Here is a 72089-nt window from a genome sequence, read left to right on the forward strand (position 1 = left end):
CTGTCTGTCTGTGTGTCTTTCGTTCATCTTTCTTCTTTCTATCTCTCTCATTTGTCTTCTCTCTATGTCTCTTTCGCTCTTCTCTCTTCTCTCTATCTCTCTCATCTCTTTTCTCTCTGTCTCTCTCGCTCATCTCTTTTTTCTCTCTCTGTTTCTCTCGCTCATCTCTCTTCTCTCTATCTCTCTATTTTTCTATTCTCTCTCTCGTTCATCTCTTTTCGCTTTCTTTCTATATGTCTCTCTCATCTCTTGTTTCTCTCTATTTTTCTATATGTCTCTCTCTATCTCTCTCTGTGTCTGTTTGTTTGTCTCTCACTCTTTTGTTTCTCTCTCTTTCTCTCTATGTGTCTGTCTGTCTGTTTGTCTCTCTTCCCCATTGTGTTCACATTACTCACTCTCTCCCTCATCGCTTCTCTATTTACTGAGCTCTCCACTACAAGAAAATGCACTTTTAGCGACCACTTTGTCTCTCTCTCGCTCATCACTCTGTTTCTGTCTCTCTCTCTCTCGCTTTCTCTCCTCTATCTGTCTCTCACTCATCTCTCTCTCTCTCTCTCTCTCACTACTCATCTCTTTTACCAACTTCACCTCTACGACTACCATTACTACTACCATTGCCACCACTCCACTACCACCACTACCACTACTGCCACTACTACTACCATTACCTCTCTTTCACCCCTGCCACTCCATTTACACTACCACTACCACAACTTCACCACGAATTTCTTTCGCTATCACCACCACCACCACCATCTCTCTTTCACCTTTTTTTCATTAAAATATTTTTTATTAAAATATTGCCCCTACTTCTACCAAATAAAAAAAAATAATATTTTTTTTCATTAAAATAAAAATGAAACAAATAAATTTTCAATCTTCGTAACTAAAATAATATTTTTAATTTATTTTTCATTAAAATAATATTTTTAATTTTACCAAATAAAAAAAAATTTATCAACTATAAAAATTATTTTAATAATTTTTTATTTTAATAAAAAATACATTAACTATAACATTTGTGGGTGTGTAGGGTTTTGTTTGATGTGTAGGGTTTTGTTTGAGAACACACACAAAACAAACACCACAGAGCCGTCTCCTCTCATCTCCTCCTGCTCGCTCTCTCTCTCTCTCTCTCCATCTAGGGTTTCGCCTTCCTCTCTCTCTTTCACACAACGATGGCGCCGATCATCCGTCACCGCCGATCCTCCCTCACTCCCGATCCTCCCTCACCGTCGCTCGTACCTCACTGTCGATCCTCCTCCCTTACCGCCGCTGCTGCCTCCCTCTCTCTCTCTCTCTCACAAACGACGTTGACGGTTGCTCGCCCCTCACCGCCACTCCTCCCTCACTGGCGATCTTCCCTCACCGCCGATTTCAAAGGGTATCTCTCTCTCTCTCTCTCTCTGTGTCGGGATTTCGGATATAGGGGGTTTTCATACACACACACACATATATATATATATATATATACATCTGTGAGTGTATATAGGGGGGTTTTTGATCTGTTATATATATATATATATATGATCTGTTTTTTTTTTTTTTGATCTGTTTTTCCCATACAGATCTGCCTAGTACTGCTACTCATACCAGCCTCTTTTAGAAGCAATTGGAGAGTAATTCAATTTCTACTCATACCGGCTGGGGGTAAGTATAGGATTGCAGTATGTTCTTTGTATGGTGTAGGAGCATTCTGTCTTCCCTATATATTTCTTCAGTGGACCTTACAATGGTTTGGAATTTTGGCTCATTCATGTTGCCAAAATTTGCAAGAGTTTCTGGAATAACTTAGATGAAAATGATAAAGATAAATTTTATGTAGAATGAAATTGCTCTTCGTTCATCTCTGAGGGGATGGTTCTGTCAGTTGGTGGTTGAGAGTAATCACTGAGCTAGTCTTGTCAAAGATTTGTATGATACGTTGAATAGGAGCTTATGTGCTGGATGTGGCATTGACATTTGGAATTCCAGGTTGTCTTAGAGAACAGTAAGTCATATTATCCATGTTCAAGAGTTTGATTGGGCTTGACAGACTTGTCTGCAGCAATTCAATGAGCAAGGGGGCACCCACATACACTACAAGAAAAGTAAAACAAAACATCTAAAACTCCCATATATATCCGTTCACTCAGAAGTCTCTACATAGTCCCTGCAGCAATTCAATGAGCAAAAACTGTACACGAATTTCTGACTTCTGTTGTTTGTAAGAAATATTTTGTTAATTTTTTTTTTTCCTTTTTTGAATGTCATCCTTGGTTAGTGAGTGTATTTAGATTACAAGGGGATGTGGCAAAAATATTTTATGTTGACAGGTTCATGGGCCTGGGGCTGACATGGATACCTTGTGTGTCGGACCATCTTACGTAAATAGAGAGGTTGGTTATAGTTTGGGTCATTCTTTCTTGTTAGGTTTTGCAAATCCAGAAGCTTTATATTTAAAGGTTGATATGATGTTTGTCTGCAGGAAGATTTCTTTATTATATTGCATGATATGCTGGCTGAAATGGAAGAAATTACTGAGCTTCAACCAGTTCCAGATGCTTATGTCCCAGTAATGAAGTTCAAGTATCAGGGAAGACCTCTCTTTCTTGTTGCATGGTTGTTAACTATATTGTCTGCTATTTTCTCTCATTTTGAGGCCTTCCCTTCTCACTTATTATCTTCATTTTCCCTTTTCCAATCCCTGCTCTGAAATGATTTCTGGCAGTTCTATTGAATACACTTTTCTACTTTTGAATGTGTCATTAGATAGAATTTTTTTTCAATAAAATAAATTATTCTATTTTAATTTTGATAAATCATGCCTTGTATCCTGTAGAAAAAAGTGTTGCACGTTTGATGTTTACTCAATATTAACCCGCTTTAGTTTAGTCTGTTAGCATAGTCTGTTGGCATATGTCCAGTCTCGTTGTTGGTAGTATTAATCGTTAGTAATTCTCAACATAGTTTGTGTGAGATGAAAAAAAAAGAGTAAAAAATAAAAATAAAATCAAAGAAAATACTCAAATTATTTATGTAGGGGTGAAACTGACAGGCATATGTTTTTGTTTTTGATATTTTTATGTGGTCTAAAATCGGGTAGGTAGGGGTGCTATTTAACTCACCATAAAATCTAGCTTAATGGGTATGTTCTACAATTTCACGCAGGGTTCACTTGGGACTTGTATAAACTACCATAGACTATTCATCCATAAAAATGTCAAAACAGTTTGCTAATTGTTCTCCACAAAAGGCTTTAATTTTATTTATTTTTATTATTATTGAATTGGGTTGCTTTTCCATCGTATGGTCTATTTAGTCACCATCTTGTTACTGGGACATATAGACACAGTGTCTTTATAACACGTATACGTTAGGAGTGGTTTAAAGCTGGATTCATTTAAACTCCTATTTTATTCAACGTCCTTTGCATCATCAGTCTGTATCGCTTGATGTGGTTTTTAATAAGTTGGGAAGATTTTCTTTCATTCTTATCCTATTTTCACTTTAAAAAACATGTCCACAACTTCGAATCCGATTTTGGAACATCATATTGTTTCAATTGTATAATTCATTTGGGATGTTTGGTGGTTTGTTTTGTTTTGTTTTTATGTTTTCAGAAACAAGAAGTAATGAAATTTTCAAAACTATCTTATGTTTCCATATCGTTTCTTTTTTCTTATAAATTTATCCTAAAGGCTCATGGTGTTTCTTAAAAAATGAGTTGTTTTTAAAGAAAAAAAATCCCAATATCTTGACCTTGTATGTAGGTAAAGCTGGTTTACAATTTTTTATAAAACTAGTGAAAAAATCATTTGCGTATGGTCTCTACTAGATCCAAAGGTGTTCATATTAGTAAATAAATAAAAAAAGAAAAAAGAAAACTCTATTCATATATAAAAATTGTACAAGAAATTATGAGAAGAATGATATTCCTGTAAAAAAAAAAAAAATCTTCATTTGCATTTTGTTTCAAAGTGAAAAGTAGTCGCATTATTTTGTACAAAAACTTTGTAAGAATTTGTGGAGGGATTTGGAAAAAGGAAAAGGAAAGGAAAAGGGAAAATATAGGTGAAATAACATAGTTTTGCACACATTTTCTCTTTTCATTTCTAAATCCCTCCCCAAAATCCATGACCTAAACACAGCGTAAGGGCTGAACATAGAAGCTTCATTATAGGATAATTTTTGAAAGTCTCATGTTAGATACATAGAAGCTTCATTATAGGATAATTTTGAAAGTCTCATGTTAGATTCTCAATGGGTGCGAAAAAATTCAAGCTCGTGTGACTTGCAGGTTATTATGCGTATTCAGAGTTTGAGTTTATTCACGAGGCTTTGTACCCGCTAGACACTCGCCCCACTCTGCATTTCCTTAGCTGCAAGAGTGGGAAAAGAATTATGTAAGAAAATGCAGCTGATATAGTATTTTCTATGGTATTATTAAATATGTTATGCAATGTAATCACAAAATCTAGTTTATGCCAGTGAAGGCAGGGTAGAAAACAAAATTTCTGAACTCTTCTTATTGGTGCAGAGCTTGCGTACACCATGGCCGTGACTGAGCAGTGGGATGTTTATAGCTTTGGGGTGGTGGTTCTAGAAACAATAATGGGAAGGTATCCAAGCGAACTACTCTGTTCAGTGTCATCATCATCTGCTCAAAATAGTCTGCTGAAGGACCTATTAGATCCCTGCTTCTTGTCTGCTGTCAATCAACTGATTGCTCAAAATTTGGTTCTCTTAGCAACAATGGCAATGGCATGCTTAAGTCCCAATCCGAGATCTCAGCCTACAATGCTGCAGGTGTCTTGAGTGTTTCTTGTTCACAGACCACTGTTACCAAAGCCTCTGCAGGCATTACAATGTGGGAGCTGATGAATCAGGGGATATATAATTCCATGGACGAAAATTAGGTGAGGTTGATATATAATCCCAGATAGTGTATGGTTTATTCTAGTTTTTTATTCAGTTTAGTGAATGTTTATTTTGTGTAGAATTAGCCTACACAATGGTTGCAATTGAGAAGTGTGATGTTTGTACACAAGAATTTGTTATTTGAATATCATTACACAATAAGTAATCGTATTTGGGTGAATTTTTATTTTATTATTTTATTTTTTTTAGGATTTGGGTGAATTTTATAATTTAAATATGCTTTTATGAATATGTACAGGTTAATTATTCTTTGTAAAATATTGAATTTGATGGTTTGATCAATTTTTATTTTTATTTTCTGTTATGATGTTTTTGTGAATGGAATGTAAATAATCAGCTCTTTTCACCGTCGGAAAAAATAGAAATTTTTAATATTTTTATTAATTTTGTTATAGGTTTTACTTTTTGCGACGACATTATACTGTCGCAAAAAATAGAAATTTTATTATTTAAAATAAAAATTTTATTATTTTTTAATATTTTTTGCGACGGCATTACACTGTCGCAAAAAATAGAAAATTTTATATTTTTTATACTTTTTGCGACGGCACACACCGTCGCAAAAACAGTGTTTTTTTTTAAAGAAAAAGATTATTAGCGACGGTGTTTTTTGCCGTCTCAAATAACATTTTTAGCGACGGTAAAATAGGGCCGTCGCAAAAAAGTCAAGAAATTTCAAACGTTATTAGCGACTGCACGGTGCCGTCACAAAAAGGTAAAAAATGCCGTCGCAAAACACTAGCGACGGCACTTACCGTCGCAAAAACTCTTTTGCAACCCCTGCAGTTGCGACCCCCTCTTTGCCGTCGCAAAAAGTCATTTTGCCGTCGCAAAAAGTATTAGCGACGGCATTAGGAGTATTAGCGACGGTATTTTACCGTTGCAAAGAGTCAAATTTTTTGTAGTGATGAGTGGAAGGACACATGGCAAGACAAGGATGAAGATGCGAGAAATGGATAGTTACTAAGCAGTTATTGTTGTATTTTTTCCTCTATAAATAGCAGTCAATGGCTACATTGTAAATGATTCAAGACTCAAATCAAAGACAATTGATTTATATTTTTCTTATCATTTATATTTTCTGTATTTTATTTTATGAACTTCCTTTTTCAAAGCATTTATTTTCAGCATTTCCTTTTCAAAGCATAGGAATAGAGGTAAATAATTATTACTTTAATTGTTCATTCAATCATCTTTCTCCGTCTCCCTCTTTCTTCTTTTAATTTTTCTTTTCTCTACACTTGGCAATTTTTAAGTCCTCATCATTGAGGCCAAAGAACCGTCAATGCAATCACTTGATAATTGGTTTGAATTTAATCTGTAAAGATTTTTCAATCCTTGTTGGCACGCTTACATTTATGATATTTTTCTTTGTAGGAAAAATAAGCCAATAGGTACGTTTTCTAGATAATGTTGTACTTGGTTTTCAACCACGTCCTAAGCCTTGTATTTAGCCAGATTTTTGTCCAAATACCTCAATAGAAAGTTTCTCATTGGATAGCGGGCTAGATTCATCTTCAATAGCTTTGTCCTGCCGCTTTTCAAGCTTGTACTACAATATTCATTAGTTGAGATAAAACTAAGTATCCATCCACATTTTATTAAGGATATAAGGAACAAAAGTACATAAAGATTGATGTCTTACATGCCTAAAATCTCAACATCAGCATGCACCCATGCCTCTTTTTTCTCACTAAAATGCGTCTTTTTGTACAACTCAACAAGTTCAAGTTCCTCTCCAATGGCACGGTCTTGCTGTGCCATTTATAGCACACATTAAACATCAATATAGATTACGTTGTTCAATTACAATTTCAAAACATAAATTATAGATTCTATAATTAATACCTCATCATATTGCACTTTTCTGAAGGCCTTCAAGCTAGCAGTGCGGAGGACTTTCAACTTCTTCCGATTCAACTTATTCTTGCCACATCTCATCTATTATTAAATGCATAAGTCAAAGTACAAAGTTACCACTGTGTTTGACAAAAAATGAGACAAGATTGACAAAGTTACCTTATAGTCCTTGTTAGACAGCTTTTCACACAAGAAGCTCTACACCTCTTTTTTCATATTTTCAGGTGGATCCGCAAGGGTAGATTCCATTGTAGGAAAACTTCTAAAGCTTAGTTGTAGGTCATGTCGATAGTTCTTATACCAATCATGCGTCAATTTGAGGATAGATTCAATAGCATAGTGTCACAATCCAAACCCGCCCCTATGGGTTTAGCATCATAACCGCCCAGTAACCCTTGGATTACCAAAGGCCTCTTAACAAAATAACATGAAATTAGGGGTTGTGGAAGCAATAAACAGAAATATACATAGCCCATTGAGCTGTAAAGACATACATGAGACATGTATTCTTAAACTTTCACAAAGACACGTGTGACGTCAAAAGATATAGTTGATACATGTCACTCTATGTACTGTACATATTAACAGAAATTGTCCATAATCAAAACAAAAGAACCAAAGTCTTAAATATTCACAAAAACATGGCCACGGGGCTTGACATGATCCGGAACCTCCTCGGGAAGCACAAAGGGTGACTAACAAACACAAAACCCTTCAAGCATCATCTTAAGCCTAGTTGCGCACCTGGTCAACTACATATATAATATAAATAGTGAGCGGGAGCCCAGTGAATAATAACAAAGTAAAGGGTTTTAATGAATGATGTCCATCATAGAGTTAGAAATCAGAGTTTATATCAGAAATAGAGTCATATATATATATTTAGATTTCAAAACAGAAACAGATTCATAAACATGTTAACTTTCGTTTTCAAAGTTCATACATTTCACATCATAGTACGTAGCACATCCATTAGCGTTAACAAATCCGATGGCCTATAAAGGGACAGCCGTGAAGGCATTCTGATAACTTGTAAAAAAACAGCCATAAGGCATTCCGATGACTCGTGTGCACAGATGTAGACACCCCATTTTTGACCGACCTTAAGACTCAGACGTCATCAATTGAGCGTTCGGTGATGGTTCAGGTTGTGCTCCTTTCGAGGTTCGGAGTTTTTGGCTGAGAGTCTTGCCTTTAAGCCTCTGAACTCTTTGTGCTTTGGCTTGGTTTGCGGACCGAACCTTGTTTCTCTTCCCTGGAGGGAGGGAGTGGTTTGGTAGACCATGTCTTTATGGTCGTAGACCGCTTTTCCCGTTTGGAGACCAGTTTCTGATTTTCGGAGTCTTCGGCCGCGCGCCTTGGCTCGAGACCGCTTAACGTTCTTCGTTTGGCGTGGTTTTTGAACCACACCTTGTTGCCTCTGCCTAGAGGGACACTGTGGTCCGGGAGACCACTTTTGTGGTCGCAGACTACTTTTGATACCCGTAGACTAGTTTTCGAGTCTCCCGGCCGTGCGCCTTAACTCCCGAACTTTCATCTTGCATCCTTTTTGATTTATTTTTGGTACAAACCTTGCTTTCCTTGTTTGGAAGATGTTACAAGGGTGGGAGACCAGTATTTCCCCTTGGAGACCACTTTTCTTCCCGCCAGCCAGTTTTCTGGTCTGACAACTGGTTTTCTTGGTCTTTGGGCTACCTTTTCTGGTCAGCCACCCCACCCCTAGCTTGTTTTCAGTGTGCTGATCATCTCCCACCATGGCCGACCACTTATTTTCTTTGGAGACCACTTGTAGTGGTTGGTCGACCACTATAAGTAGCTGGCCGATCACTTCAAGTGGTTGGCTGCTTTTTGTCACCTTTTTGGAGATATTTTCCTCCAACTGGCACAGTTGGAGAGCACTGAAGCCATCATCCATACATGTGTATGGAGGAATGGCCTTGAACCTTTAGCTTCCTCAAGAAGCTTTACCTTTTGTTCTCTATAAGAGAGAACCACCTCCTCCCTCCTCTAGGTTCAGAAAAAGTGTGCTTGAGTGACACATATAATATATATCTATACTTCTTCATTTTGCTCTTGTTTTGTGCCTTAAAGTGTAATTTTGTCTCACTTTTGTACACAAACACACACTAAAACACCATACTCTTGGAGCTGAGGTCCCTTGAAGTTGTTTTTGGAGTTCTTGGACTGGTTTGAATTCAGAAAAGTTGCTGGAGTTGTAGCTTTAAAGAGGGTCTTCAAAGGTGAGCATTTAACCTTTGAAACCCCCATTTTTGCTTAAGCTTTTAGCCCTACTTGCATGCTGTTTTAGGCTTGACTTTAAACTAAAAAAAGTTCTGTTTTTCAGTCCTTGTGAAGTTTGTTTAAGGTCACTTTTGCATTGGGGGTGGTCCACCCCCTTTTAGGCCTTGTTAGGCCTTGTTTTGAGCCATCACTTTTGGCTCTTGTTCTAGCCTTTGCATGACCTTTCTACCATTGAAATTCAAAGGATTTTCAATGGTGGAAAGGTGGTTTTGAGGTCCCTAAAAAGAGAAGGCCATCCCCTCTCCTTGTGTCTTCAATACTTATCTTGAATGCCTCATGTGTGAGCATGTTTGTTAAGTTTATGTTGTCCATATCTTAGCTTGTATGTAGGGTTATTTTGTTGTGGTATACCACTGTTTTTACTTGGTTTTGTCACTCCATGCATGCCTTATACATTTGTAGTGTAAATCACACAAACTAATCTTTGTATGCTTCATGAAGTAGCATGTCATTCTAGCTTCATTTGAGTCCATTTCAGCATGTTTTTGGTGATGTTTTGCCATGTCATACCTCTGTTAAGGTTTGATTTAGTTGGCCTTTGCATGCTCCATGCACTTATAGTGCATTTTCATGAATTAGCCTAACATGCATCATGTTTTAACATGTCATTCTAGCATGATTCTGGCTTAACTTCAAGAAGATTTTGTCCATGTTCTAGCATGCTTTAGCTCTGATTTGTGTTGTTTTGGCCATGCATGGCATGCTTTGTATATCTATAATGCATTCTAGCTTGTTAGCTTTGTGTATCAAGTTCACTAGCATGCATTACTCAGACTATTTGAATGATTTGGCATCATTTATAATGTGTTTTCAGTCCATGTTTCATGGTCATACACTTGCATCTTACACTCATTCAATGCGTTAGAGGGTTTGCCCCTTTATGCCTTAACATGAATCATTGAGTATGCCTTCATGCCTTAGCTTGCGAGCCATCGTTTCAATGTGTTTTTGGGGTTATCTTGCCATGATATAACTTTGATTTTTGTTGGTTAAGTCATCCTATGCTTGGTCTTAATAGATGTAGTGTAATCTGCCTTATTTGACTTGTATGCATTATGTCTTATGCCTTTCATGCTAGCTTGTTTTGGCTTCCTTCCATGCATGTTTTAGTATCATTTTGACATGTTCTAGGACTGTTTTGGGTTGCCTTCGCCATATCTTTCATGCTTTGTATAGCTGTAGTGCAATTGGCCTTGCTAGCTTTGTGTTTTGTTGACTCATGCATGCTATCTTTGAGCTATTTAGATGATTTGGCATCATTTAATACTTCATTTCAGAGTTTATAGCATTGCCATGTTCCCACTTCTTTCATGCTTTGAATGCCTTTAAGTGTTGCGCATTGTTGCCTTACTTATGGCCTAGCATGTATGCCATCTTGCCTAGGCCTTTGAGCCCCTAACTTAGCATGTTTTGGTATTTGTTTAGACCTGCTTGAGCACTGTTTGTGGTTGGTTCATGCCTTTTCGCCACGTATTGCATGCCTCATTTGTAATCCTCTTTATTATCCTTCATGCTTTAGGACCTTTGCATGCTATACTTGTGTTTGTTTGAATGATTTGGCATCATTTCACACTTAATTTCAGTGCATTTAGTGTTGTTACACTTCTGCATTTATCACTCCTTGAGCCTTCTTGAGGGTTGTGTTCTTAGGCCTAGTTGATAGGCCAATGCATTGTGCATGCATGCCTTGCCTTTTGTGCCTTTGTTTTGATGTTATGGCCGCTGATTTGGGTAGGGCTGAGGTCTGTCCATTTTGGTTTAAGTCCATTGAGCATTGTGTATGCCATGTTGCATCGCATCGTGCATGCTATGTTATTATTTGCATTGTGCATGCCATGCTCTTGATTCGCATTGTATATGCCATGGTCATATTGCATTGAGTATGCCATGATTGTCATTGCATTGAGTATGCCATATTGTTCATTGCATTTGTGTATGCTATGTTCATTTGCATTGTGCATGCTAGTTGTTGTTCATATTGTTGCATGCTTATGTTATCTTGCATTGAATATGCATGCATTAGTATTGTGCATTGTGCATGCCATTAGCCTTGTCAGGTTATTTATGTTGCATTCCATGTTTGCATGCTTAAGTCATATTGTATATTTGCATACTTGTGTTGCATTGCATTTTTGTATACTTCATGTTACATAGCATTGTGCATACCATGATATGTGTTGCATTTTGTTTGGATTAAGTGTTAATCCAAACACGAGAAACGAGGGACGTTTCATACTTACAGTGATGAAACGTGGCTCAATTCTCGGTCGCCGATGCTCTTGATCATACATGATAGAGTTCTAGGCATTTATGTGTTTATTCGTGTATTCATTTCATATTGAATTGTGCAACTTCGCCTCTCGGCCATCATGCATCGAAATGCGTGATTGGTGGCCCGAGGATTGAGAACCACACTCCCTTGAGCTCATGAAATGATAGGGAGGGTGGTTGTGCACACATATCTTGCAAATACATTGACATGCCCTTTCTTACTCTCTGTTGCAGAAAACTGGAGTTTGTCAGCAACAACTGGTCGGCCAGCCAGAAAAACTAGCTGGCCGACCACTTTTTCTGGTTCACAACAAAGACAGGTGGTCGGCCATGTCTGGTAACACCCCTAGGTGGTCGGCCACCCTCCCACAGGTTCCCATGGTGCAGTTTAAGCTTTCTGGAGCTTGGTGCAAGGTTTTGAGAACAATTGCAAACAGAGGCAAGTTGGGGCATCGCGACGGATTTCAGAACGAGGCGACCAAGCATGCGTGCATTCTTCTCCCTCTGAGGATATTGCTTTACTGCTTTACTTAGCTTCTTTTCTTAGCTAGTTTATGCTTTGGTTATGTAATTTAAGTAGTTAATGCGTTTTGCTGCTTACTCGTGTTATAATAGTTAGTTAACTAGGAATAGTTAATTAGCATTGTTTGTAATAATTAGTTTAATTATCTTAGATTAACTAGTTAGTTTCTTATTCTGACCCTCCGTCGAGAGGGCCAATTGTTGTAATATTTTGTTTAGCATACTTTATGGTCGCATGCGTGCATCCATTCATCTGTTTTACATGCACCGGGCTCGGCGCATCATACTAACTACATTGTATTTCAATTCCAAGTTGAATACATGTACCGAGTTGCATTTCACATGATATTCTAGATAGCCAAGCCTATTTTAACTACATTTCGCATGTGTTGCATTAGCCATCTTAACATGAACTAGGTGTCACGACCCAAACTTGCCCCCTATGGGTTTAGCACCGTAATCGGCCAGTAATCTGTGATTACCGAAGGCCTGCTTAACAGTAATAACGGTAATATAGAGTACAGGGGTTAGCGGAAGCCAAAACAGTAAATGAAAGATGTCCAATGAGCTGTGACAGTCTGTATGCAAAAAGACTTTTCATAACATATTCACATTCAGAACAAAAGCAGTATATACATACATCATATACAGACATTCAGGTTAGGGACCAAATCCCTACCATAACAGTACAGTACAAGTCTATACAGTATTACAAAACAAAGACAGAAGGGTGAACTGAGGCACTCCAAAAACGCCTAAGCTTGAACGCACTTGGAACCTCGTAGTGAGACACGTTGGTTGGCTTGACAAAAAAGGAGTTTAGCCCAACGCTCCTAGCTCCGATCTGGTGCCTGGACACCTACATATATATATAAACAGTGAGCTAAAGCCCAGTGAATAATAGTTGTGTAAAGAGGTTAAGAATGAATGTCTTTTCAGTCATTAAACAGTCATATCAGTCATTTAGAAACCATAGCAGTTATATGTGGTACATCCAAATAGCAAACAGTACAGTAGGTCTTAATAGACCGAACAGTCAGTTGATAGCCATCATAACAGTAAACAGTAGTGGTTCCAAACATGGGAACCGACAGAGATCTCTGTGACAGTAGCAGTACAGTACAGTAACAGTAAATTGCTATGGATGCCACGAGTACAGTTCAGAAGTAGAACAAGCATTCATTCAGTAAGAAATATCATTTCAGAAAGTAGTACAGTTGATCATTCAGAAAATATTCATAATTGAATATATCTTTACAACATTGTTACTCACAGAGTACTGGGCTATAAGCAGCTAATGAGCATCCTCGGATGCCAACTCTACAGTTATAGAACGAACACACACTAAGTTATACACTTGGGTTTAATAACTTAACCCCTTACTTGACTCGGTGTGGTTCTACATCAATAACCTCATTAAGATGACTTAAACTAGGCCTAGGAATGCCTAAGATGAAAAGAGGATGCAAAGATGTACTTTAAAACACTTTTCAAAATTTTCAGAAAACAGGGGTCTCGCTTGAGCGTGGCTTTCTATGCTCGAGCGGACATGCAGACAAAAGATCTCCGCTCGAGCGTGACTTTCCCTACTCGAGCGGACTGTAAACTTAGGCAAAAGTACTAGATGCATGCAATTCACGCTTGATGGGCGCTCGACCTCTGCTCGAGCATAAGACACAAGTCCTCGCTCGACCGTGCATTCCCTCGCTCGAGCGTTACTTTACCCGCTCGAGCGGGATGCATGTACTCAGAGTGTACGCTCGAGCGTAGAGTCCCCCGCTCGAGCGTGGATCCAAAATCTGGAATTTCCAGATTTGTCTCCAAGCACAAAACTCAACATTTAAAGCATTAAATTCGATTCGTTTGGGCCAATTTTCTGGAAAACACTTTAAAACTCATAATATGATATGTTTTGAAGATCAATTTGCAAAATCAAAACCCAAAGGTGAATCAATTACACACAATATCAAATAAACTTCAAGAACATAAAGTGTATGTACCATGCATGTGTTCAATTGAAATCAAAGCTTCCAATACGTAATCAAATGAGTCAAAACTTCCAAAAACATGATGAATTCATGGACCATAGCTAGGATATAGACATGCATGTAAGAATTTCCATAAAAACAACCTCAAAACTCACCAATGTGTACATGCATGCATGATTCAAGCTTCAATTCAACAATTTAAAACCCATTCTAGACTTAGATCACTAATGGCTCATGGACCATGCAAGATACAACTAGAATTCAAGTTCAAGAAGATGATTCTCCTACCATAGGTCTTCAATTTCAAGTCTAGGAGCTCAAATATGCAATGAACTCTTCAAATCTTCTAAGTCTCAAGCAAATTTTGATGAACTCAAGCTTACTTCCAACTCTCTAGCTCTCTCTCACATTTTTGGTCTCTAGAGGAAATGAATGGCATATCAAACATGAGGGAAGTAGAAAAGAATGGTCTGGGATTGTCCACTAAGTGGCAATTTGGTAATAAAGCCAAACTAATGTAATTTAATCTTATTTAATCAAACCAAATCACATTTCAATTAAATCTACCATAAAATCACATAACACCAACAAATTTTTGAATCGGCCGCCGATAAGGCCTTCAATTTGCAGTTTAAAACATAATACATGAACAGATCAATTAATAGTAAAATAGATAGAAATGCGTTTAAACTAATACACTCAATCAATCAATTCAGAATGTCAGTGAAATCAGTTACTTAATCATGGTCAGTCACAGTTTAGCAGTAATTAGTGGTATTATCAGTAAACAGTGGTGAGGGTTGTCACAGTCTCCCCTCCTTACAAAGAGTTTGGTCCTCCAAACTCGAATTACCTTCATTTTGGAAGAATATCGGATCCAGAGGGAACAGTTTAGGATATCTCTTGATTATATCGTCTTCTCTTTCCCAAGTGGCATATACGCCACCATGGTTTTGCCAATCAACTTTCATTAACGGAATTACTTTGTTCCTTAACTTCTTGATCCGTTGGTTTACAATCTGAACAGGCCGTTCTTCATAAGTGTAGTCATCACTTAGCACTACACGGGTAGGCTCAATGACATGGAAGGGATCCCAGAGGTAATCCCTCAACATTGAAATATGGAACATGTTATGCATATGCTCCATTTCAGGAGGAAGCGCTACTTGATACGCCACCGGATTAATCTTTTCAATAATCTCGTATGGTCCGACATATCTCAGCGCTAACTTGCCTTTAACCCCCAAACGAGTCTGCCCTTTCATCGGTGTCACTTTAACAAAAACATGATCACCTACTTCGTACTCTCTGTCTCGCCTTCGGACATCCGCATAACTTTTCTGTCGGCTTTGTGCGGTTTTCAGTCTCTGTTGAATCAGTTTCACTTTTTCAGTGGTTTCATGTACAATTTCGGGCCCAAGAAAAGGCCCATCTCCAACTTCTGCCCAGTAAATCGGAGATCGACATTTTCTGCCATATAAAGCCTCGAAAGGCGCCATACCAATGCTCGAGTGAAAACTGTTGTTGTTGGCAAATTCCGTTAGGGGTAAACGGCTTTCCCAATTTCCTTGGAAATCAATAACACACATCCGCAGTAAATCTTCCAGAGTCTGGATGGTTCTTTCTGACTGGCCATCCGTCTAGGGATGGTATGCACTACTCAATCTCAGTTCAGTACCCAATGCAGTCTGTAGGCTTTGCCAAAATCTCGATGTAAACTTCGAGTCCCTATCAGAAACAATGGACACAGGCACCCCATGCAATCTAACAATCTCATCAATATAAATTATGGCCAATTTGTCCGCATTATAAATTGTTTTGACAGATAAGAAATGAACAGATTTAGTCAGTCTATCAACAATAACCCAAATTGAATCCATACCTTTACTGGAGCGAGGTAAACCAACAATGAAATCCATAGTGATATGTTTCCATTTCCACTCCGGTATGGGTAAGGGTTGTAGTAAGCCTGCGGGTCGTTGATGTTTGGCTTTGACTTGTTGGCAATGAAAACATTTCGACACAAAATCAGCAATTTCTTTCTTCATTCTCGGCCACCAGAAATTCAGTTTCAAGTCTTGGTACATTTTCGTATTTCCTGGATGGATAGACAGTTTTGAATTGTGGCCCTCTTGCAGGATTCTTCTTTTCAGTTCAGAATCATTCGGTACACACAACCTTCCTTGGAATTTCAACACATTGTTCTCAAATTTGAAATCCGGCCTCGGTTTAGATTCTCGTTCATCGATGATCTTCTTCAAGAAGTCATCCTGTTGTTGTTTCTCTTTAATCTCCTCAATCAGTGCCGGTTGAGCAGAAATAGCGGCTAAGGTTCCACCTTGTTCACGCAAAACAATTTCGACTTCAAATTTTTCAAGGTCACATAGCAATTCTTTCTGCCCGGTGAGTAAACAAGCTAAATTTCCAACTGATTTCCGATTGAGTGCATCAGCAACAGTGTTAGCTTTCCCTAGATGGTACAAAATTTGCAAGTCATAATCTTTTATCAGTTCTAACCATCTCCACTGCCTCATGTTCAATTCTTTCTGTGTGAAGAAGTATTTCAAACTCTTGTGGTCTATATACACTTCACATGTCGCCCCATAAAGGTAGTGACGCCAGATTTTCAGTGCAAACACTACTGCAGCAAGTTCTAAGTCATGGGTCGGGTAGTTCTTTTCATGCGGTCTCAGTTGTCGGGAAGCATACGCAATCACTTTACCATTCTACATTAAAACGCATCCCAAATCCTTATAAGAAGCATCACTAAATATGGTAAAACCATCCGTACCTGAGGGTAGGGTAAGAATCGATGCAGTCACAAGTCAAGTCTTTAACTCTTGAAAAACTGATTCTCTCTGATCGATCCAGTTAAATGATATCCCCTTTTGAGTCAACTGAGTCAATGGTAAGACAATCTTGGAGAAGTCTTTCACAAATCTCCTGTAATACCCGGCTAAGCCTAAGAAACTTCGAACTTCTGTAACATTAAACGGTCTGGGCCAATTCACTACTGCTTCAATTTTCTGTGGGTCAACTATAATGCCATCCTTACTAATCACATGCCCCAAAAACATTACATTATCAAGCCAAAATTCGCATTTTGTTAGTTTAGCATACAGTTTCTGTTCTCTTAGGGTCTGCAAGGCAATTCTCAAATGATGTTCATGTTCTTCCGTGCTTTTGGAATAAATCAAAATGTCATCTATGAAAACAACTACAAATTTGTCGAGGAATGGTTTAAAAATTCTATTCATAAGGTCCATAAATGCAGCAGGTGCATTAGTAACTTCGAAAGACATAACTAAGAACTCATAATGTCCGTACCTCGTTCGAAAGACAGTCTTTTCAATGTCCCCTGTCTTGACTTTCAACTGGTGGTATCTACATCTAAGGTCAACTTTGGAGAACACTTGGGCACCCTGTAACTGGTTAAATAAATCATCAATACGAGGCAATGGATATTTTTTTTTCATTGTTACCTTGTTCAGTTCACGGTAGTCAATACAGAGTCTCAATGAGCCGTCTTTCTTTTTCACAAATAAGATCAGCGCGCCCCACGGTGAAGTACTGGGCCTGATGAACTTCTTATCTAACAGTTCTTGCAGCTGAACTTTCAACTCTTTCAATTTAGTAGGTGCCATTCTGTAAGGAGCTTTAGATACTGACTGTGTACCGAGAATCACATCAATGGTGAACTCAATCTCCCTATCAATCAAATCCCCTGGCAAATCATCTGGAAAAATATTTGGGAATTCTCTAACTATAGGAATACTGTTCACATAAGTTTTAGCATCAGTAGGTATAGTCAATATACAACACAGATACCCTTTACACCCATTTTTAATCAGTTTAAAAGCTTTCATGGAAGAAATCATATATGGGGGAGGTACTAATCCAACTCCGTTAAAAACAAATTCAGGCAGTCCAGGTGGACGAAAAACAACTTGTTTTGTTAAACAGTTTATGGTAGCATGATATTTTGTTAACTAGTCCATTCCCAATATCACATCAAAGTGATCAATATTCAGAGGCAGTAAATCAATATACAAATGAACATCTCCAACAATAATTTCACATGCAGGGTACATATAAGCACAAGTCATAGATCCTCCAACAGGTGAAGATACAGCTAACAGATAGTTCATAGGTTCTAGTGGTCTATTTAATTTTCGCGAAAAAGCATGCGATACATATGAATGTGTAGACCTCGAATCAATCAGAACATAAGCATTTTGAGTACAGATTGAGAGTATACCTGACACAACGGTCTTGGTATTCTGCACATCTCCCGGTACGAGTGCAAAACACTCGGCCTTGCCTCATAGGCTCTTTTCTCGTAGCTTTGGGGTTGGGTTTCGGTGGAGCAGTTGATGCTGCTGCGCTTGGTGTAGCTTTACTATTGCCTTGAGAAGTGGAAGGACAATCTTTAACCATGTGGCCTACCTTGCCACACCTGTAGCAAACACCTGAAATTTTATAACAAACCCCTTATGCCTCTTACCACATTCGGAATAGGGCGGTATGAAACTATTTCCCTTACTGGAACTAGTTGTTGACCCCGTATTCTGCTTTTTGTTCAATGAGTTATTTCGGCCTTTCTTGAACTTAAAGCCTCGTCTCTTACCGCGTCATTCAGTCGCTGGTGTTTTAGTCTGTTTTAATGCCTCGATGTTCGACTCAGTCATTATTGCTCGATCAAAAACATCCATGTATTTCAGTAACTTCAGAACATTTATCTTGTCAAGTATTTCAACATTAAGGTCGCCTTCAAACTTCATGGCCTTTTTGTAATCAGTATCAACCATGTGTGGTGCATATCTGGTGAGTTCAGTGAATTGAGATTCATACTCTGCTACCGACATGGTGCCTTGTTTCAATTGTTCAAACTCAGTCACTTTGTGGTCCCTGACACACTGAGGGAAGTATTTCTCAAAGAAGGCTCCCTTAAACTGAGCCCAATTCATGGCAGTATTGGTGTCGCGGACCAGCATCCACCACCTTCTGGCTTCCTCTTGCAAAGTAAAAGTGGCCAATAGGACCTTGTGTGCTTCAGAACACGGAAACACTTCAAATAATTTCTCTGTTTCAAGAACCCAGGCTTCAGCCTTTAGTGGTTCAAGGCCTCCTTGGAATGATGGCGGTTTCATTTTACTAAACTTCTGTGTTAGAGCAATTATATCATCATTCACATTCGGTTCCGGCTATATCGGAGGAGGTGGGGGCTGTTAGTTTTGTTGTAGCCTCAAGGCCTCAGTCAACAGTTCAACTGTTCTTTCCAATCTTGCCATTCTGGCATCAGATGATTCTGCTTCATCAGCATTCCTTGCGTTGTCCATTTCATTATATACAATACAATGATAATAAACATGGGCAGTTTCATACTTAAACACATTAGCACATTAGCACATATATTCATGTCATGACCACACACACTTTTTCATGCTCATACAATGCCCTAATTACTTTTCTAAGACATCATATAGCTCAATTGGACACGTGTGTGCCGTATAACTCGTGGTTTGATATCGCTCTGATACCACTCTGTCACGACCCAAACCCGCCCCTATGGGTTTAGCATCGTAACCGGCCAGTAATCTGTGATTACCGAAGGCTTGTTTAACAGTAATAACAGCAATACAAAGTACAGAGGCTGGCGGAAGCCAAAACAGTAAATGAAATATGTCCAATGAGCTGTGACAATCTGTATGCAAAAAGACTTTTCATAACATATTTACATTCAGAACAAAAGCAATATGTACATACATCATATACAGACATTCAGGTTAGGGACCAAATCCCTACCATAATAGTACAGTACAAGTCTATACAGTATTACAAAACAGAGACAGAAGGGCGAACTGAGACACCCCAAAAACGCCTAAGCTTGAACACACTTGGAACCTAGCAGTGAGGCACGTTGGTTGGCTTGACAAAAAGAGAGTTTAGCCCAAAGCTCCTAGCTCCGATCCGGTGCCTAGACACCTACATATATATATAAATAGTGAGCTAAAGCCCAGTGAGTAACAGTTGTGTAAAGAGGTTAAGAATGAATGTCCTTTCAGTCATTAAACAGTCATATCAGTCATTTAAAAACCATATCAGTTATATGTGGTACATCCAATAGCAAACAGTACAATAGGTCTTAACAGACCGAACAGGCAGTTGATGGCCATCATAACAGTAAACAGTAGTGGTTCCAAATATGGGAACTGACAGAGATCTCTGTAACAGTAGCAGTACAGTACAGTAATAGTAAATTGCTATGGATGCCACGAGTACAGTTCGCAAATAGGACAAGCAATCATTTAGTAAGAAATATCATTTCAGAAAGCAGTACAGTTGATCATTCAGAAAATATTCATGATTGAATATATCTTTACAACATTGTTACTCACAGAGCACTGGGCTATAAGCAGCTAATGAGCGTCCTCGGATACCAACCCTACAGTTATAGAACGAACACTCAGTAAATTATACATTTGGGTTTAATAACTTATCCCCTTACTTGACTCGGTGTGGTTTTACATCAATAACCTCATTAAGATGCCTTAAACTAGGCCTAGGAATGCCTAGGATAATATGAAGATGCAAAGATGTACTTTAAAACACTTTTCAAAATTTTCAGAAAATAAAGGTCTCGCTCGAGCGGACATGCAGACAAAAGATCTCCGCTCGAGCATGACTTTCCCCGCTTGAGCGGACTGCAAACTCAGGCAAAAGTACTGGATGCATGCAATTCACGCTCGATGGGCGCCCGACCTCTGCTCCAGCGTAAGACACAAGTCCTCGCTCGAGTGTGCATTCCCTCGCTCGAGCGGACTGTAAACATATGAAAAGTACTGGATACACGCATTTCACGCTCAAGCGTTATTTTACCCACTCGAGCGGGATGCATGTACTCAGAGTGTACGCTCGAGCGTGAAGTCCCCCGCTCGAGCGTGGATCCAAAATCTAGAATTTCCAGATTTGTCTCCAAGCACAAAACTCAACATTTAAAGCATCAAATTCAATTCCTTTGGGCCAATTTTCTGGAAAACACTTTAAAACTCATAATATGATATGTTTTGAAGATCAATTTGCAAAATCAATGCCCAAAGGTGAGTCAATTAAACACAATATCAAATAAACTTCAAGAACATAAAGTGTATGTAACATGCATGTGTTCAATTGAAATCAAAGCTTCCAATACGTAATCAAATGAGTCAAAACTTCCAAAAACATGATGAATTCATGGACCATAGCTAGGATATAGACATGCATGTAAGAATTTTCATGAAAACAACCTCAAAACTCACCAATGTGTACATGCATGCATGATTTAAGCTTCAATTCAACAATTTAAAACCCATTCTAGACTTTGATCACTAATGGCTCATGGACCATGCAAGATACAACTAGAATTCAAGTTCAAGAAGATGATTCTCCTACCTTGGGTCTTCAATTTCAATTCTAGGAGCTCAAATATGCAATGAACTCTTCAAATCTTCTAAGTCTCAAGCAAATTTTGATGAACTCAAGCTCACTTCCAACTCTCTAGCTCTCTCTCACGTTTTTGGTCTCTTAAGGAAATGAATGGCACATCAAACATGAGGGAAGTAGAAAAGAATGGTCTAGGATTGTCCACTAAGTGGCAATTTGGTAATAAAGCCAAACTAATGTAATTTAACCTTATTTAATCAAACCAAATCACATTTCAATTAAATCTTTCATAAAATCACATAACACCAACCAATTTTTGAATCGGTCGCCGATAAGGCCTTCAATTTGCATTTTAAAACATAAAACATGAACAGATCAATTAACAGCCAAATAGATAGAAATGCGTTTAAACTAATACACTCAATCAATCAGTTCAGAATGTCAGTCAAATCAGTTACTTAATCATGGTCAGTCACAGTTTAGCAGTAATTAGTGGTATTATCAGTAAACAGTGGTGAGGGTTGTCACACTAGGATCATGCATGATTCCTAACTAGTTCTCTGTTTTGGCTCGGAGTACACTATGAGTGTTTATGCTTTAGCATACTGGATGTGTGTAATTGACTGCCATGAAAACATGCTTGCCATGAGGCTAACTGCTTATTTGATATAACTGTCTGAATGCCTGCGGGTGAAGGTTGGATTACTTGAATTGAAACAAATCATCAAATCCCCAATTTAGCCTACTTGCGAGTAACAAAATTCAAACCGTTTTCACAAACGAACATGCAATGTTTTGTTTCAAATTAGGCGATCTAGTCTACTTGTATGCTGTGCGCATCACGTAGTAAGATTAGCTAATTAACCGGAATAAGAGCACATGTGTTTTCAAAAACAAAATATCATGCTTAGTACAGGCCGATCTTTGATCGGGCGAGCAGGGGTGTTCATTGCATGACCTTCCCCTCTCGTGCCCAAGTTTCTGAGCCGAGGCAACTTTGGTGATGATGGACACGTGCTTAAATTTCTCCAAAATAAAATATTTAGGTGGCGACTCTGTATCTGGCAAAGCAGTCCATGTTTGACACTTCTTTATAAAAATCAGTTTTCCAAAACGATTTGCCAGATTTGGACATTTTGGTGATTTATCAGTCTCACATTGCACTTTGTGAGATTAGATTCAGAACCGTGACATTGAGTCCGAACTGTAGTAACCTAGAGAACAAATCGAATTCGCGCCCTCATAAGCGTGGATATCGGAGAGTTCTCGCGGGGTGCGTCTATGACAGAGACGTTTCTGATGACCCATAGAGAGACGGCCATAAAGGCATTCTGATGACCCATAAAGGGACGCAAATATCACATAATGCTATGGATGTCACGGGTACATTTCAGAAACTTGGACGATCATTCATTCATACAAAACATGGCTTTTCAGAAAACTAATCATGTCATATTATCAGAAAATAATCAAAGTCTAACATAACTTTACAGAGTTATTACTTACAAATAACAGATGACTCCAAATAGACGAATGGAGTAGGCGATTTAGATACCTTGTGGCGCGTGACCTACATAGGTACAAAACGAATACATATTGAATTACATACCTGGAAACATTACCTTTGCTCTTTTCTTATTTTGGTGTGTCTTTAGGAATACTTAGGATGGAATGAGGATGCAAAAATGCACTTGAAAACACTTAACAAACTTGCTAAAAATAAGGTCATCGCTCGAGTGCAACTTCCTACGCTCGAGCGGACATGCAAAATGTAAGTGGTCGCTCGAGCGCAAGATCTGTCACTCGAGCGGTCTGTAAACTTAAGCAAAAGTGTTGGTTGCTAGATTTTTTCGCTTGACGCTCGCTCGAGTGTGAGAGACGTGCCTCTGCTCGAGCATAACTTTTGTCGCTCGAGCGGCCTACAAAACAAAAGAACTTCTGGGAGCATGCATTTCATGCTCGAGCAGACTTCTAGTCGCTCGAGCGAAAGTACACGCACTTAGAGTAGTCACTCGAGAGTAGGAGCAGAATTTTGGAATTTCTAAATTTGCTCCCAAGCTCAAAACTCAATTTCAAAACCTCCAAAAGACACCCTTTTGGACCAAAACTTAGTAAAACATTGAGAAACTCATAATACATGATAAATTATAAACTATTTTGCAAAATCAAACCCAAAAGCTATGCCAATTGTAGTGAACAAAACTTGAAACTTAGATAACATAACTTGCATGTAATGTCATGAATTCCAACCTTCCAAAACATGATCAAATGAATCATTAAGCTCAAAAACAAGTTGAATTCTTTGAACCAAACCAAGATATGAACATGCATGGGAAAATTCTTGTAAAAACAATTTCAAAACTTCATGATATGCACATGCATGTATGATTTGAGTTACAATTGTTTAATCCTAGTTCATTCTCATGTTAGACCACCTCCTTTGAATTTTTACAAAAACTAACTCAATTACACAACTAAGAGTTAGATTTCTTACCTTAGATGCTCAACTATAGTCTTTCTAGAGTTATTTGGTTGAAATTCCTACCCAAATCTCCAAATTCTTAACCAACTCCCATTTTGAAGCCACTTTCCTCTTAGTCTCTCTCTCTCTCTCTCTCTCTACACATTTGAACTCAATCAAGAGGAAATGAGAGTGCAAAAAGTGTATATGAGGTGTTGAGGTGCTGAAGTGGCCTTATATAGGTTTGGCTAATAGCCTAATTACTTTGTTGATCAACTAATCAATTGACATTAATTTATTCTAATTTAATTCGTTCTAAATCGAATTTAATTAAACTTATCATAAAATTTTAAAATTCCCAAATAATACATAAATCAAGTCAATTTCTGAATCGGATGCCGATAAGACCTTCAATTCGCAAACCGAAACAAAAGCATGAATATATCTTCCTACGAAAGATAGATAAAAGTATAAATAATGCATCACACATGTATTTAATTCAAGATTCGATCTCAATAACTTATTAGACATATTAAATCATGAATTAACGTTAATCATGAATTGAGATTGTTATACATAGTTCATTGATAAACTTAAAATCTTCCTGTCATACCACACAAGAACAAAATTAAAGCACATTAAAAAATAATTCTTTTTCTCATCATTTCCTATCAAGTAGAAGTTGCATTGATACCAAAAAAAGAAAGATAATAAGAGTATAGTCAACACCAAAATCCAAATGCTAACATACGTGGAATTAGGGATTAGGGAGAGAGAGAGTGATGAAATTGTCCCAACTTTTTTTTTTCTTTTGGGTTTAGATAGTTCAAAAATGAATATATATAAAACAAAATAATGTATAATTTGGGTTTATTAGGGATCAATTAAAATTATAGGTAAAAGTAGTTGATCATTTTACAACCAAATAGACTTGTCTAAAAAATGTATTAACATGATTAAATATATATATATATTTTTTAAATTCTTTTATTTTGTCTTTAAAAATATAATTTTTGCAAACAAATTATTTTTGTCCCTAAAAATTTGTTTCTAAAATCTTAATTTCTTGTAGTGTTATTCCCACTCTCATTTTTTATATGCATTTCATATTTTGTTCTTTATATTGTAAAAAAACTACACACAACACAATTTTAATACATATTAATAATAAAGTTTAGAATGTATTATAAAAAGGGTAAATTACACTGATTTCCTTTGAATTTTTTTTTTTTAAAAAAATATCACAAATTTTATAGTTTGATATAATTACATTAAATTTCTTTGAAATTTTAATTTATATAACACTTAAATCCCTTTTTATTCATAATTCCTTAGCTACATGGATAGAAAAAAAAATGATATTGTTATCTTTTTATATTGAAATGTATTTTTATAGCTAAGGATAGAAAAAAAAATGATATTGTTATCTTTTTATATTGAAATGTATTTTTATTTTTGTTCTCACATTATCTGTATTAATTTTAATTTATTTATTTTTATTAAAAAAAATTAATATAATTATATTAAAATGATGAGACTTTAGTTTGGGACGAGAGTAAATCCAGTCCAAATTATCAATGGTACGGGAGCAACTAACGTGGACCAAATTAGTCATACTTTTGACTAACGACTTTTGACTAACGACTTTTCAATAAAATCTTTATTTTGTTTCTATAATTAGCAAAACCGATGCGCAGTCTTTACGTGACGAAATGCCAACAGGAACACAATCCACAATAATACCGAAGTACAATAGAACTAAAAACAGTGAACCCCACAAAAATACTTTCACAACAATGTTACATACGGGTGTACAATAGAATTAAAAAGAGTGAACCCCCAAAAATAATTTTACAACAATTTTACATACGGGTTATTTGGTGTCTGGAGGATAGTCACGTGTTATTTTAAAGTATTTGTTAGTAAAATTTTTATTAGATTTAAATTGATAGAATTGTAATTAAAATCTCATTAAACAAACACAATGATCAAGCAATTGTATTGAGATTCTATGCGTTAAAAATTCAAGGACTTCTTTAGAGTGATAATAATGATAAAACAAGCAAGAAAAAAAGAGAGAAAGAAGAAGAAGACGATAATATAAATGATTGAATGAACAATTAAATACAAATAAATTACATTAAAACTACTTCTATTTAAGTTTTAAACAAGTCCTATGTAGATTAGATCTACTCCTAGGATAAAAAAGAAATGAAAATCAAATATGTATTGATTTGTTGGTGTCTTTATAATAGAGTTATCAATGACAATTTATACCAAAAAAAAAAATGTAGGAAAAACTTCTATTAACCATCATCTAACTACCACTACAAGAAAATACATTTTTGGCGACCACTTTTGGCTACCAAATGGCTTTTAGTCGCCAAAAGTTATGGAATTGGCTACCAAAAATAATATTAGTCGGCAAAAGTCAAATTTTTAGCTATTAATTTCTTTTAGTCGGGGAATGTTGATTATTGGCGACTAAAAAAAATTTAGTCAGTAAAAATGCAACAATTGGCTACTAAAAAATATTTTAGTCGCCAAAGATGCAACAATTGGCTACTAATCACAATTTAGTCGGTAAAAATACAACAATTGGCTACTAAAAAATATTTTAGTAGCTAAAAATGTCACAATTGGCGACTAAAAAATAGTTTAGTCGCTGTATAGTTAGTTTTGGCTACGAAAATTATTTAGTCAGTATTTAATTTACTTTTAGCAACTAAATTTTAGTCGGCAATTATAATTAAAAATTTTAAAAATTAGACTTCAGATTTTGGGGGGCAAAATTAATTAGCTACTAAATATTTCGTCGGAGAAAAGCCTTTATTTATTATGGGTGACTAACTTTTTTAGTCGGGAAAGAAAATAACTAGGTTTAAGAAATACACTCCCAGACGCTCTAACTCTCTCATACATCTCTGTCTGCCTCTGCTCTCCTCCGGCTCTCTCTTTCTTTCTCTCTCTCTCTCTCTCTCTCTCTCTCTCTCGCTTTTGTCTCCATCGTTAACGGAGCATCACCGCCATCGCACACGAGCACAACCTTTAATCCACCATTGGAGCATCATAGCCATCGCACAGGTATGTCCTCTCTATTCCCCTAATTTCAGCCTCTAGGGTTTTCTTCTTCCTGTTGCATACCTTCAACCAAACCCAACCCCAAATTGACCCATGTTAAGGTTGAGGCATCTGTTCATTCATTGTCCTTGGATATGGAGGATATGGGTTGAATTACTAGAATGGTGGAATGTTCACTGGGTTACACCATAATCTTTTTTAAATTTGTCACACTGGGGGTTTGGGTTTAAATTTGGGAAGCTGGAAAAGAAGATGTTGAGGCCATGGTTTGGTCAATTTGGAAGGCTCATTAAGTATGTTTGTTTTTTTTCTATCTATTGCTCTTGCTTGTTTGTTTTTCTCTACCTACTGCTCTTACTTGGCCTGTTTCGTCCATGCTTGTATTTGTTGTTGTCTTCTGACCCTTTTGCTCACCATGTGTTTGACAAAATGTTCAAATGAAACTGGACAATGCTCATGTGTTTGACATCTGTTTATGAGGTTTGGTAGTGCCCAGATTGAAGTGTTTAAACCGGGGGGGTGGTTTAAAATCTATTTTTACAAAATATCAGCCCAACAATCTGATTTAATTGTTATATATATCTGAGAGGGGAGATTTGCACCGTTAGTACGGCCGAGCTAAGACGACAAGGATCTGTTTTGCTCAGTCTTAAAGACCGGCTGCCCGGCGTGAACTAAGCCTGGCCGAGCTACGACTCGCAAATATCCGGCAGTGCACACAGCCAAGTGGCGAGACTGGGCTACGGATAGCTTGGGCTAAACTATGGACAAGCGAGGCTTGGTACGTCTCTGACCGGTGAGCCGAGATGGGCAGATTCCAGAGAACCTTGGATGAAGGTAGACCGGACGGAGGCCGACATGCCTCACAACCGGTATGCCACGACGAACCGGACAACTCCAGCCCGATCCATGGGCGTCTCCCCCCCCCCCCCGGCCGCCCCTTTGCCAAGGGGCAATCCGGTGGGGCATAGCGCGGTTGAGCGCCTGTAGCGATAGTTCTTCTTGGGAAATAGGCCGGTCGTGGTACTACGGTCAGGTGTGCCACCTGGGCCAATGGCACGAAGGAAGGGACATCTGCTCCACATATGCCTCAATACCGTTAGGCAGTTCTACGTGTACTGTTGGGAGGACTAAGCCTTTACACGCGTAAGGTGGTGAGAGGCGAGTACTGCCACCTGTCTTGGGAAGGACAGCAGAGGTAGTGCACGCATAATCTTGAGGCTGCATGGCCAGCCTTGAAATAGGGAGGAGGGCGAATGTTAGAGGTATGCAACTTTTTCCCCAAAAGAAAACACTCTCTCTCTATCTCTCTTCTCCTTCCTCAAGTAGACTGACTTGATCGTCGGAGGGTCTTTCTGGCACACCACCGCCGGGCAGCTCACCGTTTCTGTGTTACCAGGTAGACGTCGTCAAGAGAAGCTTAGAGTACAAGGAGTACGGAAACCAGTGGATATTTTTCCCCCGTACAATATCTTACCTTGTTCTATGTGATCTATATGACTTCATTTATTAGGGAGTAATTTAGTCGAATTGAAAGGTGCTACAAGTATAGGACAAAGGCAAAATAGAACTTTGGTTGAGTCCAAGCTTATTCCTTAGAAAACAAAAGGATCACAATTCTTTTTTTACTTGCAATTGATCAAAATAGGGGGAAGGAAAGAAAGAAATAAAGGTTTCTTCAACGGCTTATGATAAGATGCTTATGAAAAGTTTAGAACACACCAAAGACACTATTTATTGTTTCAATTGCATCATAGCATGATTAAAACACTGGTCTTAAACCCTAAAGCATTGGGCTCATGACTCGTAGGTTTTGACAACAGGTAAATGGCACTCTTTTTTCTCGTAATTGCATGCCAGATTATTTATTTTTTTGGGTTGTACCTGAATGCATTAGCACCTGCAGTATGTGGGAATTTCCAACACAAATGGTGGACAAGTTTTTTAAGCCTTATTTTTTTCATTGTAGCGTATGATGTACTTCTTTGAGATAATCACATGCAAGAATTTTTGTACTTCGGCTGTGAAACATTGACAACATATTGATACAAGGGGTACCCTGGACAGGTGTGTCTGAGGATGCTGTTTCAGGTCACATACAATTGCTAATTCCTGGAGAAACATCATGTTTTGCATGTGCACCACCTTTGGTAGGTTCAATCATTTTTCCGATTTTGGATAATTTTGGAGTTATAACCCTACATTGGGAACCTTCATGTAGTTGTGCAGTTTTGAACTTACATATGGTTAAACTAAGCTAGTGTGATTATGTTTAATTGGTACAAAAATGGTACATATGCAGTAGAAAATTGTTTTTGGGTCACTAGGCTAAATTATTGCACTTCTTTTGTAACAATTTACACATTGATGAATTGGCAAATCAAAATTGAACGTTCGGTTTATCTTTTTCTCTAGGTTGTAGCATCTGGAGTAGATGAACGAACGCTCAAGCGTGAAGGGGTCTGTGCTGCATCTTTACCTACTACCATGGTAATGATTTTACTCCATCTTCCAAGCTCTTTTGACTTCTATCTTCCTCTTTCTCAGTATGGGGGTTGACTTTTAAATATGGCAAAGATTTTTGTTCCTCGGTACAAATGTTCTTATGGATTGTAGATGCAGATTTGCAATGGAAATTTGACATGCTTATTCTGCAACATTGCTTTTGTCATCCATAATTTATTCTTTGATGCCTTTAGTACTCGAGCAATTTGTTACCTTTCCAATTTTATGCTACTTTCTTCATACATGTCGAGACAAGTAAATTTGATTTTTAAATAGTTGATTGTGCTGCCAATGGACCATGTAAATTTGTCATTTATCCATTTCCTCTGCTGCCATTTTTACACATGGTGACTTGAATTGGTTTGTAGGGCGTTGTTGCTGGGCTTTTAGTTCAGAACACAGTCAAGTATTTGCTGAAGTTTGGATATGTATCCCCATACTTGGTAAATACTGAGCCAACTCTCTCTCTCTCTCTCTCTCTCTCTCTCTCTCTCTCTCATTAAATTGTAACACATTATTTGGAAAATTGAACTATTTAACATATTTGTAACAAAACGTTCAATTTATTGAATCTTCTTCATCAATTCATTCTGTTTTGCTGTTAAAAAGGAGTTTTTCTAAATACTTGCATTTATTTGGGCCTCTGGCTTAATTTATAAATTGGAACAACCGGTGTGTGTTCTAATTTGACATTTATATGTAAGAAATCAATAGTTGTGTGCCAATTATCATGATTTAATCTTAGATAAGTTACTGGCTGAACTGGAGGGTCATGCTTTGTATCATTTGAGTGTTGTTGTCATTGATTATTACATCCCTTCTTATTTCAAAATACGAAGGACCACGCATATATAACAACTTTTCAGTCTTGCATATATGGTATAACAATGGTTACTGCTGCAGGTTTCAGATGGTGACCACATTGATAGATTAATATCTTGCCTGCATATGGCTCTTCCATTTTTTACGGTACAAACTGTATTTGCAATCAATTTTACCAAATTTAGTGGATTATATGATTATCTGTCCACCTTAACTTTTTTTTTTTTTTTTTTTTGGGTTTCCAGAGGGGTGCATCAAGTAATAGGTTTCTCAACTATTTGAACAAGAATATTGTACCTGTTTTTGATAAGGTAATTAGTACTTTCCACTAATTATTTTATTTGGAGATTAAAATAAATAATAGAGTTTGTAATTGTCCTACATTTTGCGCATTTGAACTTAAACCCAACGTTTATAATGTCCCAACTTTGTTTTTGCCAACTTACATTACTTGATAATTGACTTCAATGTGTTACCTCATTTGGTAATGAAATATCATACAGAAGAATGCATTATAAATCATAATGATAACTATGTATTATTACAACTTATGAGCAACTTTTCTCAGGCTTTTTGTAGCACATGACGTAACTTTAAAAAGGGAAAAATAGCTCTTGTATTAGTAAGTTTGTTGTATTATTATCTGAATCTAAAGAAGATCCAATCCCAGCAAAATACTTTTTCTTCATGACGAGGAACCCCTCCAAGGCAAGGCCACTTTGGGCTGACCCATTGGAGGTTGGTCAAGCAAGGCTGGAGTAAGGTCACTTGGTTGACCAAACCATGTAGGATGGTCAACCAATGAAATTCCCGAGAGCTAGGTAGGAACCCATAGGAGTGGTCAAATAATCTTAGACCAATTCTAGGTGGCTTGATCGACTCCAATGCATAACCCCAACTATGACAAGCGTTTGGTGGTGGGACAAACAAGTCTTGGTAGAACATAGCATGGAAAGGACATATCAAGTGTTCAAATATTTGGCCAATTTGGTGATAATGCAAATATGGTGTTCTTTTTCAAAAATAAACCTAGGAAAGAGCCATGTATTAGAGGTGAAGTAGATGCCTCAATGAAATTGGGCTACAGAATCCCAGTTCCTGATCTCACATTTTAGTTTAGTTAACTTGTGGTGCTTATGTTGGATGTACTTTGTCAAGGAAAGTGGCCCTAACTTGGAAGTGAGGTTAAATCTGGAAAGAACAGGTGATACAATTGTTGAGAGCTCCTTGTTTAGTGCAATAATGTAGGTTTTCTTTTTTTCCATGACTCTTCTTTCAATGGAGCCTTATTTTTTTGCATCGACTATAATTATGTCAGCTTGAACAATTTGTTTTGAACTTGTGGTTGTGAAAGACCACTTTTGTGATGGAGCTATTTCTCTGCCCCCCCTTCTCTCCTAGTCTTGATTGGTTCAATAGATATAGAGAGCTTCTTTGCTTCTTCAAACCAGTTATTCTTGTGTTAGGAGCGTCTTGTTGATAGATGCCTTTCAGAAGAATGACTCGGTATATACAATAGAAAATCTGGCAAAATTATGAACGAGCTTTTGAAGCCGTACTCTGATTTTTAGGGAGGATTGTTTTTTATCCTATTTCATCCTTCTTTTTTGGCACTTTCAAGAACCTCATATTTAGCTAGTTTTATAAGAAACACACCTTTGTACGGCTTGGCCTTACCAAGGATAGGACTGCACTTGTTGTTACCACTTTGGCCACAAAGCCAATGGTCTTCTTTCACCTTTTTAGTCAATATGATATAGGGTATGAACCAGGAGGTATCTCAATGTACACTCATTCCTGTTTATGAACAAATTGCGTATAGATGATTACAACAAAATCCATCGTGTTCGATATTACGTGATGGGTATTGGACAACCAAGATTTAGATTTTTGCTACATACTTTACCTGTTGAAGTAACAAAGTATTGATGAGCATTCTGACATTATGCCATTTTCTTCCCCTTCTGGATTATGGAGGTTCCTTCCTTTATTTATTTGTTTATGTTTGACACTTGATATAGTGTTGGCATCTCTATGGTTGATGATGTGCAGGTTGAGAACCATAGATGATTTAACTAAAGCTATGGTGAAGAAATTAAATCAAGGAATGACAGAGCACAACAAAGCGATGGCAGCTGCTAAAACTGCAGGATAGAATCGAGGATTTTGATGTCGAGCAAGGCATTAATTCAAATGAATCCAATGGGGAAAAGCACTTGGAATCTAAGCTAATTTGGAATGGTAGAAATTAGCATATATGCTAATTTAGGTTGTGGTACATATGTCCTTTTTGTTAATTAATTTGGTTAGTCCTGTATTATGTATGAAATGAAATTATTGACGTTAGATTAGACTTGGTTCGTATGGAATTTGTATTATATATACAATTGGACGTTCAATATTAATGTTTTGGATGGTTGGAGCTAAAATGTGTGCACATTGTTGAATGCTTGAATGGTTGATAATATATTCAGCTTTGATGGATTATATTGGTTATACAGGATACAGGTTGTATTAAAAATGGATACAGGTTGTTTAGAATTTTTTAAAAAAAAAAGAAAAAAAAAAGAAAGTATTTGGCCACCAAATATTTTGGTAGCCAAATATGTAATCAAATGTTTTGGTGACTAATAATTTAGTAGCAAAAACATAACCAAAATTTTTTTTGTGACTCAATAGTTAGTAACGAAAACAATTGAGAATGAGAGAAAGAAACTATTGGCCACTAAATTTTTTAGTCACGAAAAAAAAGGGTATCATTTAGCGACTAAAACATTTGGTGGCAAAAAGTAATGTATTCTATTGGTGACCAAAATATTTAGTCTCTAATAGTTGGTTAAAATTTTCATGTAGAACTTTTAGTGACGAACACTTTAGTCGCCGAATGCACCTTTTGCCGACTAAATACAGTTTCATAGCCAAATGTGTACTTTTGGCGACTAATTATTTAGTAGCTGAAGGTGACACCTTCCCCGACCACAACAACTTAGTAGCCAAAAAGCCTCATTCGGCGACTAAAGGTTTTAGTGGCGGAAACATAACATTTGCCGACTAAACTAATATTAGTAGCCAAATGTAGTCACTCTCGGCGACCAAACGAAATTTAGTCGCCAATACTATCACCAACAAGGTAAAGGCGACGAGCTTGGCGACAAAATATTTTAGTCGCTAAATTGTTTCAGCGACTAAATATTGGACTTTTGGCGACCAATATTTTGGTAGCCAAAAGTGACATTTCTTGTAGTGTACTCATATAACTTCTACCTTCTTACATTGCCACTTATCCTCTATCCTTTGAATCTTTAAAATTTGACCTAACTTCTTGGAACTTTCAATATTTTCCTCCATAATCATAATAATAATAACAATAATAATAATTATAAAGTTTAAACTTAGTTATAATCTATAAAATTTTTATTTATAATGTAAACAATGCCCCCAACTCTTTAAGAATGAGTATTCGAATTCTTGATGAATTGTATGAACATAAATATATAAGAGAAACTATGAAAATTATAATTGATTAGCCATATATATATAATTTTTTGTTTGTTGTGGTTACATCTAAATACTCTCTTATTACTGTCATATAAAAAATATAAATAAAATTCAGAATTTCTTTTTGTAAATCACTTTATCAAAATTAATTTTTGATATGAACCACAACGCCATTGTAGTTATTAGATGACAGAAATCATAATATCAATTGACTTTAGAAAATAAAATTTTTTGACAAAATTAATAATGTCAAAAAATTCAAATTCATCAAATGTGGAATGTTCATAATTTTTAGTCATGTTTGGCTTAAAATCATACCCCCTAATTAAATTTTCACAATCATTTTGTGATTTTTTTTTTAAATCAAATTTAGCCATATTTGGCTTAAAACCACGCCCTCCAATTGGATTTTCATCATCATTTTGTGATGGTTGTTCATCAAATTTAAAATTATACTTTCTAATTGAATATTCACCATTATTTTGTAATGGTTGTTCAACATTCTTTATCATAGTTGACTTAAAACCGTATCCTCCAATTGGATTAAAATGCTCAATAGCAAAAAAAGTTGGTCCTCTTTTTTAATTAATGGCTTAAAATATTGCCCCTCAAACTTGCCATTTTCATAACTTAATTTTTCCTTGGCCATGATATTTGTGGAGAGAAAGTTTTGCTTGGAAACACCTCTTAGAAATACATAAAACTTGTGTTTTTTTAGATTCTCTAATTTTTAACTCCAATGTTGGATTTTCATCATCATTTTGTGATGGTTGTTCATCAAATTTAAAATTATACTTTCTAATTGAATATTCACCATTATTTTGTAATGGTTGTTCAACATTCTTTATCATAGTTGACTTAAAACCGTATCCTCCAATTGGATTAAAATGCTCAATAGCAAAAAAAGTTGGTCCTCTTTTTTAATTAATGGCTTAAAATATTGCCCCTCAAACTTGCCATTTTCATAACTTAATTTTTCCTTGGCCATGATATTTGTGGAGAGAAAGTTTTGCTTGGAAACACCTCTTAGAAATACATAAAACTTGTGTTTTTTTAGATTCTCTAATTTTTAACTCCAATGTTGAATTTCTCCATCAACTTGATAAAATCAACAACTAAGTTGACGAGTTTTTTCATCAAAGTAATTTATATTTTTTTGCATCAAATAATATGGCAGTGATGAAATTATTTGAAATTTTTTCCAATCAAGAGAATTAATTTCTTCTTGTAAAGCCAAAATTTCACTATTGCACTAATAAATTTAATCCTCACAACGCCGAATTATTCTTTCCATATTATTTATCATGCCATGATGTTAGCAATAGACGGTAGAATCATTATCATAATATTGACAATTATTATACATGGAAGACGAGACATTCCAATAATCATTCATGCCCATTAGAACATTACTACTCTATTGGTAGTTTGCATCCATGGGTGCACAATATGCAAACATGCCACTTGATGGCATAATTTCTTGATATTTTGTTTGTATCATTTTTTTCTTTCTCAAAGTTAGGACGATGTCTCATTGGGTGTGCCAAAAATTGTTAGTAAAATTTTTGTTAGGCTTAGATCAACAGAGCTTTAACTAAAATCTCACTAAATAACACAATGATCAAGCAATTGTGTTGAGGTTCTATGCCTTAAAAATTCAAGGACTTCCTTAGAGTAAAAATAATGACAAAACAAACAAGAAAAAAGAGAGAAAGAAGAAGAAGATGATGTAACTGATTGAATGAACAATCAAATACAAGTAAAGTACATTAAAACTACTCATATCTAAGTTTAAACTACTCCTATGTAGATTAGATCTACTTCTAGGATAGAAAAGAAATGAAAATCAAGTCATTGTAACATGCTAGGGGAGTACCCGTGCGCGTTAAACAATTCGGACCCTCGGTTTCTTTGATGTAGTCTCACAAGTACAATGTGAAACGTAAATGAGAGTTCACATTTGACAACTTTTAGAAAATTCATTTTATTGCAAAAACATTTGCCAGAGATGGATTACCTCATCAAATCTTAGAGTCACCACCTAATATTTATTTCGGAAAAATTAGGAAACCCGTGACTCATGCTAAGGCCACTGTTCGTCGTAACCAAGGATGCTTAGCTCAGAACCTTAGGTATGAAAGGGGAAGGTCATTAATTGAGCACCCCTGCTCACCTAATCAAAAGATCGGCCTTTACTAATCATGATATGATTTTTATTTCCTTTATGTGTTCATATTCTGATTATTTAATAAATCCTAAAAAATTATTATGTGAAGCATACAAGTATAGACTATATCACCCATTTTGGAGCAACTTGATTTCATGTAGTTTTGAAAGAGTTTTGAACATGTACAATCCAAATAAATTGAGTTTGCAAACAAGAAAATCAACATTATTCCAAATTAAGTGGCACAACCTCCATCCATCGGCATTTATACAGTTATATCAAATAAGCAAATAGCCTCATGGTAGGATGTTAAACATAGTAAGAAAGACACACACAAGCGGGATACTAAAGCATAAAAACTTACATATTTACCAACGTCCCGTAAACAGCTATAAAACAAAGTTAGCAAAAATGCATGATCTTATATACAAAATCCTAATGCAATTCACACACGAGATGCAACTAAAGATTTGGCTTCTAAGATATGACATGTGAATCATCTCAAGAACATAAGGTAGCACACATAATCACATAGGATTTGATTAAATTCACAAATGCAAAATTAGCCGAATCAAAATGCATGAAATATGGATGCACAACAAGGATATAGAAAGGAGTGGGGCAGGAACTTTCTCTGCCACCACTCTGTAACCCCTTTCTTTTGCATCACTCTCTTCTGACATGGCCTCTTCCCGCGGTTCTCTTCCTTTTTTTCCAGACCTCAACGAGTCCACGATAGAGATGACCAATTCCGACTCCCCTGAACCTCAACCGCGTGCTCCTCCTCCTTCTTCTGTTTTCAGCTTTCTAGCAATATCAGTTGAGCAAATAATGGTGGCACAGTCTGACATCAAAGCTAACTCGTATACGTTGAGGTCATGTGTGGAGATCGTGACTGCGGTTTCCAACTTGTCCCGTCCACTGTAGAACAAGGCGTTTGATGTACATCAGTGAAATACACAACTCTCCCTGCTCCAACGTATGTACAAGGACTCTTGAGTAGAAATTAGTGCACTAAAAAGGTTGAACGAAGAACTGAAATCACAGGCCACCTTTGCGGTTCGATTCGGAGTTTCTTCGCACAACCACTTTGATGGCCGACGAGCAGTAATTTCTTTTGAAAGCTTTGCCAATGCCGAGGTAGAGTCTTCAAGGACTCCCCGAGAGTAAAGATAAAGCGAGGCAGCTGATGATAAAGTCGGGCAATGAAGCTGTGTGCTTGCCGGTGTTCTCGGGAAGCCATAAGAAGCCCCTATATAGAGATGTTTGCCTGCATCTTTTTAATCGTTTCAGAACCAGGTCTTCTTTTACCTCTTTCTCTTTCTCTTTCTTTTTCTCATTCTCCTCTTTTTTGTCTTTTCTCGATGATTCTGCTAGGTCTAGATGCGGAGGCTTAAAGTAACTCCCACTTCTAGTAATATGATCAATCTCTTCAGAATTCCAAGTTTCATTAGGGGAATTGACACCCCATCCTTCATCAGTGTAGGAAAAGTTTAGGTCACTGTCCTCCACCATTCTTCTTCAATTATTAAAAGGCAATTATTTGGAGAAGTCAATCAAATCTCCCTTCATGTTTATCAAAAGCTCCGGAGTTTGTGTTGCCACCGCCTCTACAAGGTTTTGGGGTTTTGGCTGGGGTTGAGGTGCATCTATCGTGCACATATCAATGCTCTCTGGAATAAGCACCTTGGGTTTGGATAGATGGGAAGGCGTGATGTATATACTGGGGTCATAGGTGGATGGCAACATATGGATTAGGTTCAAGCGAGGAAGCAGTTGGATTTTGTCATGAGGTGGTAGTGGATTGGTGATAATATTCCTTAACATAATATTCTCTATCTTAACAAAATATTCGTCTCTCTAATGGAATATTCTCCTAGAAAGGTAATTCGTCACTGTTTTTGAGACAGGAAGACTTGTTTCTAATTAAAACACTTAGCCAAAACAAGTTTAGGGTTGAAAATAAAGCTAGGGATGAAAATAAAGCTCAAATTTTATTTTCTTACTAAGGATTCTAAGAGAAACACTTTCTTGATTTCATCATCAGGTAATCAAAAGAAAGCACAAAAGTCTTAAGGTCGGTCAAAATAGGTTTCTACAGTCATGTATTGGTTTGTTGGTATCTTTACAATAGAGCCATCAATGGCAATTTATACCAAAAAATGTAGGAAAAAATTTCTATTAACCATCATCTAACCACCCATATAACTTCCACCTTCTTACATTGCCACTTGTCATCCATCCCTTGAATTTTCAAAACTTGACTTAACTTCTCTTAACTTTCAAGATTTTCTTGCATAATCATAATAATAATAATAATAACAATAATAATAAGTAATAGAAAGTTTAAACGTAGTTATAATGGATAGAAATTTTATTTATGGTGCAAACATTATAATTGATAAAAAAGATAGAATATATGATTTTATGTCAAGTGATTGAGAAATCTGAGAGATTATAGTGCATAATAATAAGTAAAGGAGTATGAACATGCAACGCTCCAAAAGTACTGAATAGTTTTTTCAATGTTGCATTCCTTAATTTATTATCCCTAAATGACCCTTAATGATGTGATATTGAAATTAAATCACAGTTGATAAAATGTTTGACAAAACAAAATTTAATACTTATCAAATATATTATTAAATTGATTTTAAAAAATAATAAATTAAATATTTCAAATATTTTTCATAATTTTATTACAAAAATAAATCCCCACATCTTTATCTTATCATCATACATAAAAGAGAATCCGAAACGTGATCAGATAGATATAGGAGGCTGCTTGGAACCTTCTTTGCCTTATTTTTATTTTGTTTCATTGATAAGCCATAGAGAATTTTTTATATTTTATTTTAGGCATATTATGTTTGGAGAAGTATGTCGTTGAATCGAATTTCAACCAAAGCATTTGGCTTTAGTTTATTAATACATGACCTTGCTTTTTAACATTTTATAATCATTGTTGTAAAATAGTGGGTTTCGACAAACTAAGTCTAATGATTATTCAATTATACAACACAACTAATCAATGTGCGTATCACTATTGGAACAGATTATCTAATAGATCTGTTATATATTATTGTACATGGTGTATTCTTCTAATAGTAAAAAATCCTGTAATTAGTTATCATTATTTTTTTTAAATATATTTTGAATAAAATAATTATTTGTACTCTTACTATAAGGTAGATGGATACAAGAATGATAGATTGAATCTACAAAAATAACTTCTCAACTTAGAATGTGATAACCATAAAAACTTAACAAAATTAGGAACTTACATTGTGTTTGATTGAGAGATTTAGAAAGAAAAAAGAAAAATATAAATAAAATATATATAAAATATATATTTTACTTAATTTCATACACATTTTATTTTTTTCTTTTTAAATCTTTCAATCAAATATAATATTATTAAATTCATTTTTTTATTTTATTTTTTATATAAAAGCATTAGATGAGGATGAATGTGGACTATAGAGTGCGCCACCCACAATAAAAATGCATTCCCCCCTTTACAAAAGAAGATTGACAATGTTGATTAAGATAATATTAAAAAAAATTCTTAATTGCCATCGCGACATTGGATATAAATAACTGAGGTTACAAAAAGTCCCTATAATATATAAAAGTTTTAGTGACAATTTTTTGTCCTTAAAAATATAAATTTTGTTACAAAAAAATATTTTAGAATTGATTTTAATTGTCGCGAGGATAATCGTTAAAAAGTTATCCCGAAAAGTCGAATAAAGAGCTTTTACGAACAAAATTTTAAAAATGTAATCAATAAATACACTTTTAGATACAAAATAATTTGGTCCAAATTTTCTTTTTCTTTTTTTTTTCTTTTTTGGGACAAGAATTTTTGGTCATAAAAAGTTAGTAATTCATCATTAAACGCCCAATTTTCTCACTTGAAATAAAATAATAACACTTTTGGGAACAAAAATATTTTGTCCCTAAATTTTTGTCCTTAAAACTTTAATTTATTGTATTGAGTGACTGGCAGTAATCACCAATGTTTTAATTGAAAAAACGGGTGATTTTATTTGCACTCAAATAATAACTTAATACGCCTAATTAAAATTTTATTTTGCATTATACCCTAATTTAAATTTACTAATAAGGATAATACACATTAAATCTTAAAATAATTTTTTTTTCTCATGGTACACCCTAATCACTTATGCACATTTTTTATATTCAAGGATCTTCATCTTCTTCCCTAAGTTTTAATTTTTTTTTCTCTCTCTGTCTTCTTGCTCACTCCAACACTTCAATTCAACTCTACCAAAACTCACTATTATCATCAACATCATTATTTCTTATTGTGTTGTTACTTGTAAATAGAAGAAAAATTGAATAAAATCAAACAATGAATAATAATAATAATCAAAAGTATTTTTTGAAGCAATCCATCAAAGATGAGGTAAGTATTCGCATAAACATTAAAGTATAATTTTGATTTTTGTGATTTTTTTTTATACGTAAAAATACGTATTCTACTTGTTTTGCATCAATGTTGTTTGGTTCTGAAAGGCCGAAGAAAGGCAATATGTTAGGCATACTAGGGCCGAATGGTTTCAGCGAAGATCAGAAATTGAAATCAACCATTGCAGTTATAAAAAACCTACAACCACTATCCCAAATAATGAAAAATGCAATCAACGGAAAAACATGAGAAATTTACCTACTTATGGAAATGAAACAATGTCTTCCTCCTTCTCTTTCTTCTTCTTTTTCTTCTTCAATATTTGCCAACGATGAGAGTATAGGAATACTGTGGCTGAGAAGAGAAAAAGGGAGAGCGGATGTCTTTTTTGAATTGATTTATTTATTATTTAAATGTAGCACAAATTATAAATTTATTTTGAAAGGTAATTAGTAAAAAAGCATAGGTGTATTGAGTGTAAATTATAACCCTAAATAATTTAATAGAGAATATTGTGAAATTGGACATATTCAATGATTTTTTTAATGTAAATAGAATAACCCAAAAAGGAGGCACTCATCTCCAGTCCACTATTTGGGCCCATGGGCTTACCACTAGTCCTGTTTTGTTAATTTAAACCATTCATTTTATCGAGTACCTCATGTACTTCATCCATAAAATAAAAAAAAATTAGGTCAATCCAATAATAGTAAAATCTTCAATTTATCGTGTTTGTCACTAAAAAATTGAATGGTTTATTTTTAAAAACACAATTGTCATCTATTTTTTGGTGACAAACACGATAAATTGAATATGTTATGATTATTAAATCGACCTAATTTTTTTTTATAGAAAAAATACACGAAATACCGAACAAAATGAACAGTTTGAAATATCGAAATAAGACCCGTAGTGGGCCTCACGGGTTCAAATAGTGCCCTCCAGCCCATAATCTAGATTGGAAGGAATCATCCTCCTTGAAAAATTACACTATTTCTCTCAAGCTTTTTAAAAAATTAAAATTACAGCAACGCTACATCTACACAAATTCAACCACGTGGTAAGACATAATGTAAGTTCTATCTCAATTGCTACATGTTGTGCGTGTGTTTCACACACAACAACACATTTCTAAGATTCGAAGGGGTAAGAAAATTTTAGTATAAGAAAGGTTTTGAGAGAATATTGAAGCGTATGTCAACTTTTAAAATTTTGTTTGCCATGTCATTTGGAGGATAAATGATCATTTTACTCAGTTTTTATTTAAATCAAAATTAAATTATTGGATAAATAACATTAATCTCGCTTGAGGTATGGAAAAAAGTACAACTAGCTCCAATTTTTGCATACCTTGACATCTCTTAAATTTTAATTTGCAAAACAAATGGAGGAAAGAGAGTCGGTGTTGTTCGCTATTGGATAAATTGTTCGTTGAGGTGTTGAAGGTTGGAGTGCTGAATGGTGTGGATGGCATGTGTTGTGTGGTGTGGTTTTTAAAAAGCAAGATTAGGGGGTGCCGGTGTTGGGTTGGGAATGTTTTGATTCTTAATTTTATATTATGAATAACATCAATAAATATTAATGGATCTTTAGTAGCATGGACTAATTTGTTATACAAATTAAAAATTTCAGAGAAATTGATAAAATTATGCTAGAATATAATCCATTTTGCTTTCATGAACCTCTAAAGTAACCTGTATAATTTATTGCCTTCAGTTTTTTTATTGAAATAGGAAAAAATTGCAGCACCATGCACAAAAAATGTGATGAATGTTCAAATAAAACTTTCAAAATTTTATTGTTTGGTTTGAGATGTTTTAAATAAGTGTATTTTTTGAATTTTTATAAAAAGATGTGTAGAAAGGTAGAGAGGAGATGTTAATTGATGCGACCTAAAAAAGATAAAAAGATTGACTAAAATAGGGTATCCCAAACAATAATTTAAATTTTAACATTGTTGAGTTGTTATAATGTTTTATAGCCCATTATATTTGGGCTATAACATTATTACAAGCGTATTTACGCAAGACCATTATTGGGCCATTCATGTAGGCCCTTCTATTCTATGTGCATAAATCATGTTGAAAACATAGAAATAGGAGGAGAAGATCCCTCTGCTTCTGAACTGGGCTAGATGTTTTAATGCCCAATTATGTTGTCTAATTATATTATGATTTGATATCAGTGGCAATGGATTGCACGAGCTGACTTTTTAGTCTTTTTTTTGCTTTTTTTTTTTTAAAAAAAAAAAATATGTAAAAAATTGTGAAAAATGATATGACCCAAAATGGATTAAAAGTTGAGGTACTTATGTGCAGGTCCTAATAAGTAGACTTATTGTCTAATAAGTCCTATGAAAAAAAATTGTCAAAAAAAAAGTCACTAATTATAAGTTTTAGCGACAATTTATAAAAATTATTACAAAAAAAAATCACTATTTGTCAATTTTTAGCGACGTATGTAAAAAATTATCACAAAAATTATTTTTAGTAACAATTTTATCAAGACTTATTTTCAATAAGACTTTATGAGAATTAAGTCTAATTATTATGACATGTTGATAGTTTACCCAAACTTTTTTTTTTTTTTTTGGAAAGTGACTTTTAATCCATTTCTCAAAAGAAGCCTATGTTTAGCTTTTCAAGGATTGAAAAATAGATTTATTCTTGAATTTGCATCCATCATACAAGATGATTCTAATGTCATTATTAAGTCCAGCAATTATAAATGATTATCTATAATATATCATATCATTTCTTATTATTGAAACTAGCAGTATTTTTAAAGTTGCAAAATTAACATATCCTCATCTCGCCCTATCATGCACCATCACGGTTTTCTCACACCTAATATGATTCAGGATGAGTACTATAAAACTATCTCATGCGCTGTCCCATTGTCATCCTTAACTGCTTAGTGTAATTAATTTTTGCTCATTTTTATTCTGCCTATTCAAAATGAACATGTAAGACATGATCATTTTTTTTGTCAAAAATCTTGACCCAGATTGTCAATTGAATTAGTTAAACAAAACACAAAATTAAATGATAAAATTATTGCATGGATACATCGATCCTAGACAATTTATTTCCATGGATAATTCTTAATAAATGTTGGATCTGGCTCTGTCAATTTCTTAAACATATATACACATTTTAAAGGAGTTCAATTTGTTTATATATTGTTAAAGTGTGTGAATAAAACATTTTCTGTAAATTTGAGTATAATTTTATTTTTAATAATTAATATTCACCACGTTGTAAGTCCCACTTTGCTAAAGGACAAACAGAGGAAATGCATTGACAATCCATTTGTGAATTAAGAGATTACAAAACTGGATCAGATTGCAGGGTGCACGTGGAGATGTGCGCTGTGTGGTTGAGGTGGTTTGAGTATAAAATTATAAGTGGAATGGAATTCAAGAATATTTTAATTGATTATTAAATATTTATATAATATATAATATTAATTTATATAATATTTTTTATATATATAATATAAAATTAATTTTACATAATATATTTTATGTATATAATTAATTTGTAATAAATTGTATATTTTAAATCTCTCTCACGCTTATTTTTAATTTGATATTTCATTTGAAGTTTAAAAAAATATATATTAAATATAACAGAGCAGAACAGTTTTAAAGGGAATTATAAATTTTAAAATTTAATCTGCTATTTATGAATAGAACGGTACGAATTGATGCTAATCAATATAAATTTAACAGATTAGGCAGTATTTTACAATCCCTAGGTGCATGCATGCATCCGAGAATCTAGCAAAATTTTAGCTACATTATATTATACATTGAAACTTTGTTGTTGAATGGAATCCCAAGCACACTGTTTTGTTATAATTTATATTATATATATATATATATATATAAAATATGGCCAGCCTTTTGATTTTCAATCACAGTTATAGAATAATGGATTATGTTCGGTGGTGGTTTCAAAAATTTTATTCATGGTATCATGTAAAATATTAATACGTTATAATTACCAAAAGCAGTGTTGTGCTATGTGCAAATGGAAAAATCGGGAGACCCCATTGGGGTGACCCCACGGCCCTAGTAGGGTGTGATTGGCCAAAAAAAATTTTTTTTTTTTTGTTGGTTTGTTTCATCCTCCCTCCACCCCCTACACGTGTATGTGGGGTCTGCCCCAGTTGGTGGTTTGCAACAAGGTTCATGTGCAAATACAAAAAACAAAAAATAAAAAATACACTAACCATAATTCAACCAAAAATTTCACAATTGAACAACAAAGATTACCATCTATACATTTTACAAAATTCAAAAAGTAAAGATTTTTTAACTTATTTTTCAAATTATGCAAAAGCAAGGTTACTGAATACATTTTTTGAAAATATGTTTGGCACGCTTTCAAATTTCCTAGATTTTGTAGTTGAAATCTGTTAAAAATCGAAGTGTAGAGAAAATGTGATCGCTAACAAACTTTTTATTAAAATGTTGTAATTGAATACATTTTCTTCGATGCATGAATAAAATAGGAAATTAGAAAGTATGGTCATTAACTATGCTTTCAGATAGTTTACAAATTAAATTTTCAAAACAATGCCCAAAATTTTAAAATAGATGTATTAATAGTAAGAACATAGTATATAATGAGCAACAATAATCATACCTCACTTACCATTATTTTATAGTTTTGTATGGAATTTCAAAGGCTAATGTTAAAAATATTTGTTAATTTTTATTTTTTATTTTTTGGTTGGCTGATGGGGTCAACTAACCTCATTCTAAATAACCCTGCGCCGTCCCTAATTTTGTTAGATCAGGTTTAGCGAATGATTAGAGATTAGAATATGCTTAATCAAACTAAATCAAACTATGCCTTATATTAATTAAATGGGATCAATCATCTTTATCATTCTACTCGGTCAAAACCTATAAATTCAACTATATCAAATAAATTCATATAATTTTTTGCTTTTGTCAATGACAATAAATTCAACTAAATCAAATAAATTCATATAAATTTTCCAGCCTCATTCCATGTTTGATCATCACTCTTTCTTACTGTTACACCTATGTATATTTGTTGTACACAAACAAATCATCTTAGCTTGCTTTATTTCAATTTATCCTTAATTAATACTGCTCCTATCATTTTTTGAATATATTAATTTCTAATTTTATTTTTCTTAATTTTTCCATACATCCATTTAAGAATAGATTTTTTGACTTAAGGAACTAACCAATTAGAGTTTTTATTTATTTATTTATTATTTTTTTAAAAATTAATAAATTAACAAAATTAGTTTAGGAGTTTGGAGCTCCCACAATCCATATTCTTATAAAGTCCCCTTTCCTTATATATATAGATATATTCATCTATATCCATCATCCACAACTCCCACATTTATATTCATCCATATCCATTACCTATAACTCCTACAACTCCTACTTATAATCAAATGTAGTGTTTTCTCAAAAGGTTCCAAAAACTTATTCCTAAATTATCATAATTTTAGAAAAAATAAATACGTGACATCTCCCTTCACTTCTCTTCCTACTATTTAGGCATTTTCACTCCCTCTCCCTATATTAAAATATAAAATAAAAATAAAATAATAAAATATTCATTTATATCCATATTCATCTATATCCATCACCCACAACTCCCACATCTATATTCATCCATATCCATCACCTATAACTCCAACAACTTTTTACACAAACGTTTATGTATTCTGTTTATTCCATATTTTAGTCAAATTCAATTATTCTCTTTCATCTACCCATCTTTTTTTTTCTTTCATCTACCTATCTTTTCTCAAACTAACTCATCATCTTCATTATTATATTTTGCAAGTTTGATGATCTGCAAAAATTATATTATCTTCTCCATTGTTACATTTTCTAAGTTTAATGATCTGTAAAAATTATTACAAGGTCGGTGTAATATTATTCTGTCACGTCCTAAAATTTGGGCAATTAAATATTAAATTAGGACTAAACCCTAATCAATATTCCATCATCCAAATCCTAGGGGTGAAACAAAATCTAAACGTTCCCGTCACCACAAGGTTTAAATAAATTTTCATCCTCAAAAGATCACAAGAGATAGAAAAAAAAAAGAAAAAGAACAAAAAAAAAAAAAAAGAACAAAACGCCAACCAAACTATCTGTCATAAATTCATAACTATCCAATACCTCAACATCAAGGTAGCAACAACTAGTCAAAATAATTTAAATAATATTCAGTTACAAACCATGCCAAATTATCAAAATATCAAGGTCATAAAAATAATAATATTAATAATAAATACATAAACTAGTATCAACCCTAAGATCAAGAAAACAAAAGAAGTCCAAACGACATGTCCTACGATCATAGTTATTTCTTGTCACCACCATAGGCTTTACTAATCCTGCAAAGAACGCTCAGCTACACTCAAACAGAACGCACCCGAGTTGCTAAGAGACAAAACGGGTCAGTTTACAGGTATACTGCTATGAGTACAAGATTTAACACTCACGTGTCCACCAAAAACAAACAAAAATACATTTAATTCTTGTTACGGGACAAGACAAGTAGTTCCAACCACACCGAGATGAATGGGTAGTTTCTCGAGATACGGTAACATTTAGTTTCTTTCCTGTACACAACGAAATATAAATTGATTATAAAATAAATAAAATAGAAACAAAAATATGGTGAGTCAGCCCTACATAAAAAAGTTAGTAAGACCCACCAGCCTGCAAAAAATAAGGTTAGTATAATTTAATTACAAGTAACTTGCTGAAAAAATATAAAAATGCACCGTTTCATGCTTAAATAATTCGAATTGATCAAAACTCAAAGAACAAAAGTTGTACAGAATGAAATTTTCTAAAAAATTAAGCGAACAAATTTAATAGAAACTGAACAGGTTTAGAGAAAAACTTGATAGAAGAATCTAGACGGAATTCAACCAAAAAATCTGAAGCTGAAAACGAAAAGAAACTACCCTAAGATGATTTTTTTCAAAAACATTTAAAGCACGAAAAGTGTTCATAATAATGTTTTACTTCAGTTTACGCGAAACCAATAAAAATGAGCTCGTTCCATGAGTTAAAATAGCATCTAAAGTCTGCATTGCTAAAATGAATAAAAACTACTATAACTAAGATCATCCGATTATAAGTTCTAATCGATCTTTTTAATAGAAAGTTAAAACACAAAAATTGTCGAGAATCACGTATACATGCCTCTGTTCAAATTTTATAATTTATCGAGGTCGTTTACTATTTTTCATGATGTACAAATCAATACAATTCATACTATAACAATAAACTCATATTTAATTCCGTGTACCTTAACTCCACCACTTCGGCCTCCACTTCCGGCTTACACATATATCCCATGTGCCTCCCGTATACCTAACACTGCTCCGAAGCCAAACTTGCACGGGGATATTGTCCAGAGTTTGACTCACACTCCCCGAATGGTTAGCATATACGTATGCGCGTAAATCAAATCACTCATCTACTCATGAGAACAAGGCAACGATATATATATACAAAACATCTCACTCATGAAAACAAACATAACAATGCCAAGCTTAAGGCATTCAAATAAATCTCATAATCTTTACCTTTTTTTTTTATACATTCTTTCTCATCAACACTCAAATAAAACAACAATCTATGGAGTCATGGTGGTGTATAAGGAATTTATCTATGGGTTCCTAATTAATTTTAATTTCATATAACTATGAGTGTGATTACAACTATAAAATAAATCTATATAAAAACCCTAAACCTGGCATACACAACTAATCAGAATAATTACAATCAATCAATCAACTAAAAATCCTAAACCTTACATACACAACTAAACAAAATAATTAAAATCAATCAATCATCTAAAAATCCTAAATCTTACATACACAACTAATCAAAATAATTAATATCGATCAATCAACTAAAAACCCTAAACCTTACATACACAACTAAACAAAATAATTAAAATCAATCAATCATCTAAAAACCCTAAACCTTACATACACAACTAATCAAAATAATTCAAATCAATCAATCATCTACATGTAAATATGAAATCAATTCAATATCAAATAAATAAAAATAAACAAATAAAAACAACGAATTAAATATAAATCGAGGGAAGTGGATTTTGTACTCACAATATTTTTTTGAAGATCAAAGAATTATTTGAAGAACTAATAGAGCCACCAAAACAAAATCTTAATCTTTTTTCTCCTTTCCTCTTCTCTCTCCCGCTAGTCTCTCTCTGTTTTTCGCCACACACACAGTACTCTCTTTTTTGTTCTTTGATTACTCTCTCTGTCTCTCTCACTCTCACGCCCCACACACAACTCTTTCTTTTTTTTTGTTCTTTGATTACTTTCTCTCCCTCTCTCTTTCTCTCTCTTGTTTTCTTTCTTCTTAACTTCTAAACCTAATTGACTTCGTATACTATACTATATTATAACCCTAAGTCTAAATATATAATAACCTAATTTCCTATTATATTATATTATACAAATAAATCACAAATATAACATATATAAATATAAATATCTTATGTAAAATCTATATCAATAATTTTCTTTTTATATATTTATAAAAATATATAAATATAAATATTTAGATTAATTATAATTAACTAACACATTAAATTAATTATATACCACATTAAATTCTTATATAACTACGCAATCAATAAAGCCAAAAATAAAATCGAGTAATAATAAATAAATAAAGGCTTGCGAAAAAATCCGAATCGCTACAATATACACACCTCAAAAGAATCTTGTCCCGAGATTCAATAGGAGAGAGTACTAAACAAAAAATTCCGTGTGCATACGCTAAACTTTCTTTTCTAATTCCCAAGTGATATCATTCTCATCCTCGCTTCATTGCACTTTAACCAAGTTCACTTTCTTGCGTCACAACTGCTTTACATCCCGGTCTAGAATAGTAACCGGTCACACCACATACGTTAGATCGTCACTAATCTCCAACACTTCTAGTGATGGGTCTTGCACACACTTCCGCAATAAAGATACATGGAAGACATTGTGAATCATAGCTAAAGTAAGTAGTAGAGCTAATTTGTAAGCCACATTACTAATCCTCTCAGTGATCTCGTATGGTCCCACAAATCTAGGTGTCAACTTTCTCTTTTTTCCGAACCGCATAATACCCTTCATCGGCGAAACCTTCAAAAATACAAAATCTCCGACGTTTTCTATCAGTGTAACTCTTCTGATGACTTTGTATAGTCTTAATACGTTCTTGAATAATGTTTACCTTCTCTGTGGTCTCTCTTACCAACTCTGGCCCCAACAACAGCGCATCTCCTACCTCTATCCAACAAGCAGATGATCGACATGGCCTCCCATACAAAGCCTCAAAAGGTGCCATCCCGATACTGGAGTGATAGCTATTATTATAAGCAAACTCCACCAATGGCAAGTGTTCTTCCCAACTACCACCAAGATCGAGGACACAAGCTCTCAACATATCCTTCAAGATCTGATTTACCCGCTCAGTTTACCCATCCGTCTGAGGATGATAAGTTGTGCTCAAGTCTAATCTAGCACCCAAAGCATGCTGAAAACTCTCCCAAAACTCTGCCACAAACAACGGATCACGATCCGAAACTATACAAACTGGTGCGCCATGAAGTCGCACCACCTACTGAATATACAACCTAGCTAGTTTATCCGCAGTTCGGTGAACACTGATAAGAATAAAATGAGCAGACCTGGTGAGTCGATCCACTATCACCCAAATAGATTCATTGCCTCGCTTAGAGCGCGGCAATCCATCCACAAAATCCATAGAAATGTACTCCCATTTCCAAGTAGGGATCTCAAGAGGCTGCAAAAGTCCAAACGGTCGTTGGTGTTCTACCTTAACCTGTTGGCACACATAACATCGAGAAACATACTCTCTTACATCTTTCTTCATACATTCCCACCAAAACGTCCTCTTCAGGTCATGATAGATCTTAGTCCCACTAGGGTAAATGGTGTATCGGGACCTATGGGTACCATCTATAATCTCTTTCCTCAATTCAACAATATTAGGTACACACAACCTGCCCTTGAATCGCAATCCTCTATCTGACTCCACAGACCAATCAGTAGGACACTCATCGATCAAATCCACTACAAGGTCATTGAGCTTGCTGATGAGAAAACCATCTAAATTTTGCATCTGACGAACTTTACCCAGTAATGTCAACTGCATGGTCAAACTACCAATGTATGCCCTCTCAGCACTCTCTATTAGTTGAACATCATGCATCAAAATTAACTCTAAGGACTTCCATTCCTGAATCATCAAAGAAGCTATAATCCTATGTTGTCGACTAAGTGCATCTGCGACCACATTTCCTTTTCCCGGGTGGTAAAGGATCTCGAAATCATAACTATTGACGAATTCAACCCACCTCTGTTGCCTCATATTCAACTATTTTTGAGAAAAAAAATATTTGAGACTCTTGTGATTTGTGTACGACTCAAAGCGCTCCCTAAACAAGTAGTGTTGCCACACTTTCATCGCAAAAACAACTGCTGCTAACTCTAAGTCATGAGTAAGGTATCGTCTCTCAAGAGGTTTTAACTGTCGAGAAGCATAAGATACAACCTTTTGATCCTGCATCAACACACATCCCAATCCAGTTCCATTCGCATCAGTAAACATTACTAACTTTTTCCCTTGTACCAGTATAGTTAACACCGGAGTTGTAGTTAGCCGTTGCTTTAACTCTTGGAAAACTTTCTCACAATCATCTGTCCATAAGAACTTCACATTCTTGCGTGTCAACTTGGTCATGGGTACTGCAATAATGGAAAATTTCTCTATAAATCTCCTGTAATAACCGGCTAGTCCTAAAAAAATTCTCACCTCTGTAGGGTTCGTGGGCTACTTCTATTCTTTGACTGCAACAACTTTTTCAGGATCTACTGATATCCCCTGATTGGATACAACATATCCCAAAAAGCAAACTTCTTTCTCCCAAAAGTGACACTTACTGAACTTAGCGTATAACTGCTGCTCTTTTAAAGTCTACAACACAACTTTCAAGTGTTCCTTGTGTTCTTCCTCATTCTTAGAATACACCAGGATATCATCTATGAAGATAATCACAAACTTATCTAGATACGGTTGAAAAATTATGTTCATTAAGTCCATGAAATAGGCAGGAGCATTGGTCAAACCAACAAGCATTACAGGAAATTCGTACAACCCATACTGGGTTCGAAAAGCTGTAAGCGGTATACTTTCCTCTGACACACCCATCTGATGGTAACTTGTTCTGAGATCAAACTGAGAGAACATGGCTTCTCCCTTCAACTGATCAAACAAGTCATCAATTCTAGGTAGCGGATACTTGTTCTTGATAGTCACCTTGTTTAGCTCTCTATAATCTATGCACATACGGAGAGTGCCATCATTCTTGGAGGCAGAGATCGCAGGTGCTCCCCACGGGGAGTTACTTGAACGTATGAACCCTTTCTGAAGCATCTCTTTCAGCTGCTTCTTCATCTCCACAAGCTCTTTAGGCGCCATTCTGTATGCCACCTTAGAAATCGATGCAGTTCCCGGCACTAGGTTAATGCGAAATTGTACTACCCATCGAGGTGGAGGTCCAGGTATCTCCTGAAATACATCCTCAAACTCACGCACCACATCTACCTCACTAATATCCTGCTTAGGGATTTCTACCGAGCATAGAAAACTCGTCATCATCGACTCTTCTTTATCGCTAGAAGTGTGGGTAAGCCGTGGCATACCGGGAATATCTATATTTGCAGTCCTTCCAGCACAATCTAAAGTCACAAAGTGTTTTGCAGCCAATCCATACCCAAAATAATTACAAACCCCTCAAACCCTAACAGAATTAGGTCCGCATACAAGACCTTACCCACAAAGTCAATCTCAAAATCTTTACACATCTCATAAAGAGTAACTGCCCCTCCTGAAGAGGTCTCAACACGAATAGGTCTAGACAAGAAGGTAGTTACAATATGTTCTCTTTCTACAAACTGTCTAGATATAAAAGAATGAGAGACATCAGCATGAAAAAGTATTCTAATGGGTTCTTGAAAGAGATTAAAAGTACTTTGCACTTTGTTAGTTCTTGGTATCACTGCAAATGCTCTGGCTGGAGTTGCCTGACCCTGTCGCGCCTGCTGTCTCTGAGGGCAATCCGATTACATGCCCTAACTACTGACACCCAAAACACTCACATTAATCGGTTGAGGTGCAACTGGTCTGATAGGTCGGGGCCCTTTTAACTGAGGTACGGAAGGACGATAACCCAACTATGGCACTTACTATTATTGTCCTTGACAACCTTGTGGGCGCAGACCACCCTGTCTTTGATAAAAGTGCCTCTAGGGCTGGAAATTGCCCTAAAGCCTAAAATTACCCTGAGGTCTGAAATTTCCCTGACCACCCTGTTGTTGTGGCCTCTGAAACTGCTGACCCCTATGCCTTTGATCATAGGGTCGGCATTTGTTCCCATCACGCTATTGGAAATGACTTTTTCTAGAAGTCTCTCCAACCCTAGCCTTCCCTTCTTTAAACTGTTTCTCTTTTCCTCATACTTCAGTACCAAGTCAAGAACTATATCAAACGGTTCAGCATCAAAGGGAATAAGGGACTTAGACAGGTCATGATTCAATCCCTTAATAAACTTCTCATTCTTCTTTTCCTACGTGTCGACCAAGTAAAGGGCATAACGAGACAACTCATTAAACTTGGTGATATACTCGATTACTGTTTTATCCTCATGAGTCAACTTTAAAAATTCATCACTGAGTTGAGACCGAATAACAGCAGGAACAAACTTCTGGTCAAAACGAGTCTTGAAATTGGCCCAAGTCAAAGCCGTCAAATCTAGACCCTCTTTTCACGAGTTCCACCAAAATAGAGTTGCTCCCTCAAGCTGATGTGTAGCCAACTCCTATTTTTGAACCTCGGTGAGCTGCATATGACCAAACACCATCTCACATTTTTGAACCCAAGCGTCAGCTGCAATGGGTCCTCCATCTCCAGAGAATTTTTGACCTCCCAAATGACCAAAGTCTTTGTTTCTCTTCGCAAAGGGATCTCCCTGCTGGCCTTGATTATTGTTCTGAACAACCTAAAGTAATTGAGCCATCACCTCCCCCACATTAACTTGCACCATATTGGTTGCCCCGGTAGCAGCCGCCGCGTTAGCAGTTGTTTCTTCTCCTGTGCCATTGGGCTCAGCGCTTCTCAAATTATACCTTTCAACCATCACCTTCAAGTTAAACACACAAGAAGCATTCGTTCATAAATACTTAGAATAAACTCAACCACCAACCTAAACTAGCTAACCCATGTTTCCACAATCCGAGGATCACCTAAACTCTAACAAGTCTAGAGTAGCCTAAAGTTTTGATACCAAACTGTCATGCCCAAAATTTGGACAATTAAATATTAAATTAGGAGTAAACCCTAATCAAAATTCCATCATCCAAATCCTAGGGGTGAAACAAAATCTAAACGTTCCCGTCACCACAAGGTTTAAATAAATTTCCATCCTCAAAAGATCACAAGAGATTAAAAAAAAAAAAAAAAAAAAAAAAAAAGAACAAAACGCTAACCAAACTATCTATCATAAATTCATAACTATCCAAAACCTTAACATTAAGGTAGCAACAACTAGTCAAAACAATTTAAATAATGTAAAGTTACAAACCATGCCAAATTATCAAAATATCAAGGTCATAAAAAAAAAATAATAATAAATACATAAACTAATATCAATCATAAGCTCAAGAAAACAAAAGAAGTCCAAACGACATGTCCTACAATCATAGTTATTTCTTGTCACCACCATAGGCTCTACTAATCCTGCAAAGAACGCTCGGCTGCACTCAAACAGAACGCACCCGTGTTGCCAAGAGACAAAACGGGTAAGTATGCAGGTATACTGGTACGAGTACAAAATTTAACACTCACGTGTCCATCAGACACAAACAAAAATATATTTAATTCTTGTTACGGGATAAGACAAGCAGTTCTAACCATACCAAGACGAATGGGTAGTTTCCTAAGATACGGTGGCATTTAGTTTCTTTCCCGTACACAACGAAATATAAATTGATTATAAAATAAATAAAATAAAAATAAAAATATGGTGGGTCAGTCCTGCATAACAAAGTTAATAAGACCCACCATCCTGCAAAAAATAAGGTTAGTATAACTTAATCGTAAGTAACTTGCTGAAAAAATATAAAAATGTACCGTTTCATGCTTAAATAATTCAAATTGATCAAAACTCAAAGAATAAAAGTTATACAAAATCAAATTTCCTAAAAGATTTAACGAACGAATTTAATAAAAAATGAACAGGTTGAGAGAAAAACTTGATAGAAGAATCTAGACGAAATTCAACTGAAAAATCTGAAGCTGAAAACGAAAAGAAACTACCCTAAGATGATTTTTTTCGGTAAAGTACGAAACACAAAAAGTGTTTAGAATAATGTTTTACTTCATTCTTTTTTGAAACCAATAAAAATGAGCTCGTTCCGTGAGTTAAAACAGCATCTAAAGTCTGCATTGCTAAAATGAATAAAAACTACTACAACCAAGATTACCCGATTATAAGTTCTAATCGATCTTTTTAATAAAAACTTAAAACACAAAAATTGTCTAGAATCACGTATACATGCCTCTGCTCAAATTTCATAATTTATCGAGGTCGTTTACTATTTTGCATGATGTACAAATCAATACAATTCACACTATAACAATAAACTCATATTTAATTCCTTGTACCTTAACTCCACCACTTCGGCCTCCATTTCCAGTCTACACATATATCCCATGTGCCTCCCGTATACCTAACACCGCTCCGAAGCCAAACTTGCATGGAGATATCGTCCCGAGTTTGACTTACACTCCCCGGATGGTTAGCATATACATACACGCGTAAATCAAAGCATTCGTCTGCTCATAAGAACAAGGCAACAATATACATACACAAAACATCTCACTCATTAGAACAAACATTATAATACCAAGCCTAAGGCATTCAAATAAATCTCATAATCCTCACTTTTTTTTATACACTCTTTCTCACCAACACTCAAATAAAACAACAATCCATGGAGTTATAGTGGAGTATAAGGAATTTATCTATGGGTTCCTAATTAATTTTAATTTCATATAACAATGAGTGTGATTACAACTATAAAATAAATCCATATAAAAATCTTAAACCTGGCATACACAACTAATCAAAATAATTACAATCAATCAATCAACTAAAAACCCTAAACCTTACATACACAACTAAACAAAATAATTAAAATCAATCAATCATCTAAAAACCCTAAACCTTACATACACAACCAATCAAAATAATTAAAATCGATCAATCATCTACATGCAAATATGAAATCAATTCAACATCAAATAAATAAAAATAAACAAATAAAAACAATGAATTAAATATAAATCAAGGAAAGTGAGTTTTGTACTCACAATATTTTTTTAAAGATCAAAAAATTATTTAAAGAATTAATGGAGCCACCAAAACAAAGCTCTAATCTTTTTTTCTCATTTCCTCTTCTCTCTCGCCGGTCTCTCTCTATTTTACACCACACACCACACTATCTTTTTTGTTCTTTGATTACTCTCTCTCTCTCTCTCTCTCTCTCTCTCTCTCTCTCTCTAAGCCTAATTAACTTCTTATATTATACTATATTATAAACCTAAGTCTAAAAATAGGGTTAATTACACTAATAGTCCCTGTAGTTTGGGACTTGTGTTAATTTTGTCCCTGACTTTTCAATTGTAACACATTTGACCCTGAATTTTGTATTTTGTTCCAAATAAAAACAATTGAAAATATCATTAGATTTTTCAAAGGTAAAATCGTCAATTTGATAAAATATAAACTAATTTGACAAAAATAAATGTCAATCAAATATTTTTAAATTTTTAAAAATTATTTCTACCCACTGAAAATAAAATTATGTAAAATTGATAAATCTTTTAGACATTTATTTTATTTTTTACCAAATTAATTTTTATTATGTATTTGGATGATGATCATGTAAAATTAATTTTAAAAAATTAATCATGTAATTTTTATTAATTTTACATAATTTTATCATTGGTGGATAAAAATAATTTTTAAAAAATTAAAATATTTTTTTGACATTTATTTTTGTCAAATTAGTTTATATTTTATCAAATTGACGATTTTACCCTTGAAAAATCTAATGATATTTTTAATTATCCTTATTTGGAATAAGATTCAAAATTCAAGGTCAAATGTGTCACAATTGAAAAGTCAGGGACCAAAGTAACACAAGCCCCAAACTATAGGGACTATTAGTGTAATTAACCCCTAAATATATAATAACCTAATTTTCTATTATATTATATTATGCAAATAAATTACAAATATAACATATATAAATATAAATATCTTATATAAAATATATATCAATAATTTTCTTTTTATATATTTATAAAAATATATAAATATAAATATTCAGATTAATTATAATTAACTAACACATTAAATTAATTATATACCACATTAAATTCTTATATAACTACACAATTAATAAAGCCAAAAATAAAATCGAGTAATAATAAATAATTAAAAGCATACAAAAAAATCCAGATTGCTACATATTCTGTACTTTATATCTTTGTGTGTATATATATATATTTCTTTTTTTCAATATTTTTCAATTCATCTACACATCTTTTCATTTTCTCCATTTTTATGCTCCTAATATTATTTCTTATTTTATATTCATTTTTTTTTCAATGTTTATTAGTTGTGTGTACGTATTTCTTTTTCCCAATATTTTTCAATTCATTCGCATATCTTAATTAGATTCGATTTGTTTCTTTTTCCTAATATTTTTCAATTCATCCACACGTCTTTTTATTTTCTCCATTTGTATACTCCTTATATTATTTCTTACTTTATATGCATTTTTCCAGTGTTTATTACTTTTGTATGTATATATTTCTTTTTCTCAACATTTTTTAGTTCATCTACACATCTTTTCATCTTATCCATTATTACATTCTGCATAGTTTGGGCTTACTTGCTTTTTAATTTTTGGTTTGCATTTGTTCTCCAATTTAATCAGATTTATTTGTTTCTTCTCACATAACAACGTTGATATCTTCTTCAACTTTTATAAATCCTCTCCTTTACATATCAAAAGTAATTCACCTAAAATTCAAGAAAATTAGATGTCTATCACATAACTTAAATAAATTAAAATAAATGTCACTCTCAATTAAACAAATTAATAAAAAAAAATATAAACCTACAAATATGTATCCAATGTCTATCACGTTATTTTTTTTTTTAAAAAAAAATTCACAATTATCTGTAACTTAAATATCACATAACGACTTAAATAAATTAATAATAAAAATATAAACTCACAAAATATATATCTATATATAAATTACAAATATCCAATGTCTATCATATTATTTATAAAAAAAAAAAAACTCTCAAATATCTATAACTTAAATAAATTAAAAACATATATACAAATTATAAATATCCAATCTCTATCACGTTATTTAAAAAAAAAAAAAAAATCCACAAGTCTTATTCATACAATTTACTCAAGCATATCCATCACCCACAATTCACTCAATCAGATATCTATCACGGAAAATCCAATACAAATCCAAAAAAGACATTGCTTTGTGTTTATTTTGTAATTTAAAAAAATCTTAAAATAAATCTAACAATAAATCAAAATAGAATCCTTTTTTTCCTTTGTGTGTGTGTGTGTGTGTTTTTTTTTTGATGTACAACAAGTCTATCTTTTCTTATTTTAAAATTATTGTTATCATTTTTTTTTTACAAAAAGTTACATTAACTCCTCAATAGATGGATGTTGTATAGTAGATTTGTAATTTTTTTATTTTTTTTATTTTTTTTATATATACATCTGTTGGAAAAATGGTTTTTTATATGGCTTATTTTGGGCCAACTTTGAAGCCAATTTTAAGTGGGCCCCAAACGTTGTTTGGGGTGGGTCCGAAGAGGTGAAGACGGAACGTCAAAACCATTTATGAGTGAATGGGAGTTGACGTCGTTTTCGGGTCTAACATTAATTTTTATTAGATAAAATTCATATGAATTTTTTCAATAAAAAATTATTGTGGGAATTTAATTTAATTCTAAATTCAAGTTTTGGGTTCCTAAGTGGTTTCCTAAAGTTTGTAATTATGGGAATTTAATTCTAAATTCATATTTTGGATTCCTAAGTAGTTTCCTAAAGTTTGTACCTCTTCTTTTATTTATTAAACTATTCAAATAAAAATATATATATATATATATATATATTCTAATTGTTTAATATATATATTTACCAAATAGTTTAATAATAAAATTTCCCAACAGTTAGTAGAAAACTATTCCATTGAAACGGTTGGTTTTTATTAAACTATTTAAATGGTTTAATAAGTTTAGTCCAACGGTTTGAATTTTTGTTCTGCAACGGTTAGATTCAATTTTTCAATTAGCACCTGTTCGGCTTCCTCACTTGTTCGGGTCTAATTTTTTAGCTATATATACAACCATTTTCCAGCAGTTCGGATGATGAAATATCAGTCTGAAAATTCTGTCCTAAATTCTGCACTTATGCATTATTCTTCATATTAGATTTAGAATAAAATTCAGAGAGTTAGAACACAAGTTTGGTTCGCCGAACAAATTGTTTGGAGTGCTACTACAATTTGTGAAGATCATTGTATCCTAGGAGATAGACGCCGCTCAACCGTAAGCACCGTAGCGGGGCGAATCTGTTTTAAGGACAGAGTGTCACACACTCGACTTGGTCTTAAATTATTTATTCGGTTCAACGAAATAAATTCGGTATGTTATTTATTTATTTTGTTTGAGTTATTTCAGTTTATTTTATTTACACAGAAGATTGTTCCAACAATCTTAAGACAGATTCGAATTATTCTGTTTACAGAATTTTTCGTTTGTTTCTTTTTTTCATTCTTCGTAAATAATTTCGAAAGAAAATTATTTTCTGTGGATTTATAAAATAATATTCTGGTTGGAAAAACAAATAGTGATTATATGCTATTTGACAGATAGTAGTAATATACTGTCTCTTTTCTTTGACAAACAACTAGTAGTGCGATACTGGTGTCATTAACAATTCAGAATATATTTTTGTGAAATTTTTTCAGAAATTAATTTTGGGTTTTAGAAATTATTTTATGAGTTTTTCATTAATTAAAATTCTATTTTCAGTATTTTAATTATTGGAGTGTTACAAGAGATTTAAATTCTTGTGTGGAATTAATTTGGTTAAATAAAGTTTTATTTTATTTCCAAATTAATTAGAAAAATAAAAGTTATAGTTTTTATTTCTTTTATTTTACAAAATTTAATTTCTTGTGTGGAATTAATTTGGTTAAATAAAGTTTTATTTTATTTCCAAATTAATTGAAAAATAAAAGTTATATTCTTATTTCTTTTATTTTACAGAATTTAATTTTCTGTGTGGAATTATTTTGGTTAAATAAAATATTATTTTATTTCCAAATTAATTGAAAAAATAAAAGTTATAGTTTTATTTCTTTTATTTTGCAGAATTTAATTTTCTGTGTGGAATTAATTTGTTTAAATAAAATTTTATTTTATTTTCAAATTAATTGGAAAATAAAAGTTATATTCTTGTTTCTTTTATTTTTTACAGAATTTAATTCTGTGAATTTGGTTTAATTTTCTGTGTAGTGTAAATTCTAATTATAATTTTGTTTTATATATTAGAATTGATGGCTACTGAAACTAATGCCCAAACAAGTACTACTGTGGTGGCTGCAATGACGCCAACCCCCTCTCCTGTTGTAACAGTACCGGTAAATCACGTTGAAAAGCCAGAGAAGTTCTTAGGAACTGACTTTAAAAGATGGCAACAAAAAATGTTGTTTTATCTTACAACTCTGAACCTGGCTCGTTTTCTCCGTGAAGATGCTCCTATCCTGAAAGAGGATGAAACTGACCGGCAAGTGGTTGCTGCGGTTGATGCTTGGAAACATGCTGATTTCCTTTGCCTGAATTATGTCTTGAACGGACTTGACAACACATTATACAACGTCTACAGTCCAATCAAGACAGCAAAGGAACTTTGGGAATCGTTGGAGAAAAAGTACAAAACGGAAGATGCCGGCTCAAAGAAATTTGTGGTTGGCAGATTTTTAGATTTTGTAATGGTTGATTCAAAAACTGTGATCAGCCAAGCTCAAGATTTCCAACTCATGCTGCATGACATTCACGTAGAAGGTATGTCTCTCAGTGAATCCTTTCAAGTTGCAGCCTTAATTAAAAAATTACCAAAAGGCTGGAAGGAATTCAAGAACTACCTCAAACACAAGCGCAAAGAAATTTCTATGAACGAGTTAATTGTGCGTTTGAGGATTGAGGAGGACAACCGCAATTCGGAAAAGCGAGCTGGTAAGCTTCCTATGGAGTCTAAGGCAAATGTGGTGGAACATGCTTCAAAAACCAAGAAACGAAAGTCTTTTGGAGAAAGTTCATCACAAGGCTCTAAAGGGGGGGAAAATAAAAAGTACAAGTTTAATGGCAAATGTTACATCTGTGACAAAGAGGGACATCGGGCCAAAGATTGCCGTAGCAAAGGCAAAAGCAAAAGAAGAACAAGCAAGAAGCCTGCTCAAGCCCACATGACCGAAGTGGATAATATTTCCAATGGTGTCGATGACATCAATCTTTCTGCAGTTGTTTCCGAGGCAAATCTTGTCGGAAATCCTAAAGAATGGTGGGTGGACACTGGTGCTACTCGTCATATCTATGCCGACAAAAAGATGTTCACATCTTATTCTTCAGTGGATAATGGTGAACAACTCTTTATGGGCAACTCCTCAACTTCCAAAGTTGAAGGACAAGGAAAGATTGTACTCAAGATGACATCTGGAAAGGAACTCACTCTCAACAATGTGCTGCATGTACCGGACATTCGCAAGAATCTTGTTTCCGGATCTTTGTTGAGTAAGAATAGGTTTAGGCTAGTATTTGAAAGTGATAAATTTGTACTTATTAAGAATGGGATGTATGTAGGAAAATGTTACATGTCTGATGGCCTTTTCAATTTAAATGTAATGACCGTTGTACCCTCAGTTATTAATAATACTACATCTTCTTCTTACTTGCTTGAGTCTTCAAATTTATGACATGGTAGACTAGGACATGTTAATTATGGATCTTTGCGTAGATTAATTAATATGGAATGTTTACCTAAATTTAACATTGATTCAAATCATAAATGTGAAGTTTGCATTGAGGCAAAATTATCTAAAACTCATTTTCATTCAATTGAAAGAAGTACGGAACCACTTGAATTAATTCATAGTGACATTTGTGATTTTAAATCAATTCAAACTAGAGGTGGGAAAAAGTATTTTATCACTTTTATAGATGACTATACTAGATATAGTTATGTTTATTTAATTCGAACCAAAGCTGAAGCTCTGGAAACTTTCATTCAATATAAGAATGAAGTTGAAAATCAACTTGGTAAGAAAATCAAGAAACTTAGAAGTGATAGAGGGGGTGAATATGAATCACCTTTTGGTGAGTTTTGTAAAGAACATGCAATAATTTATCAAACCACCGCTCCTTACTCACCTCAGCAAAATGGAATTGCTGAAAGGAAAAATAGGACTTTAAAAGATATGATGAATGACATGTTAATCAGTTTTGGATTACCTCAGAACTTGTGGGGGGAAGCAATACTTTCTGCTGATTATATACTTAATAAAGTACCCCGAAAAAAAGTGAATCAAACACCTTACGAATTGTGGCATGGAAGAGTACCATCCTACAAATACTTAAAAGTGTGGGGATGTTTGGCTAAAGTGGTTATTCCTAGTCCTAAAAAGACTAAGATAGGTCCTAAGACCATTGATTGCATTTTCATTGGTTATGCCAAGAATAGTAGTGCACATCGGTTTTTGATTCATAAATCAGAACATTCCGAAATGCATGTAAATACTATTATTGAATCTCGAAATGCATCTTTCTTTGAACATGTATTTCCGAATAAGATGGGACAAGAGACTAGTAATAAGAAAAGATCTTTTGATGCTATTACTAGTAATGATCAAGAACAAGAGTTAGATCAAAATGAAGAAGAGGAACCTAGGCGTAGTAAACGTGCTAGAACCTCAAAATCTTTTGGTCCAGATTTTCTAACATATATGGTAGAAAATGAGCCTTTAACTTTTAAAGAGGCTATGTCCAGTCCTGAAGCTCCTTTATGGAAAGAAGCTGTCAACAGTGAAGTTGAATCTATCTTGCAAAATCACACTTGGGAATTAGTGGACTTACCACCAGGTTGTAAACCTCTTGGATATAAGTGGATTTTCAAAAGGAAAATGAAAGCGGATGGATCAATTGACAAATACAAGGCAAGACTTGTAGTCAAAGGATTTAGACAAAAAGAAGGTCTTGATTACTTTGACACGTACTCACCGGTTACTAGAATAACATCCATTAGAATGCTAATTGCCATTCCATCTCTATACAATTTAGAAATTCATCAAATGGATGTTAAAACCGCTTTCTTAAATGGTGAGTTAAATGAAGAAATTTACATGGAACAACCAGAAGGGTTTTCTGTTCCAGGGAAAGAAAAGAAAATGTGTAAATTGGTTAAATCATTATATGGTTTAAAACAAGCGCCAAAGCAATGGCATGAGAAATTTGACAAGGCAATGATGTCAAATGGATTTAAAATTAATGAGTGTGACAAATGTGTTTATATTAAAAACACAGATAAAGGTTATGTCATTGTATGTCTTTATGTAGATGATATGCTCATCATAGGTAGTAATAATGATATGATTAAAACTACCAAGAAAATGTTGAATAAACATTTTGACATGAAGGACATGGGCATTGCTGATGTAATTCTTGGTATGAAAATTACCAAAATATCATAAGGATATGCTTTGTCACAATCTCATTACATTGAGAAAATACTTGACAAATTCAGCAAAGATGATGATCATCTTGCTAGAACTCTTGTAGATGTTAATTTGTATCTTTCTAAAAATGTACAGGAAAGTATTTCTCAATTAGAGTATGCCCAAATTATTGGAAGCTTAATGTACTTGATGAACTGCACCCGCCCAGATATAGCTTATGCAGTAAGTAAATTAAGTAGATATACGAGTAATCCTGGAGTAGAACACTGGAAAGCAATAATAAGGGTTCTAAGATATCTCTGATTTACTCGTAACATTGGGCTTAACTATACTAGATATCCAGCAGTACTTGAAGGATACTGTGATGCAAATTGGATATCGGATACTAGAGACTCGAAGTCCACCAGTGGGTATGTCTTTACTCTTGGTGGGGCGACTGTATCTTGGAAATCTTCCAAACAAACTTGTATTGCTAGGTCTACTATGGAATCTGAATTCATAGCTTTAGACAAAATAGGGGAAGAGGCAGAATGGCTTCGCCACTTCCTTGAAGATATTCCAATTTGGCCAAAACCGGTGCCTGCTATATGCATACATTGTGATAGTCAATCAGCAATAGGTAGAGCACAAAGTCATATGTATAACGGTAAGTCTCGACACATTCGTCGTCGACATAATACCGTAAGACAACTACTCTCTAATGGAATTATTTCCATAGAATATGTTAAGTCTAAAGACAACATAGTGGATCCACTAACCAAAGGGTTAGCAAGAGAGTTAGTTGAAAATTCATCGAGGGGAATGGGACTTAAGCCTATTAAATAAGAGTTACCACAACGGAAACCCAACCTAGTTGACTGGAGATCCCAAGATCTAGGTTCAAAGGGACAACCGAGTTGTGATTGACTCAGAAGGATCACTGTGGAGTCCAACTCCTACCCATTTCTATGATGAAATAAGTGATGTCTGCAGCGATTTAGGATAAGTAATACTTTTAATGATTCTTATATCTAGGTAAACCTAGTGGAGTATGGCAGGATACTCTTCATAAGCATCACCTATGTGAGTGTGAACTGGGCCGGTTCTATAAGATTTGTGAAGGGCTACAAGTCTTTAGAGCACTCATGAAGACCAGGTTGTTCAGGGCCAAAATGAACACAATAGTGAGAAATAAACTGTGTCTGGGGATATACTGTGTGAGTTCTATTGTCTTGGTTTACACAAACGGTTGAACAGTTCAAGACATCATGTTCACTGGTTAGCTAGTAAATCCGATAGTGTCTCACAAGGGAAGGTTCAAAGCCAAAAGCTACCTATCCTTTGCAGAATATTTTCAATTTCTGTACTCTCTGTATTTAGATCATGTTGTTGCATTTTCTCTCCGTCAAATTCCATTCATGTGGGGGATTGTTGGAAAAATGGTTTTTTATATGGCTTATTTTGGGCCAACTTTGAGGCCAATTTTAAGTGGGCCCCAAACGTTGTTTGGGGTGGGTCCGAAGAGGTGAAGACGGAACGCCAAAACCATTTATGAGTGAATGGGAGTTGACGTCGTTTTCGGGTCTAACATTAATTTTTATTAGATAAAATTTATTTGAATTTTTTCAATAAAAAATTATTGTGGGAATTTAATTTAATTCTAAATTCAAGTTTTGGGTTCCTAAGTGGTTTCCTAAAGTTTGTAATTATGGGAATTTAATTCTAAATTCATATTTTGGATTCCTAAGTAGTTTCCTAAAGTTTGTACCTCTTCTTTTATTTATTAAACTATTCAAATAAATAAATATATATATATATATATATATTCTAATTGTTTAATATATATATTTACCAAATAGTTTAATAATAAAATTTCCCAACAGTTAGTAGAAAACTATTCCACTGAAACGGTTGGTTTTTATTAAACTATTTAAATGGTTTAATAAGTTTAGTCCAACGGTTTGAATTTTTGTTCTGCAACGGTCAGATTCAATTTTTCAATTAGCACCTGTTCGGCTTCCTCACTTGTTCGGGTCTAATTTTTTAGCTATATATACAACCATTTTCCAGCAGTTCGGATGATGAAATATCAGTCTGAAAATTCTGTCCTAAATTCCGCACTTATGCATTATTCTTCATATTAGATTTAGAATAAAATTCAGAGAGTTAGAACACAAGTTTGGTTCGCCGAACAAATTGTTTGGAGTGCTACTACAATTTGTGAAGATCATTGTATCCTGGGAGATAGACGCCGCTCAACCGTAAGCACCGTAGCGGGGCGAATCTGTCTTAAGGACAGAGTGTCACACACTCGACTTGGTCTTAAATTATTTATTCGGTTCAACGAAATAAATTCGGTATGTTATTTATTTATTTTGTTTGAGTTATTTCAGTTTATTTTATTTACACAGAAGATTGTTCCAACAACATCTACAATAAACAATAATACTTATTGAGATTTTCTACTCTTTATCTTTTATATTCTAGGTATCGTCGAGCTTGCTTATCTTATTCTTTATGTAATTGTATGTCAAATGTGTTAAATTCATTATGCAGATAAATATGTGGCCTCCTCTAAATTTGCGTCGTAGCCATCGTTTGGCCATGTAAAATGCCATAAATGAATTTCAAACTATACCTCATAAAAAGGATTTACAAATAGAAAATATTAGTGATTGGAAAATCAAAACATGTCCAGCAATGCAAAAATTAGGAAAAAAAAAATAAGTGAAAAAAATTTGATGGAAACATTATTACCATCGAGCTGGAATAAAGCAAAGGGAACAATTTTTCAAAAGCATGAAATCAAGATGACTCGGACTTAATGGATGTTTAACGGAGGAGGAGCGTGAAGTCCATCCTCTATGGATTAAACTTGAGTAAGAGCAGATGATTTTAAATTTAACAGTACAAGAGCATATGTTATATAAAGAGCAAGTGTTTTATAAGCTTAGAAAAAAAGGTTTTCAGCCTCACATTATAATATTAGTTTATGCTATAGTTAACTCATTTCCAACCTCAAGGCCAATAGAAGATATTCATAAAAAAATATATATAAAAAGACTTTCTAGACATGAGAGCATTGATAGTTATGTTGGAGGAAATTGAAAATTATATGATTTATTTACAAGCATTGGATGAAGTGGAGCAACTCATTGGTAATGAAAATAATAAAGTGGAGCAGCAACAACAACAACAAAACAATAGTTGTGAAGAGAATGAAGTGGAGCAACAACACAAAAATGAGAACAATTAAATCAACACTCCTCATAAGGTAATGCATCTTCTTCTTCTTCTTCTTCTTCTTCTTTTTTTTAAAGTTTATTTGTATGTAAAAAATGATAACACTTTTTCTTTATTCTCTTATTTTTTAATTTTTTTTAAATTTTTGGGGCATTTGGACATGATGAGCGATATTTATTGAGTTTTAATTTATTAAATATAGATAGATTTGATTTATGACATTCAGTTTATTATTAGTTTTTTTAGAATATATATGTTTTAAACATTAGGTTCATTGAGAAACATCTTATTTATTATTAATTTCATTAATTAGAAATCAAGTTTATTATTTCAAGAAAAATATATCAGTTGGATGATTATAACATTTTGTGAATATTTGTTTTGAAGTATTATTGTCTTTACTTATAAAATTTGAGAAGATGATCCATATGCATTATGATTATAATTTTATGATTTAAATTAGAACTTAAAGCATTATTAAAAAATTTATACGTTATTAAATCAGTTCCATGCATAGCACGGGTTTACCACTAGTTGGGGTTTAAATAATTGAGGTTACAAAAGTCACTACAACATATAAAAGTTCTAAAGATTAAAAAAAAAATTATCTCTAAAAATATAAAAAAAAAATTAAAAAAATATTTTGGGACTAATTTTAATTGTCGCGAGGATAGTCGCTAAAAAATTCATTCCGAAAAGTAAAAAAAGAGCTTTTAAGAACAAAAATTTTAAAATGTCGTTAATAAAAAATAACTTGGTCCCAATTTTTTTTTTGTTTTTTTTTTTAGACAACAATTTTGGTTAGAAAATGTTAGTAATTCATCACTAAATTTTCAATTTTTTCACTTGAAATAAAATAATAACACTTTTGGAGATAAAAATATTTTATCCCTAAAAAGTGATTTTGTCGCTAAAACTTTAATTTCTTGTATTGAGTGACTGACAATAATCACCAATATTTTGCAACAGGGTCTGTTAATTGAAAAAATGAGTGATTTTATTTGTACTCAAATAATAACTTAGTACGGCCAATTAAAATTTTTAAATTTTAGTTTCTATTATATCCTAATTTAAATTTACTAATAATTAAATGGTAAAGTAATTTTTTTTTTCATGGTATACCCTAATCACTTAGACATATTATTTATATTCAAATATCTTCATCTTCTTCACTAAGTTTCAATTTTTTTCTCTTCATCTTCTTGCTCACTCCAAAACTTCAATTCACCCCACCAAAACTCACTATTATCATCAATATCATTGTTTGTTATTGCGTTGGTATTTGCAAATAGAAGAAAACTTAAATAAAATCAAACAATGAATAATAATAATAATCAAAAATATTTTTTGAAGTAATCCATCAAAGATGAGGTTAGTATTCACATAAATATTAAAGTATAATTTTTGATTTCTATGTGTTTTTTTTTTAATTTTACGTAAAAATTGCATATTCTGCTTGTTTTACGTCAACATGTTTGGCTCTGATAGGCCAAACTAAGGCAATATGTTAGTCATACCAGGGCCGAACAGTTTCAGTGAAGACCAGAAATCAATCATTGCGGTACTGAAGAACCTACAACCACTATCCCAAATAATGGAAAATGTAATCAACGGAAAAATATGAGAAATGTACATACTTATGGAGATGAAACAATGTCCACCTTCTTCTCCTTCAGTATTTGCTAACAACAAAAGTGGGGGAGTATTGTGGCTGATAAGAGAGAAAGGGAGAGAGTGAAAGTCTTTTTTGAATTGATATTTATTTATTATTTAGATGTACCACAAATTATAAATTTATTTTGAAGGGTAATTTAGAAAAAAACATAGGTATATTGAATGTAAATCATAACCCTAAATAATTTAATAGAGAATACTGAGAAATTAGTCATATTCATTGATTTTTTGAATGTAAATAGAATCACCCAAAAAGGAGGTACTCATCTCCATATTTGGGCCCATAGGCTTACTACTAGTCTTGTTTTGTTAATTTAAACCGTTCATTTTGTCGAGTATTTCATGTATCTCATCTATAAAAAAAAATTAGGGCAATCCAATAATAGTAACGTATTTAATTTATTATATTTGTCACTAAAAAAATGAATGGTTTATTTTTAAAAACATAATTGTCATCTATTTTTTTTTATGACAAATGCAATAAATTGAATATGTTACAATTATCAAATACCTAAAAAAAAAATTGGATAAAATAGACGAAATACCCAACAAAATGAACAATTCAATTATAGAAATGAGACCTGTAGTGAGCCCCATGGGTCCAAACAGTACCCTCCAGTCCATAATTTGGATTGGAGGGAATCATCTTGTTGGAAAAATTGGTTTATTAGGCTTATTTTGGGCCGACTTTGAGCCCAAAATTGAGTGGGCCCTGTACGTCTTTTGGGGCGGGTCTGAAGAGGTGAAGTGTTCCTTGCCGCATGGCAAGTCACACGGTGAAGTCGGTTCGTCAAAACCATTTATGAGCGAATGGAAACATGACGTCGTTTTCAGGTTCGTGAAATGAACATTTAAAGTTTGTAATGTAGGTTTCTTTGTGAGGCTTGTCCCACATTGAAACTTTAAGAGAGTTTTGTTGAGTTTATAAGTTCTAGCCTACAATACTTGGGTTGGGCCCCAAGGGGCACCCCAAGTTTGTAGAATGGAGGAGTTATGGACAAAGTAAACCTTAGCCCAAACCACCACACACGCACGCACCGCTGCCACCAGGCTGGGCGCGGGTGTGGGTCAGGTCGGTTCTTGTATTAATTTTTTGGAGGAAATTCATTTGAATTTTTTCAAAAAATATTGCAGGAATTTAATTCCAATTTTTATCCAACTTTTTTCCGAAATTCCTCAACAGATTAAAATTGTTTTTTCAGTTTTTTTAACTTCCAGAAACTGCCCAGCAGTTCTGGGTTTTAGATCTGTTTGAATTTTGAAGTATACCTGTTCATTTCAAATTCGCATTTGTTGAGTTCAAAATTCTGCACCTGTTTGGCTCTATACATACCAGCACTGTCTAGCATTTTTTCCAATCCGAAAAATCAGTCTCTTTGCTGTCCAGTATTTGTTTTGTGCATAAATCTTCATTGTAGTTTTAGAATAAAATTCAGAGAGTAAGAACAAAGGTTTTAGTTCGCCGTACAAATTTGTGTGGAGTGCTACTACAAGTTTGTGAAGATCATTGTATCCTGGGAGATAGACGCCACTCAACCGTAAGCACCGTAGCGGGGCGAATCTGTCTTAAGGACAGAGTGTCACACACTCGACTTGGTCTTTTATTTTTAATTCAGTTTGATAAATAAATTCGGTACGTTATTTATTTATTTATTTTGTTTGATTTAGTTTCAATTTATTTTATTTCACAGAAGATTGTCCAACAATCTTAAGACAGACTCGAATTATTATTTTTACAAAATTTTTCGTTTGTTTCCTTTTCTCTTTCTTCTTTTAAGAAAATTATTTTATGTGGATTTACAAACTAATATTCTGGTTGGAAAAAAAATAGTGATTATATGCTATTTGACAGATAGTAGTAATATACTGTCTATTTTCTTTGACAACTAGTAGTAATATATTGGTGTCATTAACAATTCAGAATATATTTTTGTGAAATTTTTATCATAAATTAATTTTGGTTTTTAGAAATTATTTTCTAAGTTTTCATTAGTTAAAATTCTGTTTCAGTATTTTAATTATTGAAGTGTTGCAGAAATTAATTTTCTGTGTGGAATTAATTTGGTTAAATAAAATTTTATTTTATTTTATTTCCAAATTAATTGGAAAATAAAAGTTACATTCTTGTTTCTTTTATTTTTACAGAATTTAATTCTGTGAATTTGGATTAGTTTTCTGTGTGGAATTAATTTGGTTAAATAAAATTTTATTTTATTTTATTTCCAAATTAATTGAAAATAAAAGTTACATTTTGTTTTGTTTCTTTTATTTTAACAGAATTTATTTCTGTAGTTTTGGTTTAATTTGTTTAAATAAAATTTTATTTTATTTTCAAATTAATTGGAAATAAAAGTTACAATTCTTGTTTCTTTTATTTTTACAGAATTTTAAATTCTGTGTTTTTTGGTTTAAATTTCCTGTGTAGTATAAAATTCTAATTCTAATTTTATTTTTATAATTTAGAATTTATGACTACTAAAACTGGTCAAACTTATGTTAAAACAAGTACTGGTATGGTGATTGGCATTACGCCAACCTCTCCTTATGTTGGGACTGTGCTAGTGAATCATGGTGGAAAACCAGATAAGTTCTTAGGAACTGTTTTTAAAAGATGGCAGAAGAGAATTGTAACGCCCTCAAAATAATAACATTAAACCCATCAATATAAACATGCATTGATATATAAAAGCTTCACATTCTTCTATTCATCAGGGTTCCATTACCAAAAGTATTATATGTTAACGACAAAAGCAAATGTCCTAAAGGCTTACAGCTTTCCAAGTTAACACTTGGTTACAACAAAAGAGTGCTAACTCATTTACACATTAAGCCCTTGGCTTGAATATACATGTAATACATCAAAGAAACTAAACAACAAAAGTCTGCCCGTCTCTAGCTTCCCAAGCTACGTCATTGGAGGTGGCATGCTACCTGTACCTGAAAATGATATTCCCATATAGGGTGAGCCACAGCCCAGTAGAAATACACTAAACCAAATATGAACAATGACTAAAAGATTAACAATTGATAGATGGCCAACACTGATACTTTCCCTTATCACACTTTACGGTTTCATGACATACAAGTCCGTGTTACAATCCATTTTCCAATTCTTTTCAATTCTCAATTTATAACCATGGCTCAGAACCTGGCCAAACAACTTATATGAGACATAACTCATATTAAGCCCTTTCTCATTTCATAATAGATAAGCATACTAGCTATATCACACACCAACAGATAAGCATACAAGCTATATCATCACTTCCATAGATATGCATAAGAGCACTATCACACTTCCAAAGACAAGCATATGAGCTATGTCAACACATTACTAGATAAGCATATGAGCTCTATCTATGGAGTCCATCCCCTATCTCCTCCCAACAACATCCGGTTTAGAGGTCCATCCCCTATCTTCCCCTAAACCGTGGAGTACATCCCTTATCTCCTCCAACACGACGCAATGCATATAAACAATAATTATACACATCATCACACAACACATAAATTTAATGTATTCTTTCAACCGTCATACTCAATGACACATTCCAGTGATTAGTTTCAGTTTGTCTAATCATCATGCATTGTCTACAACAATCAAGACTATCCTTCACCGATAGCCCAAAGCAGTTATTTCTATACAGAAAATAAATGCAACAATGGATATATTTAATCAACATTTCAACTAGGTAAGCGATAAATCCAACTACACCCTTTAATCCCATACATTTCCAAATCAATTCCTCATTTCTCATAATTAATTGTGCAAATTAATTAACCAATGTAATTAGGGCATTTTCCATAATTAACACTACAACCCTTAGGTTCCATTTTCATTAATGTTTTAACATTAATTTCACTTTTCCAAGATAAACATGCATCTAGGTTTTATATAGCTAAAACCCCAACTTCTGTAAATTTACACAAAAGCCCCAAACTTTCACAAATTACCA

The 72089-nt window shown here is 34.1% G+C and overlaps 1 protein-coding gene and 1 long non-coding RNA gene across 2 annotated transcripts; both read left to right on the plus strand.

Moving 5' to 3' along the window:
* The first annotated feature begins 1088 nt into the window (after window positions 1–1088).
* LOC145806167 (uncharacterized) lies at window positions 1089–5091 on the plus strand. The gene is made up of 5 exons (XR_014348891.1): window positions 1089–1384; window positions 1569–1650; window positions 2316–2378; window positions 2468–4385; window positions 4520–5091. It is a non-coding gene; the product is annotated as an uncharacterized LOC145806167 (long non-coding RNA).
* A 23353-nt stretch (window positions 5092–28444) lies between these two features.
* LOC145805828 (apoptosis inhibitor 5-like protein API5) lies at window positions 28445–32582 on the plus strand. Its single transcript, XM_082901037.1, has 6 exons — window positions 28445–28976; window positions 29242–29316; window positions 29700–29774; window positions 30235–30300; window positions 30399–30464; window positions 32206–32582. The coding sequence occupies exons 2-6, from the start codon at window positions 29314–29316 to the stop codon at window positions 32221–32223; spliced, it is 228 nt and encodes a 75-aa protein (XP_082757163.1). The 5' UTR covers window positions 28445–28976; window positions 29242–29313; the 3' UTR covers window positions 32224–32582.
* Window positions 32583–72089: the final 39507 nt, after the last annotated feature.

Source organism: Camellia sinensis, chromosome 13 (genome assembly GCF_055761805.1).
Source record: "Camellia sinensis isolate YWXY chromosome 13, ASM5576180v1, whole genome shotgun sequence".
NCBI lineage: Eukaryota > Viridiplantae > Streptophyta > Magnoliopsida > Ericales > Theaceae > Camellia > Camellia sinensis.

Excerpts from the sequence above, each read along its gene's own strand:
- LOC145805828 (XM_082901037.1), top strand. Across the intron at positions 29,775-30,234 it reads GATATGTATCCCCATACTTG|GTTTCAGATGGTGACCACAT; the intron begins GTAAATACTGAG and ends TTACTGCTGCAG. Across the intron at positions 30,301-30,398 it reads TGGCTCTTCCATTTTTTACG|AGGGGTGCATCAAGTAATAG; the intron begins GTACAAACTGTA and ends TTGGGTTTCCAG.